The following is a 72,089-nucleotide window of genomic DNA, read 5'->3' as shown; positions in this document are numbered from 1 at the left end:
CCCATTCAATTGTAGCATAATTGGGATTTTTGACATAATTGCGTTTTTCCAGAAGATTTGTAGAAGTTTTAGTCGTTTTTTTATTTGTGAAAACAGAAAATAAAGCATCTACAATCAGAATACAAATAATCTACAAAATATCTACAATTTATCTACAATTTCTGCAATATGTCTTCTTCTTCTTCTTCGAATTTCAATCTGAAATTCAGTCAAAACCAAGTCTAATCTTCACCAAAACCCCTCAAAATTGAGATATAAACTCCAAACCATATTCCCAATTATTTCAACACTCAATCCAAATAAATAATGATTTTTGAAAACCCAAATTTGAATTCAAAGCTTTCAAGCTTTTTAATGGCTATCAATGGTGGATTTGTAGCGATTTTGATTTAATGACGAACTGAGATTTTGATTTGTAGCGATTATGAGAAAAAAACGGAACAGAATTTGATTATAAATTGAAGATAAATGATTTCCGTGATATGATTTGATCTCCTTTCCGTTTCAAAACTTGAATTTAATGTAGAATCAATCAATCCCAAGAGTCTTTCCTGATTTTTCGCGCGTTATTAAGGGAAGATTCTGCCCTATTAATTCCTAATAAACGAATGGTACAAAAATTGTAGGAAAAATGTGGACTAGGCGGGTAATTTAGATACTATGCACATATTTGATAATAAAGTTTCATATATGGTATAGGAAGGAAAAAATTCCTTGGTACAATATAGTAATACAAAAGATTAATAAATAAAACATATGAAACATTTATGTGATTATTTTCTTCTATTCAATTGTATAGGAGTACCAGATTATTTTCTTTCTTTCTAGAGATCTATTAATGGCTTAATACAAATGTTCTTTTAGTCAGCAAGGTTGGAACAAAATAACACCAAATCGATAAATAAAACACATGATAGTTTTATAGTTATTTTTTTCTATTCAAATTATAACTCTGTGTACGTCGTTTTACGTCAATGGTATAAATAGTTATCCAATAGATCATAATTTTTTGAGACAATTAAGAAAACCTAATATTTTGATTTTCTTTGTGAAAGCGAAGTGCTACATTCGCTTCTTTTATTCCTATAATGGTTGCTCTCTTCAAAATATCAAATTTAATGATCATTGATAAATGATAAAAAGAGCATATTTTTTAGTATATTTGCATATTAATTCTTGTGTGAGTCACGTGAGATTAAATGATTTTCGAAGTAAAATATACTCGTTATGTGTTTCTCATGTGCGTGGCACAAAAACAGACGCGAAAAAGGATAAAATTGAAGGCCCAAAATAGCAAAGTGAAGCGAAGGCACGGATCGCTTCGCGAACTGAAAAATTGCAAAAGCTCAGTCCGCGTTCATAAGCGCGTGATGCGCGAAGGCAGGCGCAGATTCTAGATATCCTATTCGAGATTAGATTGTATTGGACGGCCCTCTACCCTACCTACGTCATATAAATACACACAAAACATGAATTTTACATAACTTTGGAGGAGGAGACACTACTTTAGAGTTACACAACTGTAACGACCCGACCGGTCATTTCAAGCTCCAGCGCGTCATTTGGCGTGTTGAGACCGTGGGTAGATTCAATTCATATATTATGACTTGTACGCATAGCCGGAATTAAATTTTGGGAAGTTCAGAATTGATTCAGATGGAAAATTCTCATTTCGGAAGCTTTAAGTTGGAAGAGTTGACTAAGGTTTGACTTTTGAGTAAACGATCTCAGAATCGAGATTTGAAGGTTCCATAAGTTTGTATGATTATTACAGACTTGAGCGTATGTTCGTATTGAGTATCGGGTCGCTCGGGACCATTTTGGCGCTTATTGTGGAAGGTTGGCAGTTTGAAGGTTTTAGAATTTCTTAAGTTTGGTTTGAGGTGGAATTTAGTGTTATCGATGTCTGTATGGGGTTCTGAGCCTTGGAATATGTTCGTATCGTGATTTTTGACTTGTGCGTAAAGTATGGCGTCATTCCAGACTATTTAAGTATGAATCGGACGCGTTCATTGAAGAGTGAATGTTTGAAAGTTGAAAGAAGGTTTTGATCGCCAATTCATAGTTTTGATGTTGTTTTGCATGATTTGAGGCCTCGAGGATGTTCGTGTTATGTTTTGGGACTTGTTGGTGTGACCGAGCGGGTTCCAGGGGGCCTCGGGTATGTTTTGGGATGGTTTCAGGTCATTTTTACCTGTTTTTGCTGTTGTTATTGTTGGTTATGGTTTTGTTCTTCGCGAACGCGAAGGGACTTACGCATTCGCGATGAAGAATTGTTGGCTGCTGAGATTTTTTGCTTCCCATTCGCGATTGGTAGCTCGCATTCGCGTACGTTTGGACGACAAATCTATGTAATCGCAATGTCAGCTACGCGTTCATGTTGGGGAAGCTGGCCTGGGGGAGATTGGTCTTCGCGTTCGCGTTCGCGATAGCGTAGTCTGGTAAAGCATTGCATTCACAAGACCAACCTCGCGTTCGTGAAGAGCAGTTTTGGATCTTGAGTTTGTTGAGCTTAACAAATATGAAGGTTGTGCCGCATTCGCGATTAAGGTCGCATGGGTAGTGCATAAGTTTGCAAAAATGGGTTTTGGCTCATTGTCTCAAAACTTCCATGGGAGCCGAGCTTAGGGCGATTTTGAAGGAGCTTATTCGTCATCCATCACTAGGTAAGTTATTTCTTCAAATTATGAGTTAAATACAAAAATTATACATGGATTTGAACATGAAAATTAATGGAAATTATGAGATTTTGAAGAAAACCTAGAATTTGGTATTTTTGTATTTTTTCCACCAAATTGGGCTTGGAATTAGGAATGAATTATATACTTGGGTTTGTGGTGTTATGGGTAATGATTATCTTCAAAAAAATTCGGAATTCGGGCACGTGGGCCCGATGGTCGACTTTATTGACTTTTCGAGCGGAGTTGAGAATTGTTATAAATTGATTAATTATAAGCATTGGAGTATATTTTGATTGAATTGTACATTGTTTGACTAGTTTCAAATCATTTCGCTTTGAGTCGAGAAGTTAGAGAGGCATTGGAGCCGGTTATGGAACTTCAGAGCAAAGTAAATCTCCTGTCTAACCTTGTGAGGGGGATATTACCTCGTAGTTGTTATATTGATTACATGCTACATGTTGTGGGAGCTGCGCACGTACGAGGTAACAAGTGTCCATGCGTATGCTAGAATTTCTTATTACGTTTGTGTAGTCTGAGAGTCACGATGTCTTAAATGTGCTATTTGAGATATCCTTGCATGTTTAATTAGTTTATTTTGCATTACGACCTGAGATTAGACTTGCGTAGAGTAATGGAATCACTATTTTAGAAATTGAACGAGCTACTTGATTAGTTGTGGAAATTGGCGCTTCCCTTACGAATTTCTCTCGCGTTGTGCGTATTCATTGCACGTTTTCCTTAAATTTTATAACTCACACGTATATTCATGAGTGGGGTCAAGGACTAGTTAAAGCTTCTGACTCTAATGGGATTAGGCCGTTCGCCTCGGCATGATTATGTACCACACTCTTATGGGAGCGGGTCGTTCGCCTCGGCAATATAATAGATGCATCTATGGTTCGTGTCGTTCGACCCTCGACAGTGTACATATTATTATGGGATCGAGCCATTCACCTCGGCAGTATCATATTCCTATGGGAAAGGGTCGTTCCCTTCGGCATTTTTATAAATACTCTTATCGGATCGGGCCGTTCACCTCGGCAGCATCGTACGTAATATTTGACAAGGAGCCATCGCATCCGTGAGTTTTCTTGATTTGAGTTTTGATGGCCTATAGATAGGTACCATTTTACTTATATACTCCAGTTAAGGAGTTAACCGATAAGATATCCGGGTGAGGGTGGGCATGGCTCCCATGTAAGACAAGATGTGGGAAGTTAGACTTAGATGGTTTGGGCATTTGAGGAGGAGAAGCTTGGATCCACCAGTAAGGAGGTGTGAACAGGTGGCCTTGACGAGTATGAGAAGAGGTAGATGACGGCCTAAAAAATATTGGGGAGATGTGATCAGGAAGAACATGGTGCGGATGCAGATTTTCAAAGACATGACCTTTGATAGGAAGTTGTGGAGGTCGAGCATTAAGGTTGTAGGTGTCACGCCCCAACCTCGGGTGGCACGATCGACGCTCAATCGAGTGAACCCAACTGAGCAAGCCTTATCAACACTTCCTACCCAACTCAATATGACTAAAGGAAACCATGCTTTTATTTATTTAGATGAGGAAAGATAGGACATTCAATATTGTTAGTCCATTTTACTTTAGAGAAGCGAGAGTTAGAATTACAACATAGTTCGTAGACCCATCCAACACCCGTACATAACCCACACATATGTCTACGGAGCTTCTAAGGATACAAACGACAAGTATGATAATGTCGGCAACAAGGCTTCGACAATACCTCAAAAGTGGAAGTCCACAACAAAAGATGTACAATATAACCCCTTGAAGGAGAAAGGGGCTCACCAAGACTTTGAGAAGAAGGTACTCCGCTACGGCGATCGGCACTATCCACAATGGAGCCACCTACATTCATTTAAAAAAATGTAGCTCCCCCGGCAAAAGGGACGTTAGTACCATGGAATAGTACTAGTATGTATAACTAAACACCATCTAGTTAGAAAGAACTTTCATACCAAACATAAGGAAATCACAAGTATAACTCAAAAGCTTCAAACGATTACAACATTATCAAGGTAAAAGAATCATACAATTCTCACATTTGTTTCCATGCATTTCATATTGTTCATCATTGTTCACAATACCACCGCTAGCTTGAGCGGAGTCCGATCTCGATTCGATCAGCTAGGTTGCCTTACTTGAGACATACTCTTCAATCACAATCTCATTTTTCCTTTTTATCCGGGATTCAATATCAACACAATACCACCATATGTGCGGCATGTCGTCCAATCTCGGCCCGATCGGCTAGGCCGCCTTACCAAGGCGTTTTCCTTTTCCATAAATCATCTCAATTCAATCTTTGTTTCACATATGTCATTTCATAGGCACTTGGGGCCACATTTATCACATCATATATTTGGCACTAGGCCTCATTTCACGCCATTCCCAATATCAATGTTAGATTTGTAATTTAGGATAATATGTGCACACAAGAGCAAATAAAATTGTAAGCATAGATGAGACTTCACATAGAGGACACAACATATGCAGTTTCAATCTCAATTTAAGGTCTAAGCATTTCAGTACATGATTCATATTCCTTGCACCCTTTCAAATTATCAGGAATAGCACATTTATCATATTGAGACACATCTTGAATGCATATAACGTTGCAACCCCAAATTTATGTGAAACAACAATCAACACAACAATTCAACTTTGATCTTACCGTATTTACACAAACACCGGTGGAGCTCAATTTCTAAAAGACGGGGTTTTAGCCATACATACCTTGTTTAAGCTTTTCTTAAGTTACTACGACGTTCCGGAAATTCTAGCAATCCCAATCTACTTGAGACATAACAAAATTGAACACAAATTAGGAAGGTATTCATGGTTTCAGCTCATTTGAGCATTTTATCAAATACTAGTTGAGCATCTTGATTTCAAATCTCTTTTACAAGATTTCCTTCATTCCTCAACCCAATCTTTACTTATTTATGTTCAACAATCTTCCCACAAACCCAATTTATACATGCATGTATACATAATACTATTACACCCAAGAATCATACCTCAATAACCCATCTTACAATCTCTACAATACCAACACAACCTAGGTTAGGCACCTATGGCTTCCAATCACCATCCCATGAGTTCTAACGTATATATCATACATAAATAATCACCATAGAGTAGTTAGAGATGATAGACATACCTCTTGTAGTAAGAATCTTGAGAATCCCCACTTGTAGTGTTCTTGATCAATTTAGGGATTTGAATGGGAATCTATGGATTTTCAAGATCAATCCTTATTAATATAAGTGTTTAGGAGTACTAATCACCTCAAAATACTCCAAAAACATTACTTTGGATCATAGGAGGGAAGTATGGGACGGATTCCTCTTGATAGAGCAAGCCCTAGCTCAAAAAAATGACTTAGAGACTCTCCATACCCGGTCTTGGGGTATTTATAGGGTTGCTAGGCGCGCGACCGCGGCCAAACCACGCTTGGAACGCGGTGGCCGTGCTCTTACCGCGGTCTGGCCGTGTTCGGAGGCAGAAACTATCAGTTTTCCCGCGGTCGCGCCGCGGACGCGCGTCTGACACAGGTCCGGTAAAATGGTGATAACGTTCTATATACACCTCCAAATGACACACGGTTTGATGCGTTGGAAACTAAACTCAAAGAGATTTAATTTGATAGGTTTTGCATCACACAAAACCTTATATAACTGGAGATATGATTATCCAAAGTGAGGTCTTGTGCGTACTCATACATAACTTTAGTCCATTATGAAATTTTCCAACTTGGCTTAGACTTAGGCCTCTCCTTAGACCCAAAATCACTTATAATATGACTTATACGCTTATTAACGTATCAAATTGATATCCATTATATCATAAATCCTCATTTGCACACAAAAATAAAATAATTAGCCTACCTTGGCACCACGAAATCTTAAATTTCTTAGCAAAATTTTCTGGGGCTTTATAGTAGGTCAGGAGATAGGAGGATAGTATGATAGTGTTTTGTTTTAGGCTACTAATGGCTCTAGTTGTGTTCTTAATACTTCATTAGGGTCGTAGGTTAGCCTGTAGTATGTTTTGTGGCCCTTTGTGTCCATATTATTCCTCTTGCGTCTATAGTACTGTGCCTTTTTTACTGCTTAGTGTTATTACTTTGCTCTCTATTTTCTGGTTATTGCATTGCTGGTGTTATCTTTCTGGATTCCTTCGCTGTTACTAATACACTAACTCTTTCCTTCTTGTGCCGAGAGTCTATCAGAAACAACTTCTTTACTCTCCGAAGTAGGGGTAAGGTCTGCGTACACACTACCCTCCCCAGACCTCACCTGTGAGATCTCACTGGGTTATTGTTGTTGTTGTTGTTGTTGAGGAGGTAACCGATAATTGAGAGCTTGAGTTTACTGTTCAGAGGAGGATCGTTCCACGTACCTATATTTGTTTATATCGTTTATTTAACTCGCCTCATATTTGTTTACTTTTTACAATATTTGACTTATTGGACCACTAGTAAGTGCTAATGTCGATCCCTCGTCACTACTTCTTTGGGGTTAGACTAGATACCTACTGGGTACACGTTGATTTACGTACTCATGCTATACTTAGTGCACTTATTGTGCAAGTATATATGCATATATATATATATATATATATATATATATATATATATATATATATATATATATATATATGTCTGGTGGTCTTTGGGGCGCAAAGGCGCGGCTATTGCGGGGACTTCACAGCGAGCTGCATTTTATGTTATGACTCGCATCATACAGAGTCTCCATCTTAATTAGTTACATTATCCTGTCTATTTTGTATTCCAGACAGGTGTTGTATTTTATTATATTTTCTAGTAGATGATCATGCACTTGTAACCAGCGGATTTTGGGGGTTCCTACTAGATGTTCATTATTGTAGTTCACGTAATCATTATCATTTCACCTTGTAAATTATATTTTATACGAAAATTGGGAAATAAAATCATGGGTGTTCTACGAGTACTAGATTTCACTCTATTTATTTAATGGGATTTATGATTTTAAAAATAATGAAATGAGTAACTAAGTTGATTAATCACCATTGGCTTGCCTGATAGTGGCGTTAGGCGCCATCACGGCCTATAGTGGATTTTGGGTCGTGACAGCTTGGTATCAGAGGATTAGGTTTACTTGGGTATCAAGAGTCATGAGCGAGTTTAGTAGAGTCTCGCGGATCGGTACGGAGATGTCTGTACTTATCTTTGAGAGGCTACAAGGCTATTAGGAGCACTTTCCTTCTTGATTCCTCATAGCGCGATTTGATTCCATTGAAGCTTATGCCTTATTTCCTTACTACTCAATCTTTTGCGATGTGGAGCGTTTGTTAACAATTGGGGAGCGAGGAGATGTAGTGGTACTGCAGGAGTGGTGCAAGATGTTTTTGCCTGCGTATTCGAGCGAGTTATTATCGTTGTCTTGTGGAAGACGGGTTCTGTCATTTCAGCCATGTATCAGTATTGCCTATGGGTTTGAGGTTGTGCACAGATTGTTATGATGTCTGTGCATTGTTATCATGAGGTGTTGTTATGAATGGTAGGTTGCTCATTTAGGGGTTGCGTCAGTGAATGACTCGAAAGGAGGACTTCTCGGTTCATGGTCTAGAGGTTCGACATTTAATTCCAATGGAGGAAAGGCAATTGGACAATGGATGTTCAGGTTTTGGTTGATGGAGTAACGAGACCTAATATTTTCGAGACATGATGGAATTCTCATTCGTGATATGGTGTCGCCATCCTTGTTTGAACGCATTAAGGTTCCTCGGTGTTATGGTCTCCTTGAATTGGCTTCAGAGCAGGGTGTTGTGGAATGGTGCCTAAGCAGCGATTATCCGAGATAGTGGTGTAAGGCGGCTTCAGAGTCGAATCAGTTTTTCTAATATTGATGGCTCGAGAGATGACCTTTATGGAGTCTCAGAGTTGGTGGCAATTTACCCGTTTGGGTGCTACAAAGATGGATTATGATTTGAGGCAGTATTTTGGGCAGCGAAGGATGAGGAAGGACATGGTGGGAGGTGTCTTGTGGTGACTGAATTGCTAGCAGGTCAATTATGAACAGTAGAGGTCAAGAAATTGCTTAAGGAGATGGTTTAACCGAAGTGGAAATGGTAGAGTAGCATATGGATTCTGTGGTAGGAGAGGCACATGCCTTGAGAAAAGTTTAGAGCAATTTGGGAATCATGGTGGACAGTGACTAGGTCTACGAAGTTTATTTTAAATGGTGGCTATTGTGCCGAGGGAGGTTACATATGACAGAAAGAAGGTTGCATGGAGTGTTTAGGGGTATAAGAGCTTTATTATCATTATGGGATACGACGTGACTTCGAGTTTGGAATGTATTGTCGGACTTTCAGTTGATGCCAATTGGGAATGAACATACTTGCATAGTCGGTGGATGAGCATGGGCTCAGGAAGGTTTACTTATTTAGTAGTAGTTGTACCTAGTGCAACGTCATTGGAAGATGTCAGCATGGAGTTCCATAGGTGGGTTACCTCCTGTGAGCAGGTTAGTGGTTGTGTGATTTTGATGAAGTTTCTACGAAGAGTTCTACTTACTACTCTGCAGAAGGTCGAATATACGATTGTGGCTGATAATTCAGAATGTCATGAAAAGTTTCTCAAGGGACTACGAGAAATTTGGTGAGTTGACGGCGAAATCATGGTAATTGAGAAGGAGGAATCTTTGTGGGTTCTATATTATGTGATGGTAGCTTAAAGTTAAGTGGGGGAAACCACCATCTACGATTGGATCATGTGGTTGTCTGCTTGTGCAGTTTCTAGTTATCGGTGCATTGGTGGATTATTTATGACTAAGAAAAGAAAAAACCATCAGGGGTGATTTGAGCAAAGAACTTGATGAATGTGTGCTATATCTCACCTTATCGATTCATGTGCAAGTTTTGGGAAGACTTAGAGTTTATGCTTCTTGTAGATATGATGTGCAAGGAAAAGAATTCATCTGGTTGCTTCCTTGGGAGTGTTCATATGCTAACAGAGCATTGGAGTTTGATTATGTACTAGTTGGAGAGGCTATTGTGCACTTAAGGAGGGTATGAGATGGTTCATGGTATTGAGATGATGTGGTCTCATGATTCGGTCACTCGGGATGAGTGTTAATTGAGTTCGTTATGTTTTGAATGGAGCTATTATTATTTCTAAGGCAAGTCAAGAGTAAATTGGAGGACGTTGGGTTGGTTAGTAACAATTTGAATTAGCATGATTATGACAATGATCAGTTCCTTTGGTGTGTGTGTGGTTGTACGTGTGGGCTTGACAGCCACCATAATTCGATTGATTTGGGAGGCATTTGATTCAAATGATCTTGTTATGTGTAAATGGATCCCAGAAGAGGTTTGTATTTTCCGCGGTTATGGGAATTCAGTTGCGTGTTGCAATGGTTCTTCTGAAATGAGTTAAATGAAAGGTTTCTAGCCAATGAAGTGTTTATTCTACTAGTGGTTCAGGGGTTATGATAAATTCTTCTACTCTCGTATAGAGGCATGATAGGTGCAGTGAGCATAATGGGAATTGGAAGTTGAGGATCAAGGTTGCGACTTGGTGTTGATAAAAATGTCACAAGCTCATATGGGTAGGGGAGAATTCAGATGTTCAGAGTAAGCTGACATTATCTCAGTGTCGCCTGAGAATGGTGTTCTGTGGAGGAGGCATTGCTTGTTGATTGGAGGGTTCTTGATTTGCATGAGTGAATTTGTACAGTTGGAGGTGTGGATGTGCAGACTTTGCTACCTGGTACGGAAGGTCATGGGAGTATAACCCACAGAAAGATCGTATAAGTGTAACATGTTAGTCACTTGATTGTTAAAGATTGAAACCAAGTATGGAGATTATGGTACTATGCACTTAATGTGTCCTTCGTAGGTATAAGCATTATGGCTTGATGGGTATTTCCTTATTAATTGTTATGTGTGGATCGGTTGGCACGTCATCACAGGTATGTTGTTTGGGTCGGGTTGCACACTGCAACGGTATCATGTGTGAATCAGCTTATACACCGCAACAGTGAGATGTTGAGTACAGTTCCCTATACTTATTTCTGTGCATTTTGTTTCTCATTCTCTAAGAAAGGTTCATAGCATCTTTTCGGCTATTTTATTCGTTATGCAGGTTGGGTAGTTCTTTTCCATAGTTCGTTCTTTCTTATGTGTTATATTCAAGTTGTAGCTTATTGGCGCATTGATAGCGTCATATGATATCTTGGTCAGTGTTTGAGGTAGCTTATTGCCTGAGCAGCTTATAATGGGTGAGACGTAGTTATTGGACCTGAAATCGGTGCGATCAGAATTATGTAAGGTATATAAAGGGAAAATGTCACTATTCAGTTCAGAATGAGGTAATGGTTCTTATCGAGCAGAGGAACTCTGTGAGTTATTGATTTAACGGGTTGTTATGAGTCCTACACATCTCTTTCGTCGTGGCAGTATTGTGAGAATTGGAACAGGGCCTATATGCATTATAAGGTGTATTGCAGGCATCAGATTCGTGAAATTACAGCTATTATGGTCGGAGGATGTTATTATGGGAAAAAGACTTATGTGGGGCATAGTGTGATTTTAGCATAGGTACATGATCATTTTTTGATACAGTGTATAGTGATTGATGCGGTGTTCGTATGTCAAAATCGAGACTTGTGGAGAATTTCGGATGTTGGAATTTGGTTCTAAGACTTGTTAGCTAAGGTTATAGGGAGGATCATCAGTTTGGCTCGAGCTAATGTGCTCACATGGGTTGTGGTGGCACAGGTAGGTGCACGAGGTGTTAAACAGTGATTTTGGACAACTCTGGAACGGTTCTTGGCACGTTCGAGGACGAACGTATATGCAAGTGGGGGTGAATGTAATGACCCGACTAGTCGTTTCGAGCTTTAGCGCCTTGTTTGGCGTGTTGAGGCCTTGGGTAGCTTCACTTCATGTATTACGACTTGTACGCATAGTCGGAATTGAATTTTGAAAAGTCCGGAGTTGATTCGGATGGAAAATTCTCATTTCAGAAGCTTTAAGTTGGAAGAGTTGACTAAGGTTTGACTTTTGAGTAAATGATCGCAGAATCAAAATTTGAAGGTTCCAATAGGTTCGTATGATGATTCTAGAATTGGACGTATGTTCGGATTGAGTATCGGGTATCCCGGGAGCTTTTCAGCACTTATTATGGAAAGTTGGCATTTTGAAGGTTTTAGAATTCCTAAGTTTGGTTTGAGATGGACTTTGGTGTTATCGATGTCTGTTTGGGATTCTGAGCCTTAGAATAGGTTCGTATCATGATTTGTGACCTGTGCGTAAAGTTTGGCGTCATTCCAGACTGTTTAGTATGAATCGGATGCATTCATTGAAGTTTGAATGTTTGAAAGTTGAAAGAAGGTTTCGATCACCGGTTCGTAGTTTTGTTGTTGTTTGGCGTGATTTGAGGCCTCAAGTAAGTTTGTGTTATGTTTTGGGACTTGTTGGTGTGACCGGGAGGGGTCATGTGATGACCCAAAAGGTCATCACTTGTTTTAGCAATAAATTCTATGTTCCGAGGCCTTAAAACCTCCTTTTTATCTCACCTTGATTTGCGTGTGCAGTCCGAGCGTGTATCCAGAAAGCCATTATGTGAAAATCTGTGAAAAATGATGAATTTTGCTTTTAAAAATGAATTTAGGTTGACTTCGATCAACATTTTAGGTAAATGAACCCGGACATGTGATTTGACGGTCTCGGAGGGTCCGTAGGAAAATATGGGACTTGAGCGTATGCCCAAAATTGAATTTCGAGGTTCCAAGCCCGAGAAATGAATTTTTGAAGAAAATGGTTTAACTGAAAATTTTAGTGTTTTTGGAAATCTGAATGTAGTTGAATTTGATGGTATCGGGCCCGTATTTTGGTTCCAGAGCCCGGTACAGGTCTTATATGGGATTTAAGTTGCGCCTGTAAAATATGGTAAGAAACGACTTGAAATGACGTGAATCGGACTCTCGGTTGTTAAAATTTGAACTTAAGAGTTCATGAGATTTTTCTTTGATTTTGATGCTAAATTCATAGTTATTGATTCCGGTATGTTGCAGGCCTGCAGGCTTCGCAATTGCGAAGCCTGGCTCGCAAATGCGAGACCGCAAATGTGAATCTTCATTGCAAATGCGAAGATGGCCTGGGCTGCCTTGGTCGCAAATGCGACGTAATTATCGCAAAAGCGATATCGTAATTGCGAAGGGTCCCTCGCAAATGCGAAGTGGACCGGATTCCTTCAGTGTCGCAATTGCAACAAGATCTTCGCAATTGCTAAGTCAAAAGGTTCTGAAGGGTTCGCAATTGCGAACCCTGGTCGCAATTGCGACATCTGCAACCTGCTAAATCATAACTTAAACGCATTTTCAGCCATTTTTCAAACCTTTTCAAAACCTAAACACCTTTGGGCGATTTTTCAAAGACAAGTACTCTTCCAAATCGATTATAAGTCATTTCTAACTCGTTTTCATTAATCTCTAACATCTTTTCACATGATTTCAACTCAAAATCAAGGGTTTTCAGGGGGAAATTGGGTGTTTTGGGTAGAACTTAGGTTTTTCAAATTTTGGGGATTTTGACCTCAATTTGAGGTCTGATTTCAAAATAAATTATATATTTGGGTTCGTGGGTGAATGGGTAATCGGGTTTTGGTTTGAACCTTGGGTTTTGACCATGTGGGCCCGGGGTCAATTTTTGACTTTTTGGGAAAAACTTTAAAAAACCTATTTTTATGCATTAGAATTGATTCATTTAGCATTTATTGATGTAGTTAAGTAACTTGTGGCTAGATACGAGTGAATTGGTGGTGGAATCAAGAGGTAAAGCGGTAGTTGAGTCTTGAATTGTGTTCGTGGCATCGAGGTAAGTGTTTGGTCTAACCTTAGCTTGAGGGATTAGGAGTTATGTCTTATTTGTTATATGTTAATTGTTGAGTACGACGTATAGGCATGGTGACGAGTATCTATACGTTGGTGTCAAGTATTCCCGTGAGTCTTATACTATGATTAATGTGATTCCGTTTTGTATTGTTCATGCCTTATGTGATGATTTCTATTGTTGAACAAGACTTGTGAAAGTAATATTGGTAATTGAACATTGAAGAGCGTTGGCTCAAGTTGTAAGATGATTTGTGGAAGTATTATTGGCAATTGAATATTATAGAGCATTGGCTCAAGTTGTGAATTGAGTTGTGAAGTAAACGTGAAAAGAGAAGAGGATTATGATATTATCTCCCTTGCTGGGATGCTGTTGTTTTTAATGTTATCTCCCTTGCCGGGATGTTATTGCTTTTGATATTGTTTCCCTTGCCGGGATATGATTGTTGTGCTATTGTTCCCTTGTCGGGATTTTATCGTGATTTTGTTGATTCCCTTGCCCTTATTGCTTTGTGATTGTTGCTTGGGTAAGGAAGAGTGTTAAAGCATGAATGGTAATGCCATGCATGATATGTGTGAGAGAGTGTTAATGCACGAAGGGTGATTCTGTGCCGCACGATGTACCATTTTGTGCCTTTGTATGAGTGATAATGCATGAAGGATCATTCCGTGCCATGATTATGTTAGGTAAAAACACGAAGGGTGATGCCGTGTCGATTATATTGATTCTTATGGTGAGGACGAGAGAAAAAGCATGAAGGGTGATGCCGTGCACTTGTCCTTGATTTTTCTGACTCTTGCTGATAATTGAGTTATGGTGTTCTTTACGTTTATTTACTGATTTTCTATTGTAACTTGATCTTATTGTGACGTTATTGATCCCCTTGCCCAAATTTCCTTGTGATTGTTGTTTAGGTGAGGAAGAGTTTAAAGCACGAAGGGTGATGCCGTGTATTGTTTTTTGTAAGGGAGTGTTAAAGCACGAAGGGTGATGTCGTGCATGTTATTTGTGAGAGAGTATTAAAGCACGGAGGGTGATGCCATGCACTTGCTTTGATTTTTCCTGATTTCTATTGATAATTGAGTTATGGTATTCTTTACATTTAACTATTGGTTTTTGTTGCTACTTGATGTTCCCCGCAGCATGATTCCCCTTTCCTATCTTTAATTGTAAGGTTTTGCTTTTATTTTCTGATGTATATGATTTAACTGCACAAGTTTATTTGGTAGTCTGGTCCTAGCCTCGTCACTACTTCACCGAGGTTAGGCTAGGCACTTACCAGCACATGGAGTCGGTTGTGCTGATACTACACTCTGCACTGTATGTAGACCCCGGTGCTACAACTTTCGGACCTTAGCTTTGGGTTGCCGGACTCTTATTTGTAGTATTTCTAGACCGTCAGTGAAATTGTGACACCAGTTCTGGGTAGTTTGTGCATAAGGAATTGTATTGGTAACATTTAAATGGTTATATTCTGTTCTTCCGCTTATTAAATTCTGATGTTTACATAATGTTAGTTCTTAATTGTTAAATGATTAAAATGGGAAAAAGGTAAATAATATAAATGGTTGGCTTGCCTAGCTTTCACTAGTAGGAGCCATCACAACTCCCGAGGGTGGAAAATTCGGGTCGTGACAGGTCCCGGGAGCCTCGGGTGTGTTTCGGGATGGTTTCAGATCATTTCTCCCTATTTTTGTTGTTGTTGTTGCTGGTTCTGGTTTTGTTCTTCGCGAACACGAAGAGATTCATACATTTGTGAAGAAGGATTATTGGCTGCTGAGATTTTATGCTTTGAGTTCGCGACTGGTTGCTCACATTCGCGTACATTTGGACGGCAATTCTATGTGTTCGCGATGTCAACTTTGAGTTCACGCTGGTGAAGCTGGCCTGAGGGAGATTGGTCTTCGCGTCCGCAATGGAGTGGACGTGTTCGCAATAGGGCAGCCTGGTGAAGCATTATGTTCACGAGACCAACCTCGCGTTTGCGAAGAAGAGTGGGTCCTGAGTTTTTGATCTTCGCGAACGCGAGGGCGTTGCTGTGTTCCCGATTAAGTTCGCCTGTGCAGTGTATACGTTTGCAAAAACGGGTTTTGGCTCATTTGATCTCAAATCTTCCATGGGAGCCGAGCATGGGGCGATTTTGAAGGAGCTTCTTCGTCATCCATCACTAGGTAAGTGATTTCTTACATTGTGAGTTAAATACATCAATTTTACATGGATTTGAACATGAAAATTGGTGAAAATTGTGAGATTTTGAAGAAAGCCTAGAATTTGGTATTTTGGATTTTAACCACGAAATTGGGCATGAAATTAGGAATAAATTATATATTTGAGTTCATGGTGTTACGAGTAATGATTATCTTCAAGCGTTTTCGGAATTCAGACACATGGGCCCGATTGACTTTATTGACTTTTCAATTGGAGTTGAGAATTGGGAGTATATTTTGATTGAATTGCACATTGTTTGACTAGTTTCGGATCGTTTGGCTTTGAGTCGAGAAGTTAGAGAGGCATTGGAGCCGGTTATGGAACTTCAGAGCGAGGTAAGTCTCGTGTCTAACCGTGTGAGGGGAAATCTACCTCGTAATTGTTATATTGATTACATGCTACATCTTGTGGGAGCTGCGCACGTACGAGGTAACGAGTGTTCGTGCGTATGCTAAAATTCCTAACTATGTCCGGGTAGACTAAAATTCATGCCATGTTTTAAATGTGCTATTTCATATATCCTCGCCTGTTAATTACTTTATTTTGCACGACGACCTGATATTAGACTTGCGTAGAGTAATGGACTAATTATTTTAGAAATTGCACAAGCTACTTGATTAGCTGTCGAAATTTGTGATTCCCTGAATTTCTCCTGCATTATGCGTAGTCATTGCAAGTTTTCCTTAAATTTCATAACTCACACGTATAATCGTGAGTGGGGTCGAGGACCCATTAAAGCTTCTTACTCTAATGGTATCGGGTCGTTCGCCTCGGCAGGATTATGTGCCACACTCTTACGGGAGCGGGTCGTTCGCCTCGACAGTATAATAGATGCATCTATGGTTTTTGTGTCGTTCGACCCTCGGCGTTGTACACATTATTATGGGTCAGTCCGTTCGCCTCGGCAGTATCATATTCTTATGGGATCAGGTTGTTCGTCTCGATATTTCTAAAAATACTCTTATGGGATTGGGAGTTCGCTTGCGTCGTGCGTAATATTTGACAAGGAGAATGAGGTTAGATATTATGTTAGTGTGGTATTTTCTTTTAAGTGAAGTATTTTAGTAAAAGTTTTATAAGTATAATTTTGGATAGTTACCATTATTACTATTTTCAGATATGATAAATTATATGCCTAATATAAGAAAGTTTATGAGATTTTCTTTATTATAAAGATAGAAATTATTTTCTCACAAGAAAAGAAGGTTATCTTTTTACCATTTTAAGAATTAAGCGTACGAGAATTTTTACTCTTTATGTGAGATTAGGAAAATTATAAGTTGAGAAAATATATGTATTTTTACATGGATGTTTTAATAAAAATAATAGTGTATATATTTATTTTATATGATACCATATGACCATAATAGCAAGATGTATAAAGTGTGTTAAAAGTAAGTAGTATGACAAGTGATTTTAGATAATCTTTTAATTATGTGGATAATTGGGTAATTATTAATTTTAGTGGGAGATTAATTAATTAATATATTTGGATAAGAATTCAACGTGGCAGTGATATGTGATATATTAAAGTGACTATTGAATCATTTTGAAAAGTGGCAAGTGCTATCCTGTTTTCGAAGCATTAACTTATTTCTTTCTTATTATTTACGTTGTTTATAGTCAAGGTACTAATTGGATTTGAAACCATCTAGCTCTCGGCATCTCAGTTCCCCGGCTCAACATATTAGTGTTCTATAGTCACGTTTGCTTGATTCCTGCAGTTTTTATGTGTTGTATATTGATAGAACTTTCATGCATAGGACAGTAGGAACGAGTTAGTATTTTTTTGACAGGATGCTAGGTATTCTGTTAACAAGCTTTAAGGAATTTCTTCTTCTTCTGAAGGTGAGTTAATGTCTGAAGAAAATTCTTTATCAACGAAAATATACTTTTGACATATTTTTGAGCTGATTCTACCCTACTTGTTTCTTTCAATGTCTCTGAGGAAAATTCTTTATCAATAAAATATGTTTTTGACATAATATTGAGCTGATTCTGCTCTACTTGTTTCTTTCAAGTGGAATATTGTTTTTCTTGATTCTTCTGAAAACAAAATAAGTCATGGCTTATCAAGATGGGTACGACATATTCCTCAACAAATTTTTCCTTACTTCAGGTATGTTAAGGCTATCCCTTCTTTCCTTTTTGGCATGATCCATATGACACAACAAAATGAGCAAGCACGACAAGTTTTAGAAATGATTTTATTCTTAGAAGTACTAAGGTTGCCTATGTTCTTGATTCCCAATATGTCCTACTACCGTATTGTCTATACATGGTTCTCATAACATTCCAAGAGATCATATTGACTTACTTCATTATGCATTGTATTCATTTGTACATGTGCATTTACTCATGACTCAGACGGCGTTATATACACGTATATATGTATATATATGTATATGGGATATGGGAAAAGGTTACGGCGTTATATACGCATCACTACCTGATCAACTGATATACAATGATGATTTTGCCAACTGTGACTGAGATGATATGATGGGATTCCCTTAGAGGTTTTATGATGTTACGTATGTACAGACCTATGCATTACATGACATTTATACACATATGCATGATACTATAAATATTTCATGATTTACAGAGCTATCCAGACTTTCAGGTTGAGTCTTTTACCCCATGTTTCTTCCATGTCCTTAATTAATGTTGACTTACTGTTATATTTCAGTTCCGCCTTACATACTCGGTACATTATTCGTACTGACATCCTTTTGTTGGGGACGCTGCATTCGTGCCTGCAAGTATAGACAATCAGTTTGACGATCCCTCATAGTAGACGAGGTTAGCACTCAGCAAAGGATCGGTAAGACTCCACCTCATTCGAAGTGCAACCGAGTCTCTAAGTCATCGTGTCAGAGTTTTGCTACAGACTTATGGATAGGCCAGTACCCGGTCCCAATTTACGTCAAATAATCTTAGAGGCTTTGTAGATACATGTTTATTATGTACAGTATGTCAGAGGCCTTGACAGCCCATATGTATTCATGTTTTAAGAACGATAGTTTATTGATACACATTTTCCCACTTATAGTTATACATTATGAGTTGTGGCTATGTGGGCCCATGATAGTTACAAAAGGAATGAGTCCAGCTAACTCGACCTTTGTATGTTCTAGTTTTGGTCGAATGATCATAGTTACAGAGTGGTTCGCTCGGGCCAGTACGACACTGGGTGCCAGCCACGCCTCCCAAGGTTGGGGCGTGACAATATATATATAGGCAAAATACATAAGTTGCTACCTAACCTTTGGCCTAAATCCACTTACACACTTTCTATGGATGATAATAACATTACACACGCAACCTTTCTAAAGTGTATCTACTACATACCTCTTTTGACCAAGTAAGTTTCACGCAAAAGGAGCGCGTGAAGAGGTGAAAAATAAGAATCTGCATGATTATTTGAACGTTGTAGATTTAAATTAATTGATCCAATGGTCTAAATAACTTTTTTCCTTTTTATCCTTTTCTACCTTTTATTATTTCACACAAAATACAAAAAGAAAAGACAAAAAAACATAAACACTAATACCTTCGTCCGATCGTCCCCAACCCCTATTCCGGCAAATTGACAAATTGGACGACTTGAGCAAGATTTTGATTTCTATTCGCCGTGGTATTTTACATCTTCACCTATGCTTTTCTCTAATGCCATGGATTTTACAGTAAAACCCTCTTCTTTTACGTCTTTTGCTTGTCGGAAATGGAGTTTTGCTTACTCCGGCCGGTGAAAAGTTTGGATATTTAGCCAGAATATTTTTGATGAGTATTTTCTTGTGGGTTTTATCTTCCATGCCTGCTGAGGTTTAGAGGAGAAACAATTGCACATTTCTACCAAATCAGAAGCAAGATTAACAGAATCAATAACCAAAAAATTCCAACTAGTAGCTTCTTTTAGGCCAAAATACCATTGACATTAGGAGACCAATCCCTAATAGTAGCATGACATTTAGGGGTTGTAGTTGAAGAAGAAACAACGGTAAAGATGATGAAGGGTTTTGGGAGGCGGGGGGAAGATAAGAGATGGATGGGTCAGGTGGGGCAGTAAATAAGGGTTAAGGTAAAAACAAAAGGGTCGGGTTTAATAATTTCAAATGAGCTAAAGTCAAACGCGTGCATTATAAGGATATAATTTTTACTTGTCCTGGTCAAAAGAGGTGTGTACTAAATACACTTTAGAAAGGTTGCATGTGTAATGTTATTATCGTCCACAGAAAGTGCGTAAGAGGGAATTTTGGACCAAAGGTTAGGGGGCAACTTATGTATTTTGCCTATATATATATACATATGTATGTATGTGTATATATATATATATGTGTGTGTGTGTGTGTGTGTGTATCTAGTGGTCTTTGGAGCGAAAAGGCATGGCTATTGCGGGGACTTTACCGACAGTATGTTAGAGGCCTTGACAGCCCATATGTATTCATGTTTTAAGAACGATAGTTTATTGATACACATTTGCCCACTTATAGTTATACATTATGAGTTGTGGCTATGTGGGATCATGATAGTTACAAAAGGAATGAGTCCAGCTAACTCGACCTTTGTATGTTCTAGTTTTGGTCGAATGATCATAGTTACAGAGTGGTTCGCTCGGGCCAGTACGACACTGGGTGCCAGCCACGCCTCCCAAGGTTGGGGCGTGACAATATATATATAGGCAAAATACATAAGTTGCTACCTAACCTTTGGCCTAAATCCACTTACACACTTTCTATGGATGATAAAAGCGTGGCTATTGCGGGGACTTTACGGTGATCTTCATTCCATGTTACGATTCGCAGCATACAGAGTCTTCATCGGAGTTATTTACATTCTCCTGTCTAATTTGTATTCCAGACAGGTGTTATATTTTATTATATTTCCTAGTAGATACCCATGCACTTGTGACACTAGATTTTAGGGGTTCCTACTGGATATTCATTATTGTAGTTCACGTAATCATTATCATTTTACCTTGTAATTTATATTTAATACGGAAATTACAAATAAAATCGTGGGTGTTTTATGAGTACTAGATTTCACTCTATTTATGTAATGAGATTTATGATTTTAAAAATAATGAAATGAGTAACTAAGTTGATTAATCACCGTTGACTTGCCTGACGGTGGCGTTAGGCGCCATCACGACCTATAGTGGATTTTGGGTCGTGACAACAACACCTTTGGAGGCAAAAATAAACTAGGAGCAATGAGGAAGATTCAACCACGAGTTTTTCCTTTTTTTTTTCCTATTTTCTATTATTGGTTATGAATTTTAGTGTAGTTTTTTCACAAATTACTATGAGTAGCTAAAATATTATTTAAGGTTTTGATGAACCTTTTACAAGATGAATTCTTGTTAAGTTTGAATATGATTTAGCCTTTGAATTTCATTGCTTGTTCAGCTACGTGCTTATTTTGTTGATTGAATGGCCATCAATTGATTGTGCCTATTTATTATGTATTGCTTGGAAAAGTGTACATATTTAGGTAGTTGTTGAACAACGTCACTCCTAGCGTATATGAGGAATCAATACGGCAGGTTTAAAGGTGAGTTTAGGAATAACAACGCCTTGACTGGTCATAGTAAGCGGTAAGATAGTGCCAACTAGCGTAGTTCGGGAGAATATGTCTAGTAAATTATTGTAGTTGCTCGGGAGAGAATTACGACACAGTGCTCACGATCAATAGAGAATAACTAGGCGAAATTATAGAAGACGTAGCGGGAAGGATTCCGACAATTGAGAAAACCATAACTCTAGACCTCCTTAATCTTGTCTCCAACCCTTAGTATCTTTAGTTGTTAATTCACTCCTTTAATTTGTTAGTTAATTAGTTAGACATAAGAATCTTTATATTTATAACTTAGAAATTGTTTGAACTTGTCTTTTTGGTGATAGTGAACAGTTGTAGCTAAATCTCAGTTCTCTGTGGGATTCGACTCTGGCCTTTTAGATCGAATTATATTTGCAGCGATCGCTTATCCTTTTTAGGACTAGAGTTGGCCGTGACCAACCATGCTCTTTCTTTATTCGCCATTTCAAACTTTATCGGAATCAATTCAAAACCCCACGTCTTAATTAACAGTAGCATATAAATTCTTGAAAAGCTTTCAACTTCGGATTATGGGGTGATGGAACTCAGTCATCCTATTCGCATGCAAATAAGGGTAGTATTTTTGTTCTATCCTAGATGAGCTTGTTTTATTGTTAGGTACGCCATAACTTTGAGTTAGTTACTAGAGTATTAAGTTTCTATTAGTATATGTTTTTCTCTATTTTATTATCACTAAAGTGTCCCGCTTTAAATAGATTATTTATGGTCAATAACGTATATCAAGGACCAAAATACATCTAACCTTATAAATAAGGGCCTATTTGGTTATTTTTTTCTCGCGAAACAACTTCCAACTATATTATTCCTTCAAAAACAACATAGATTTTCTACTATACTATGAACAAAACCAAAAAGAAAAATTCTTCAAAAAATAAAAGAGAAAAAAAAAGACACACAATCGGTTCTAACAAGAAAATTGAAAATGTTATATTCCCTTGCTAAAATTGAAATGGTGGAAATCCTTGTTTGATTTTTTTGAATATTCTCCTTGATATTCAGGTGCTCGTTTGGAAGGCAAAAAAATTGCTACAAAATAGGAGTGGAGTAACATCTACTACCTTAGAGTTGGAGGCGGAGGAGAGGAAAGGAGAACAGGAGGGATGGAAATGTATGTGGAGAAGAAAAGGCGAAAGCGAAGAATGGTAGTGATATTACACATTGATGTTATATTAATATGATGGAGAAGAAATTCCAACGACTCCACCAACATGTTCAACCTCCGAAGTGATGGTACATAGATCATAAGCGGCGATGCTAAGTATGCCGCTGTAATTAATTGCAGCATTTTTTCTCGAGAAAGTAGAAACGATATGACTTATGATAATGGATCCGGACAAAATGGGAATATACACTTCTAGATAACTGTACTAACATTACATGGAGGTGTGAAAGATTGTGAAAGTTTGGCTCTCTGCTTGGTTTTTATACAGAAAATGAACTGTGAAAGGTCATGGGGAAAAGGCTATTGCCTAAGGGGCGAAGATGGGGTCATCAGATTAGTTCATGTATATTTTAGAAAATGTTGGACGGCTTTTTCAGAATATTCACCTAAACAGTTTAGGTATTAAAGATAAACCTAAAGAAAATCATACAAGGACAGCCTATCGAACTAGAAAATTTAAAGGGGCAAAAAATGAAATAATAAAACCATAAGATTTTCGTAATCATAAACAAATTAGTGAAATAAACAAAATGATAAAATTCGTACTCATAAACAAAATAGTACTACATAAAATTCTAAATGATCGGGAAAAAAAATCGATCTTCTTTATTGATTTTAAAATATAATCCAGAATAATATTCACCAATCACATACATATATTTAGCGGTTTATATAGGTCATTTGGTTCGAATTTTTCAATTACCAAACCAAACCACTTGTGTCGGGTTGTTAGATCTATCAACCAAACCGACAAACATTGGATTTTTCAGTTTCGGTTCGGTTTTTCTCGAATTTTTTGCCCGGTAAAATCTTCATAGCACGAGATATATAACTTGTACTTCAAATATTTCTTTGGTCCTAATAGGATACAATTATACAAGGTGTTACTCAAGAAAAAAACACACAAAAAAAATGTGAGATGAGATGAGCCATGACATTGTACTAAAATATTTAACAATAAAGATAATAAAATTGCATAAAATAAATTTTGTCAATTAATAAGCCATAATGAAAATAAAGATAATCTAAAAGCATTAAGTTATGCTAAAATAAGTACGACTAATAAGTACTATATATTAATTATATGATTAAAAAAAAAGTAAGTTATGCATTTTCACTGTCTAATTAAACCAATGCAAAACTAAAAAAATAGATGTCCAATACTATTATTATTCCTTGTATTGAATGAAATTTCTTTTGTTATTATTAGTATTGATTCCATTTTGCTTGAAGATCTATTTGAGTTACTATTGTTTGGATGGTTATTATCCATTGTATCGTATTGTTACTTTAAATACAATGTTTGTTTTGATTGTTACTTAAATTTTATTGTATCGTATCGTTAAATCCGTCGTTACATAACGACGAAATGTGCCACTTTATGTAACGACCGATTTGGTGTGGTCGCGTCATTACCTTGTCTTTTTCTCTCAATCTCACCTTTTATTATTATTAAATTATTTTATTTTATCATTTACCCTACTTTTTTATATAGTAATTTTACCTTATATCATATTTTTTCTTTATAATATTGCAAGTTTATTTTTCATATTGCTGGTGCGTGATATCATGAAACGATGACAAACAACACAATCTATCCAAACATTGTATTTATCAAACGATACAGTACAATACAATACAGTACGATACGATACATTATGAAACGATGCATAACAACCATCCAAACAAGCTGTAATGGGTTATAAGACAAATTAGACCATTCAAAAATTCGAATTCCAAACTTGAAATAATACGTTAAAAGAGAGAACTATATAAAAGTTTAAAAAATATTTATAAATTACATTAAAATAGATATTTTTATGTATAAAATATTTTAAAATTTATATACATATAATGTCGGGTTGGTTTAGTTTTGGTTTGACTTTTTTTTAGTTAAAACCAAACCAAGCCAATTATGGTCGGATTTTATTTTTCAATACCAAACCAAATCAAACCAAATCATAATCGGGGTTTTTTTTCCCGTTTGACTCGGACTATCGATTTGGTACGATTTATCGGTTTCTTCTGTACACCCCTGCGTATATTTGTACATTTGAGCTCGTAAAATGTTCGTAACTCCAATCTTCTAATTCCAATAAGCACGAAACTAATTGTAATTTGTTGTCATTATATTAAGTAAAACACAAAATAAAAACTTGATCATATTTCATGTTTTCTGTCCATAATGGAACAAAAGAAGAAAAGAAAAAATATTTTTTTTTTCTGTGAGTTTGGAATTGAGACGAAGCAATTATATCTTCTTCATTTTATCATCATAAGGTCATAATTCCTCTAATTAAAATTTCAAAATTCGCGTATCTATTGATAACTTTTAGCTCTTATTATATCATCCGTCATGTAAACAATCCGAGAAAAACCTCATATTGTCTTTGTACAATTCCAGAAAGATCATGTCGAGTGAAATACTAGTACAATGGAACTTTAAGTAAAATTTTCAAGGTATATATGCTATTAGATGGATGCATATCCGATATAAGAAAGTATATCCATTATTAGAAAGTAGAATAATTGGCACATAATCGAGTGACTTTCTCTCACGTTTAGCTTTCCATTTTCTAATATCACAGAGGAAATGTCGAGGAAATTATACAAACTAGAGAAATAGCCAAGTCAAATAAGTCATTACTTCGAATATAGGGATACTTCTTGGAAAATGCTTCTATACCTGAAAATAATTTTTGCAGTGGTCTTTTTTTTGGGTATATAGCTTGAGATGGTCATAGATGACTTTAAGATTTAGCAAAAGCTGTAGTACTCAATTCCATGAAATTTCTGACAAATATTTAACTATAAGAAACTCAAAAGAGAGCTATATTTTGAGTTGAAAGAGTTTATAATAATATCCAAACAACAGCCTAACATTTCCTTATGAAATTAAACAAATGCCAACAGAGAAGGCATAAAACAAGCATTCGGGCATCCAAAAGGAGGATCTATAGACCATATATTCTGAAGCAAGTATAAAATGCCACTACAACAATTACCTTTTCGTGACAGTATATAGGTGTAAAGTTAGTTTAAACATATATTTTTTAAAAAGAATCAACTCTATATATAATTCAGATCAAGAAAATTGATATTAGCAGCATATTCCCCATGAGGATTTCATCACAGGATTTCATCACTCATTTGATAAGAAAATAAACTTTGAGCCTTACTTAATGAGGTGAAAATTGCTCATCCAGATCATATATGAACAACCATAATTGGTTTGGTTTGGTTTTAACTAAAGAAATTCAAACCGAAACCAAACCAACCTGACATTACATATATAGAAATTTTAGATATATTTAATATATAAATATACTAATTGTGATGTAATTTATAGATATTTCTTAAACTTTTTCATAATTTTATCTTTTAAGGTATTATTTCAAGGTTGGACTTAGAACTTTTGAATATTCCAATAAGTTTTATAGCCATTAATATTAGTAACTTAAATAATGCTAACAAAAGCTCAAACCAAAATCAAATTAATACTAATACTAACAAAAGACATTCAATTCAATACTACGAACGACATGTAATGAATATCTATTTTTTGTTTTGCAATAATTTATATAGAAATGTATAACCTATTTTTATTTTTTCTTTAGCGTTTAGTCATGTAATTAATACTCTATTATTAGTCTATTTATTTTAGCATGACTTAGTACTTTTAGATTGTGTTTATTTTTATTCTGACTTTTTAATTAGCTATATTTATATTACATAATTTTATTGTCTTTATTGTTGAATATTTTATGATAATGACATCACACATCTCATATTTTGTATTATTTTCTTGAAAAATACCTTATATAGTTGTATCTTACTAGGATTAAAGAAATATTTTGAGCACAAGTTTTATGTTTTGTGCTACGAAGATTTTAACAGGAAAACACCCCGGAAAAAACCCGAATAACCCGAGAAAAATCGAGATTGAAAAATCGAGTTTTATTGGTTTGGTTTGGTCTTTAGATTTAATAACCCGACATAATTGGTTTGGTTTGGTAATTGCAAAATTCGAACCAACCCGACCTATGTACACCCCTACTAGCAGCATATTCCTTATGAGGATTTCATCACTCGTTTGACAAGAAAATAAACTTTGTGCTTAATAGCCTGTTTGGCCAAGTTTCTAAAATCAACTTATTTTGATAAGTACTTTTTTCTCAAAAGTGCTTTTGGTGAGAAGCAGTTTGTATTTGTTAATTAATTTGAAAAATACTTTTGAACAATAATTTTTGACCAAGCTTTTAGAAACTGCTTCGTGTATTTTTCTCAAAAGTGTTTTTGGGGAGAAGCCACTTTTCCTGCTTCTCCAAAATTGCTTCTACACTTCTACTCAAAAGTGGGCTTTTAACCTAGGAGAAATTTGGCCAGATGATCATGCCCAACTATGTCTCCTAAGAGGTCTAGCGGTCATTGCAAATATAATTAATTTACAAGTCCGGAGTTGAATCCCACAGAGAACTAAGGTTTAACTACAACTGTTTATTATCACTAAGAAGACAAGCTCGAACAATTTCTATGTTATAAATATTAACATTCTTATGTCTAACTAATTAACTAAGAAATTAAAGTAGTAGATTAATAACTAGAGATATTAAGGATTGGAGAAAAGATTAAGGAGGTCTAGAGTTTGATTTCCCTAATTGTCGGAATCCTTCCCGCTATGTATTTTATTATTTTGTGATGACCCAAAAGGTCATCTCGTATTTTAGAACCCAATTCAGGGTTTTGAGGCCTTCAAAACCTCATCTTACTTCTCCTCAATTTGCGTGCATAGTCCGGGCGCATTTTCAGAAAGCCTTTATGTGAAAATTTGAGAAAAATAATATTTTTTGACTTTAAAATTAATTTTAGTTGACTTCGGTCAATATTTTTTAGTGAACGGACCCGGACCCGTAGTTTCACGGTCTCAAAAGGTCCGTAGTAAAATATGGGACTTGGGCATATGCTCGGAATCGAATTCCGAGGTCCCTAGCTCGAGAAATAAATTTTTGATAAAAATTGTTAAACTGAAATTATAATGGTTTTGTGAAAATGGTTAATAGTTGATCTTGTTGGTATCGGACCCGTATTTTAGTTCCAGAGCCCGGTACAGGTTTAATATGGTATTTATGCCTTATCTGTGAAATTTGGTGAGAAACGGGACTGGTTTGACGTAATTCGGACCTTTGGTTGAGAAAATAGAACTTTTGAACTTTCTTAAAAATTTCATGTAATTTGATGCTAAATTCGTAGTTCTAGGTGTTATTTTGATAATTTGATCACACAAGCAAATCCGTATGATATTTTAATACATGTGTGCATGTTTGGTTTGGAGCCCCGAGGGCTCGGGTGAGTTTCGGATTGGATACAGGATGTTTTGGACATACAAAATCTGTTGTGTTTGCTGCTTCTGGTATGCTGATACTTTGTGCTTCGCATTCGCGTAGCAGCTCTCGCAAAGGCGAAGTGCAACCTGGGCTTGGGAGGGGAATGTTCATCGCGAACACGAAGTTGTGGTCACGAACGCAGAGCACTGGGGGCTACTCTTCGCGAACACGACCGGCATCACGCGAACGCGTAGAGTAAAATAGAGGTGGGCTGGGAATCTTCGAGTTGTTCTTCGCAAACGTGGTCCAAGGTCCGCGAACGCGATGGTAGGGGGAAGACCATCGCGAATGCGAACAACTCTTTGCGAACGTGAAGCCATTCTGGTCGCAGTGCATCGCGAACGAGACACGTCTCTCGCTAACGCAAAGAAGACCTGTCTAGTCTTTTAAAAAGAGAACCAGAATCGGGATTTTATAAAAAACTCACAACTCTTCCATAAAATCTCGACCTATGAATGATTTTGAAGAGGGATTTCAACACCAATTCATAGGTTTGTGTTCTTCAACTCTTTTCCTTCAATTTTCATCAACACTCATTAGATTTTTAGCCTTAAATCTTGTTCTTTCACGGTAGAATTAGGGATTTTAGGAAGAATTGGAGATTTTGCAAATTTGGGAATTTAGACCTCGATTTGGGGTCGAATTTCGAAACTAATTACATATTTGGGCTCATGGGTGAACGTGTTTTGGTCCGAACCTCGAGTTTTGACCATGCGGGCACGGGGTCAATTTTTGATTTTTTGGAAAAAATGTTAGGAAACCTATAATTGTGTATTGGAATTGATTTATTTAGCAAAAATTGATATTATTAAGTTAAGTATGATTAGATACGGGTGGCTCGGAGGTGGAAACTAAGGAAAAAACGGTGTTTGAGACTTGAGTTCGTATGTGGAATCGAGGTAAGTGTTGTGACTAACCTTAGCTTGAAGGAATAGGTGTTGTTGCCTTATTTTCTGTGTTTGGTTGTTGAGTACGACGTATAGGTGAGGTAACGAGTACCTATACTTTGTCGTCGAGTCATAACATGCGAGTGATTCTTATACTTGTGACTGTTATATTCTTTATTCGTACTGTTCATGCTTAAACTGGTTATTCTTTATGTTAAACAAATCTTATCATGTTTTCCTGGAATTAGATAATGGTTGAGTATTGACTCAAAGTTGAGATTATATTGTGAAATTTAATATTGAAACAAGGTTGGTTATTGATGATTTCCCTTGCTGGGGTGTTATTGTTCAGTTGTTTGGGTGAGGAAGAGTGTAAAGCACAAAGGGTGATGCCGTGTAATGTTTTGCAAGTGAATGATAATGCACGAAGGGTGATGTCGTGCCATATTCTGTGAGTGTTAATGCACGAAGGGTGATGCCATGCCATATTCTGTGAAAGTTAATGCACGAAGCATGATGTCATGCCGTTTCTATTATTTCTTATGGTAAGGACGAGAGTAAAAGCATGAAGGGTGATGGCGTGCACATGTTTTACTATGTTATTACTTCTGTTGGTTCAAAGCATGATATTTACTGCATTTCTTTATTATACTATTTTCAGGATTTGATATTTCCCCCTCAGCATGCTTTCCCCCTTCCAGTTACTATATGCTAAATTTCCATTGTTGTTATTTTCTCGTATATGATTTAACTGCACAGGTTCATGTTATTATCGTGTCCTAGCTTCGTCACTACTTCATCGAGGTTAGGCTCGACACTTACCAGTACATGGGGTCGGTTGTACTAATACTGCACTGTGCACTTTCTGTGCAAATTTTGGTATCGGACCTCATTGATCAGAGTTGGGTTGCTGCCTTCAGTCCATCAGGAGACGCGAGGTAGATATGTCAGCGTTCGCATACCCTAGAGTCTCCTTCCCTTCATCTTAGTTTACTTGTTTTCTTCATTTCGGGAACATATGTATTTTCTTTAAACCGGTATTTGTAGAAACTCTTAGACGTTTGTGGATATTGATATGAGATTTTGGGTAGTCGTGTAATAGTGCTTAGTCTATTATAAATTTCCGCACTTCTTATTTCGTTTGGTTTAAAGTATGTCTATTTACTAAGTTGAATAGTGATTAGCATGTTAGATCTTTTATCCGTTGGCTTTCCTAGCATTTTAAGAGTTAGGCGCCATCACGATCTCGATGGTGGGAAATCTGGGTAGTGACAAGTTGGTATCAAAGCACTAGGTTGCCTAGGTCTCATAATTCATGAACATGTTAGGTAGAGTTCGAGGGATCGGTATGGAGACGTCTGTGCTTATCCCCCAGAGGTTACAGAGTTTAGGAATAAAATTCACTTTTATTCTTCTTTGTCGTGCGATTTGACCTCTCAATACTAATTGAACACTCTACTCTTGTTCTTTCGCAGATGGCGAAAACACGTACCGCTTCATTAGTTGATCAGCAGCTTGAGCCCCTAGTGGCAGCTCTTACGAAGGGTAGAGGCCAAGGCAGGGGCAGGGCTCAGCCTAGAGCTCGAGCAGCAACACTAGTGGTGGAGCCTCAGGTAGAGTTTGATGAGGAGGCTCCAGCCCAGACAGTTCCAGTAGGACCAGCTCAGGTCCCGGAGGGGTTCATAGCCCCCCAGTGCTTCAGGATTCTTTGGTCCGTGTAGTGGACCTGATGGAGAGTGTAGCTCAGAACGTCACATTCCCTATAGCACCAATCATCTCTCAAGCTGGGGGAGGAGCACAGACTCCCGCTACTCACACGTCGGAGCAGATGGCTCCTCAGTTTCAGACTCCAGCAGCTCAGCCAGTGGGAGTAGTTTAGCCAGCTATTGCGGCACAGGCCGCTGGTGGATCAGTCATGTCTTCTAAGGCGTTGTTAAGGTTGGACAAGTTCACCAAGCTTTTCCTGATTCATTACAGTGGGGCAGCTTCTGAGGACCCACAAGATTATCCTGACCACTGCCATGAGGTGTTGCGAAACATGGGGATAGTAGAGACTAATGAGGTCGACTTTGTTGTATTCCAAATGATAGGGTCCACCAAGAGATGGTGGAATGATTTTGTGTTGACAAGACCAGCTGGGTCGCCTGCCTTGACTTGGGACCAGTTCTCTAAGCTATTTCTTGAGAAGTTCCTTCCTATTACTCAGAAAGAGGACTACTGTAGGCGGTTCGAGCATCTTCAGCAGGGTTCTATGACTGGTACTCAGTACAAGACTAGGTTTGTTGATTTAGCCCATCATGTTTTTCTTATACTCCCTACCTAGAGAGAGAGAGAGAGAGGCTGAGGAGGAGGTTTATTGGGGAACTCGCTCAGCCTATCAGATTGCAGATGGCTAAGGAGATAGGGAACGAGATTTCTTTTCAAGATGCGGTCAATGTGGCCAGGCGCGTTGAGATGGTTTTGGTTCAGGGGAGTGGTTAGGGGTCTGACAAGAAGCCTCGTCATTTTGGTAGGTTCAGTGGTGCCTCATCTGGAGGTAGGGATTCTTTTGGTAGAGGTCATCCTCCTAGGCCATTTCATTTAGCACTTCAGGCTTCTCACGGTGCTTCAGGTTGTTGTGTCTCTCATATGCAGTATTCTGATCAGCTACCCTACAGTGCACCACCAGCTCCTATCAGTGCACCTCCACTCTAGAGTTTTCAGAGTGGTTAACCAGGCTGTCAGTGTCAGTTTCAAGGTCAGCAGTCTCAACAGCTGAGGTCTTATTATACTTGTGGTGATCCGAGGCACATTACCAGGTATTGCCCTCGAGCATCAAGAAGTTCTCAACATCAAGGTTCTCGTGCCATGGTTCCGGCACCGGGTGTTCCACCTCCCACTCAGCCAGGTAGAGGTTCATAAAGCTAGAGGTGGAGGTCAGGCCGCTAGAGGTGGAGGCCAGCCAGCAGGAGGCCGTCCTAAGGATGTAGTTCAGAGTGGTGGGGCGCAGCCCTGATGTTATGCTTTTCCAGCCAGGCCTGAGGTTGAGGCATCCGATGCCGTTATCACAGGTACAGTTTCAGTTTGTGGTAGGGATGCCTCAGTATTGTTTTACCCGGGATCTACTTATTCGTATGTATCATCTTACTTTGCTTCATATTTAGTTGTTCCTCGTGATTCTTTGAATGCTCCCATGTATGTTTCCATACCGGTAGGTGATTCTATTATTTTAGATCATGTCTATTGCTCATGTGTGATTATTATTGGGGGTCTTGAGACTATCCCGGATCTCCTACCTCTCGATATGGTTTATTTTGATATCATTTTGGGGATGGATTGGTTGTCACCTTATCATGCTATATTGAACTATCACGCTAAGACCGTGACCTTAGCCTTGCCGGGGTTGCTTCGACTGGAGTAGAGAATGACTCCTGGTCATTCTACCGGTAGTGTTATTTCTTATATGAAGGCTTGGCGTATGGTCGAGAAGGGGTGTTTGGATTATTTGGCCTATGTTCGTGATTCCAGTGCGGAGGTTCCTTCCATGGATTCTGTACTAGTTGTTCATGAGTTTCAGAGGTATTTCCTCTAGACCACCCAATAGGGATATTGACTTTTGCATTAATTTGGCCCCAGGCACTCAGCCCATTTCTGTTCCGTCATACCGAATGGCCCCGCCAGAGTTGAAAGAATTGAAGGAGCAGTTGCAAGACTTGCTTGATAAGGGCTTCATTAGGCCCAGTGTCTCACCTTGGGGTGTGCCAGTGTTGTTTGTAAAGAAAAATGATGGATCGATGAGGATGTGCATAGATTATCGGTATTTGAACAAAGTCACCATTAAGAACAAGTATCCATTGTCGAGGATTGATGACATTTGATCATCTTCAGGGTGCCAAGGTGTTTTTGAAGTTTGATTTGAGGTCTGGCTACCATCAGTTGAGGATTAGGGCATCCGGTGTCCCTAAGACGGCCTTTCGCACTCGGTATGGGCATTATGAGTTTCTAGTGATGTTATTTGGGTTAACAAATGCCCCAACAGCATTTATGGATTTGATGAACCGAGTGTTCAAGCCCTATTTGAATTCCTTCGTGATTGTTCTTATTGATGATATCTTGATCTACTCCCGCAACCGAGAGGGGCATGAGCAACATCTTCGGATCGTTCTTCAGACTTTGAGAGACAGCCAATATGCTAAGTTTTTTAAATGTGAGTTTTGGTTGAGTTCAGTTGCATTTTTGGGTCACCTTGTATCAACAGAGGGTATTCAGGTGGATCCTAAGAAGATTGAGGCAGTCAAGGACTGGCCTAGACCCACACCAGCTACAGAGATCTGGAGTTTCTTAGGTTTGGCAGGTTATTATCGTCGGTTTATGGAGGGGTTTTCATCTATAGCAGCCCCAATGACCATGTTGACCTAGAAGGGTGCCCAATTCAGGTGGTCAGACGAGTATGAGGAGAGCTTTCAGAAGCTCAAGACAGCTTTAACTACGGTACCGGTGTTGGTGTTGCCCACAGGTTCAGGACCATATACTGTATATTGTGATGCATCTTGTATTGGACTTGGTACGGTATTGATGCAAGGTGGCAAGGTTATTGCATATGCCTCGCGACAGTTGAATATTCACGAGAAGAATTATTCAGTTCATGACTTGGAGCTAGCAGCCATTGTTCACGCGCTGAAGATTTGGAGGCATTATCTATATGGCGTGTCATGTAGGTGTTCACGGATAATAAGAGTTTTCAGTACTTGTTCAAGCAAAAGGAGCTCAATTTGAGGTAGAGAAGGTGGTTGGAGCTATTGAAAGACTATGATATCATCATCTTGTATCATCCCGGAAAGGCCAATGTGGTGGCCGATGCTTTGAGTAGGACGTCAGCTAGTATGGGCAGTCTTGCATATATTCCAGTCGGTGAGAGGCCGCTTTCTTGGGATGTTCAGGCTTTGGCAAATCAGTTTGTGAGGTTGAATGTTTCTGATCCCAGCCGTGTTCTAGCATGTATAGTCGCTCGGTCTTCCTTATTTGAGCATATCAGGGAGCAGTAGTATGATGATCCTTATTTACTAGTCCTCGCGGACATAGTGCGGCATGGTGATGCCAAGCAAGTTACAGTTGGAGATGATGGAGTTTTGAGTATGCAGGGTTGTATTTGTGTGCATAATGTGGATGTGCTTCGTGAGTTGATTCTGGAGAAGGCTCACATTTCCCAGTATTCTATTCATCCGGGTACCGCAAAGATGTACCAGGACTTACGGCAGCATTATTAGTGGAGAATGATAAAGAGGATATTGTTGCATATGTAGCTCGGTGTTTGAATTGTCAGCAGGTAAAGTATGAGCATCAGAGACCTGGTGGTTTACTTCAGAAGATAGAGATTCCTGAGTGGAAGTGGGAGCGTATCACTATAGACTTTGTTGTTGGACTTCCATGGCTCAAAGGAAGTTCAATACGGTATGGGTTATTGTGGATAGGCTAACCAAGTCAGCGCATTTCATTCCTATGGCAGTTTCTTATTCTTTAGAGCGGTGGGCAAAGATTTACATCCGTGAGATCATTCGTCTCCATGGTGTGATCGTGTCTATAATTTATGATCGAGGTACACAGTTTACCTTGCATTTCTGGAGGGCAGTACAACATGAGTTAGGTATGCGGGTCGAGTTGAGCACAACATTTTATCCTCAGATGGGCGGATAGTCCGAGCGTACTATTCAGATTTTGGAGGATATGCTTCGCACCTGTGTTATTGACTTTGGATGTTCTTGGGATCAGTTCTTGTCATTAGCGAAGTTTGCCTACAACAATAGTTATCGGTCGAGCATCTAGATGGCTCCCTATGAGGCATTGTATGGTAGACAGTGTCGATCGTCGGTTGGATGGTTTGAGCCGGGGGAGGCTCGGTTATTGGGTAAAAATTTAGTGCATGATGCCTTGGATAAGGATAAGATCATTCAGGATAGACTTCGTACAGCTCAGTCCAGGCAAAAGAGTTATGCTGACCGTAAGGTTCGTGATGTGGCATTCATGGTCGGAGAGAGGGTGTTGCTTCGGGTGTCACCCATGAAGGGTGTGATGCGGTTTGGAAAGAAGGGCAAGTTAATCCCTAGGTTTATTGGGCCTTTTGAGATTCCTCGGAAAGTGGGTGAGGTGGCTTACGAGCTTACGTTGCCAGCCGGTTTATCAACAGTGCATCCGGTATCTCATGTGTTCATGCTTTGGAAGTATCATGGCGATCCATCCCACGTGTTAGACTTCAGCACTGTCCAGTTGGACAAGGATTTGACCTACGAGGAGGAACTGATAGACATTTAAGACAGGCAGGTTCGTCACTTGAGATCGAAGAGTTATCCTTCGGTTTGTGTGTAGTGGAGAGGTCATCCTATTGAGGCAGCTATCTGGGAGTCCGAGTCCGATATGCAGAGCAGATATCCCCATCTTTTCTCTAGCTCAAGTACTTTTCTATGTCCGTTCGAGGACGAATGATTATTTTAAAGGTTGAGAATATGATAACCCAAAAGATCATATCATGTTTTAGATCACAATTCAAGGTTCCGAGGCCTTCAAAACCTCATCTTACTTCTCCTTGACTTGCATGCGCAGTTCGGGCGCGTTTCCGGAAAGCCTTTATGTGAAAATTTGAGAAAAATAATAAGTTTTACCTTTAAAAGTGATTTTAGTTGACTTCGGTCAATATGTTTTAGTGAACGGACCCAGATCCATATTTTGACGGTCCCTGAGGGTCCGTAGTAAAATATGGGACTTGGGTGTATGCCCGAAATCGAATTCCGAGGTCCCTAGCCCGAGAAATAAATTTTTGATGAAAATTGGTAAACTGAAATTATAATGGTTTTGTGAAAATAGTTAATAGTTGATCTTATTGGTATCGGTCTCGTATTTTGGTTCTGGAGCCCGGTACAGGTTTAATATGGTACTTATGCCTTATCTGTGAAATTTGGTGAGAAACGGGACTGGTTTGACGTAATTCGGACCTTTGGTTGAGAAAATAGAACTTTTGAACTTTCTTAAAAATTTCATGCAATTTGATGCTAAATTCGTAGTTCTAGGTGTTATTTTGGCAATTTGATCACGTGATCAAGTCCGTATGATGTTTTAAGACTTGTCTGCATGTTTGGTTTGGAGCCCCGAGGTCTCGGGTGAGTTTCGGATAGGCTACGGGATGTTTTGGACTTGGAAAATCTATTGTGTTTGTTGCTTCTGTGTGCTGATACTTTGTGCTTCGCGCTCGCAAAAGGGAAGTGCAACCTGGGCTGGGGAGGGTATTGTTCATCGCGAACGTGAAACCATGGTAGCGAACGCATAGCACTGGGGGGATGCTCTTCGTGAACGCGACCGGCATCACGTGAATGCGTCGAGTAAAATGGAGGTGGGGTGGGGAATCTTCGAGTTGTTCTTCGCGAACGCGGTCCAAGGCCCGCGAACATGATGGTTAGCGGGGAAAGACCATTGCAAACGCGAACAACTCTTCGCGAACGCGTAGGCCATTCTAGCCGCAGTGCTTCACAAATGCGACAGGTCTCTCCCGAACGCGAAAAAGACCTGTCTAGTCTTTTAAAAACAGAACCAGAATCGGGATTTTATCAAAAACTCACAACTCTTATATAAAAACTCGACCTAGGAGCGATTTGAAGAGGAATTTCAACACCAATTCATAGGTTTGTTTTCTTCAACTCTTTTCCTTCAATTTCCATCAACACCCATTAGATTTTTAGCCCTAAATCTTGTTCTCTTCATAGTAGAATTAGGGATTTTAGGAAGAATTGGGGATTTTGCAAATTTGGGAATTTAGACCTCGATTTGGGGTCGGATTCCGAAACTAATTATATATTTGGGCTCGTAGGTGAATTTGTGAATAGGTTTTGGTCCGAACCTCGAGTTTTGATCACGCGGGCCCGGGGTCGATTTTTGACTTTTTGGGGAAAATGTTAGGAAACCTATAATTGTGTATTGGAATTGATTTATAGAGCAAAAATTGATATTATTAAGTTAATTATGTTTAGATACGGGTGGTTCGGAGGTGGAAACTAAGGGGAAAAAAGTGTTTGAGGCTTGAGTTCGACCGTGGAATCGAGGTAAGTGTTGTGGCTAACCTTAGCTTGAGGGATTAAGTGTTGTTGCCTTATTTGCTATGTGTTTGGTTGTTGAGTACGACGTATAGGTAAGGTGACGAGTACCTATACGTTGTCGTCGAGTCATAGCACGCGAGTAAGTCTTATACTTGTGATTGTTGTATTCTTTATTCGTACTGTTCATGCTTAAACTGGTTATTGTTCATGTTAAGCAAATCTTATCATGTTTTACTGGAATTAGATATTGGTTGAGTATTGACTCAAAGTTGAGATTATATTGTGAAATTTAACACTGAAACAAGGTTGGTTATTGATGATTTCCCTTGTCGGGTTATTATTGTTCTGTTGTTTGGGTGAGGAAGAATGTAAAGCACGAAGGGTGATGCCGTGCAATATTTTGTGAGTGAGTGATAATACACGAAGGGTGATGTCGTGCAATATTCTATGAGTGTTAATGCACGAAGGGTGATGTCGTTCCATATTCTGTGAGAGTTAGTGCACGAAGGGTGATGCCGTGTCGTTTCTATTGTTTCATATAGTAAGGACATGAGTAAAAGCACGAAAGGTGATGCCGTGCACATGTTTTATTATGTTATTACTTCTATTAGTGGAAAGCATGATATTTATTGCATTTCTTTACTGTACTATTTTCAGGATTTGATATTCCTCCCTAAGCATGTTTTCCCCCCCTTCCAGTTATTATCTGCTAAATTTCCGTTGTTGTTATTTTCTCATATGTGATTTAACTACACAGGTTCATGTTATTGTCATGTCCTAGCCTCATCACTACTTTGCCGAGGTTAGGCTCAGCACTTACCAGTACATGGGATCGATTGTACTGATACTGCACTCTGCATTTTTTGTGCAGATTTTGGTACCGGACCTTGCTGATCAGAGTTGGGTTGCTGCCTTCAGTCCATCAGGAGACCCGGGGTAGATCTGCCAGCATTCACAGACCCTAGAGTCCCCTTCCCTTCATCTTAGTTTCCTTGTTTTCTTTCATTTCGAGAAGAGATGTATTTTCTTTAAACTAGTATTTGTAGAAACTCTTAGACGTTTGTGGATTGTGATATCAGATTTTAGGTAGTCGTGTAATAGTGCTTAGTTTATTATAAATTTCCGCACTTCTTATTTCGTTTGGTTTAAAGTATGGTTATTTACTGTGTTGAATAGTGATTAGCATGTTAGATCTTTTATCCGTTGGCTTGCCTAGCATTTTAAGAGTTAGGCACCATCACGATCCCGATGGTGAAAAATCCGAGTCGTGACAAATTTTGCCTAATTACTCTCTACCGATCGTGAGTACTTCGACTGTCGTAGTTCTCTCTTGAGCAACTACCACAATTTACTAGAAATATTCTCTCAAATTGTGGTAGCTGGCACTAATTCACCGCTTACTACGATCGCACCAAGATTTCGTTATCTCTAATCCCGCCTTTAAACTCTCCTTATTGATCTCTCACATACGTTAGGAGTGATGTTGCTCAACAACTACCTAGATGTGTATCCTCTCTCAAGTAATACACACTAAATAGGCACAGTCAATTGATGGCCGTTCAATCAACAGCAACAAACACGTAGTTGAACAAGTCGAGAAATCTAACAGCTCAAATATATAAAAACATAATAAGAATTTATCCTAACAAAAGGTCCCATCAAAACTCTAGTTAACAAATTATCTATCCATAGTCATGCTAACAATCATGTTAATAATCGAAAGCAATAAAATACATATTAAGGAAGAACGGAGAGAAAACTCTTGCGATTCCTTGCTTCAAGTGTTCTCGTAGTCTTTTTGCCTCTCCAATAATCTGCCCCCCTTAAGAAATAAGTTTAAAACCCCTTGTATAAATGTTGGGGGCGTGTAGGGCCGAAACTACCAAGTCCTAGCCGAATTGGGATGAAATCCGTCCTTGGGCGTCTCACTTGGCGCTTGGTACCTGGCGCCAACTTGGACACCAAACTTTTTCCACTTTTGTGCTCTGCTACCCTTGGCGTTTTGGTTGGTGCCTGGCGCGAACATGGGCACCAAAGTCATACTCCCTCCAAATTCTTCCTTTTTTATTTCAATTTACATCCAAGCTTGCCAATATCACTTCCAATTAAATCTTACACATATAAATACTATTATTAAGCTCGAGTCACAAATATTCACACCAAAGTTAACTATATCGAGACATAATGCAAGGCAATTACTTGCAAAAATATAGATTGTTAGCCTAACATCACCAAACATGCTATAATTCAATTACAAGAGCTAGCTTATGGGACTTCAAACATGATATTCTTAAAGATTTCATGATGGACATTAAAAGCTTGAAGTGCTTCAACAGGACGTGAAAACCAAGTTTCAAGCCTTTTTTTTACCTAATTATATTTTAAATTTCCTATTAGGGGTATTTTAGGTAATATTAGGCACCCTTTAGCCTAGTATAAGTATTCTTCTTTCTTATTTGGTAGATTAGCTAAACTTTGGATGATAGAAGAACTATACTCCCTGTGTGAGTGTTTTAGGGAATGTTCCCTTGTATCTTTCTTTGATCCTCTCTTTGATTAATTCATGTGTGGATATCCAATGTATGAGTTTATGTCTCTTTGATACGTATTTTAATTCGTATCAAAACCGGTAGCATACTTTCTTCTTTCATAAAGGAGAAGTGTGGTATGTAGCATAGAGCATTCAAAGTGAAACATGTGCCAATTAAAAGACGTCCATATTTATTATTTTAATTATGAAGGGCCAATAATGGGGATTTATAAATGCTTTTACGAAGAGTTACAGATAAAATAACCTTTTTCCCCAATAAGGTCATAGAAAGATAAGACTAAACAACTAAAATCTTATCCTAAATAATTATACTAAATCGTGAATGTGTGACTTGGATAAAGAGGGAAGATACTTATCGAGTCAATTTTGTCTATCTTCACGGGTTTGGGCTGGTTTCAGTGGCCCAAATTCACCTTCTTTCGAGGACGGATTAATTCGGGTTATGCTCAAAGTAGCTCATCACACTTTCAAATCGTTAAACAGCGACAATAACAATATATTCGGCAAAATCTCACAAGTGAGGTCTAGGGAAGGTACTGTATACACAGATCTTATCCCTAACTTGTGAATGTAAAAAGGTTGTTTCCGATAAATTATTAGCTCAAGAAATACATAATCCCAGTAGACATGGAAAAGAAATATGGTTGTGGAACTTTCAAGTCGTTAAAGTTTGGACGAATTGAACGGATTATATTTTTATTAATTAAAATTAACACCCCCTAAAATTTTAGACCATTGAAGACCATAATAATATGTTTCCTATTTTGCTTCCTTATACTGAATGTGGCAGAAAGCAAAAATCAGTGTCTCATAATTATCCCAAAGTATTTTTGGAGATTTAATGATTTAGGTACATAATAAAACTATTAATCTTGATGTTATACTTGCTTTTGTATTTACAAATATGTAATATTTATGATGTTTAAACAATTCCATTAAAGTTAGTGTAGAAAATATTAGCAGCTATTACATTTGTACTTGATGGATATAGAGTAGTACTTAATTAGTAGCATAATTAGTTAACAAAGGACTATGTTAGAAGACAGTTAAGTTAGCTAGTTAGGAAGTTGTATAAATAGGCATGTACATACACATTATAATTAAGATTGAAGAAATGCAACTGAGACTCTCTCTCTGTAACCGACACAAGCTCTTACTCTCTAACCCAACTCCATTTTTCCTTTTAACATGGTATCAAATCCATCGATCGGTGGAATTTTGAGCTGAAGAATGAGCAATTGAGAACAATCGATGAGCGGAGAATGATATTCGAAGCATAGCAAGCCCTAATTTCTGCCATTGTTGTGTTGTCCGAAACTTCTTCTTTCTTCACAAGTTTTTTGTGTTTTCCTTTTTTGATCCAAGAGTTAGTTCAATTTCTAGAACCATAAGCTCCTTGTAGCTGCAATTGCAAATCACTCCAAGTCATTTCTGGTAATTTTGTGCAAATGTCGATTGACACTGAAAATTCGGCACCTACAACTGGAGATCCGGTCGAACGATTCACCGACATTCACCCAAGGAGTCCTCTGTATCTACATCCATCTAATATTCCAGTTTGTATCCTAATTCCTCAACAGTTAACTGGCATAGAAAATTATACTGCATGGAGTAATTCTATGAAGGTTGCATTGTTAGCAAAAAATTAATTAGGGTTTATTGATGGTAGTTGTCTAAAGGAACATTACAGAGGAGACCTGGTACATGAATGAGATAGGTACAATGCCTTTGTTCTGTCATGGATCACCAATTCAGTATCAAGGGAACTAGGAAATGGATTGGTGTATTCATCTAATGCTCATAAGGTTTGGATGGACTTGAAAGAGCGTTTTGATAAAAGAAATCTTACACAAGTTTATCAGTTACATACGGAAATCTACACAATGACACAGGGGACTTCTACTATATTTGACTACTTCTCTAAGTTGCGTAATGTTTGGGATGAATACCTTTCATTAGTTCCACTGCCTGGGAGTGACAAGGCTTATGCAAATTATATGGAACAACAGAAGTTGATGCAATTTTTAATGGGCTTAAATGAGACATATGCACAGTCATGCAATCAGATTTTGATGACAGTTCCAAGTCCATCACTGAACCAAGCCTACAATATGCTCATGCAAGATGAAATCCAACGAATGTAGACCAATATGATAACACAGTGTGTTCAGACATTATAAAATTTGGACTTGAATGACCCTCTTGCTGCTATGCAGAACAACAGGTTTAAGAAACCAAATAGATTATACTGTGATTATTGTAATATGAAAGGACACAAAAGGGAGAATTGCTAAAAGTTGGTTGGGTATCCACCCAATTTTAAGGCTAACAGGAAGAAAGATTTCGAGAGGCCACAACAGTTTGGAACCAATAACAAAGGACCTTCAGTCAACGGTGTCAATTACATGAGGCACTCAGATGCATCAAGCTCCAATATCTCTGCTCAGCCACCTACTTAAGATATGCCAATGCCTACTTTCACTCCTGAACAGTATCAACAGATTCTACAGCTGATTAACAAGCCAGTACCCTCACATGAAGCAGTTGCAAATATGGCAAGTATATTTAATTACTCTAATGTTAGTTTATTTGGAGGCACTGAATCCATTCCATGGGTGGTTGACACATGGGCAACAAATCATATGATTTCTAGCTTGAATATGTTGCTAAATCCTGAACTAATTACACCTAATGCCAGCAAAGTTCACTTATCAAATGGTCATGTGACCTCTATTACACATGTCAGTTCAGTTTCACTATTTAATGATGAACTAACAAATATCCACTATGTTCCCCTTTTCAAATATAATCTTTTGTCTATCTCAAAACTAACCAAACACTGCAGTGTTGTATGGGTTTTTATCCTGATTTTTGCATCTTCTAGGACCTTTACACTGGCAAGGTAAAGGGGATTAGTAAGGAGAAGGATGGTCTATACTTACTTCAACCTACCAAGAAGCTATCACCTGTCAAAGCATTTGTTTCCAATACTTCAGTTTCCCTGTGGCTTCTCAACATTGTTTCTCTTCTGCCCAATCTAATCAATTTTCAGTGTGGCACCAGAGATTTGGTCATGCACCAGCTGCTGTTCTTCAGAAACTTTTTTTTTTACAAAGTCACTTGTCCAAAAAAGAGTCTTTGTCTTGTACAATTTTTCCTTTGGCAAGACAAACTAGGTTTTCATTTCTTACTAGTAAGTCTAAAATTATCTCTCTTTTTGAGCTTGTATATATGGATGTGTGGGGTCCATATAGACAATGTACTTACAATGGTTATAGATATTTCCTTACTATTGTTGATGACTATTCTAGAATGACTTGGGTTCAGTTGATGAGAATGAAAAGTGATGTCATTGTTTTACTCAGAAATATCTTTACCTTGATTAAAACTCAATTTTTTGCTTCTATCAAGACCATAAGATCAGACAATGGACTTGAATTTTTTAATTCTCAATATACCGCACTTTTTACATCTTTTGGAGTGGTACATCAAAGTTCATGTGTTCATACCCCTCAACAGAATGGGGTAGATGAGAGAAAACACAAGCACTTGCTTGAGATGGCAAGGGCACTCATGTTTCAAGCTTATGCACCTTTAAAATTTTGGGGTGAATGTATTCTCATTGTTGTATTCCTAATAAACAAACTGCTTTCTTAGTTCTTTCTGGCAAGTCTCCTTATGAGGCTTTTCATGGTACACCTCCTTCAGTTCAACATCTCAAAGTGTTTGGTTGTTTATGTTATGCAACCAAATCCAACTTTACTGACAAATTCTCTTCTAAAGTGATCCCAGATGTGTTTATGGGATATTCAGACACTCAAAAAGGATACAAATTGTACAATATTGTCATTGGCTCCTTCTTTATTAGTAGAGATGTATCTTTTAGAGAGTCAGTCTTCCCTTTAGATTTCCCAGGTCCACCTTCCTTGAACCATCTACCTCCATTTTCACTTCTCCACCATTCACAGATGATTCTTTTTCAAACTTCCCAGTTCCTCAACCTCCTGAGGAAAGCATCACTGATTTCTTACCATCTCTTGACTCACCTGTTCTTCATTCACCTATCTCTCAACCTGCATCTCCTGACCTATCATCTACCTCTAGTTCTCACTCATCTCCTGTACCACTACCACCTTTGAGAAAGTCCACTAGGACAACCAAACCTCTCATATGACTCACAGATTATGTCCACTCTTCTGTTACCCCTTATCCAATCTTTGCCTCTTTATCTTATTCTTCCCTTTCTTCTTACTATCAAGCGTATCTGACAACTATTTTCTCTATTACTGAACCTACTTCGTTTGAGCAAGCTTCCAAGGATAGCAACTGGATTTAGGCTGTGAAGCTAGAAATTGAGGCCCTCACTAACAATCATACATGGGAAGTGGTGGATTTGAATGTAGGTAAAATACCCACTGGATGTAAGTGGGTGTACAAGATGAAGTATAAGGCAGATGGTAGTGCGGAGAGGTATAAGACCTGATTGGTGGCCAAAGGTATTACCCAACAGGAGGGTCTGGATTACCATGATACCTTCTCTCCTGTAGTGAAGATGGTAATTGTCAGATGTGTTGTGTCTTTAGTTGCTTAGCATAGTTGGCCACTCTACCGGATGGATGTCTACAATGCCTTCCTTCAGGGAGACTTGTTTGAGGAAGTTTACATGTCCTTGCCACATGCATTTGGTAGCCATGGGGAGAATAAGGTTTGCAGGCTCCTCTAATCACTATGGCCTCAAACAAGCAAGTAGGCATTGGAACTTGAAGCTTACCACTGCTCTTATCAACTCAAGTTTTACTCAAAGCAAGGTGGATTATTCCCTGTTTACTAAAAGGCAAGATACACACATTGTTATAATATTAGTGTATGTTGATGATTTGCTTATTACTGGTAGTGACATCAAGCTGATACAAGAGGCCAAGCACATCCTTAATAACAACTTCAAAGTGAAAGACTTGGATGAGTTAAAGTATTTCTTAGGGATAGAATTTTTCACATCATCCAAAGGCATACACATGAACTAGAGAAGATATATTCTAAAGTTGATCAGAATGTATCTTTGGGGGGGGGGGGGAAGCCAGCTATAACCCCTTTGGAGCAGAATCAGAAGCTCACTAGTTTAGAGTATGACAAGTTATTTGAACTTGACAATGATAAAGAGCTAGAAGACAGAAGACCCTATTAGAGATTGATGGGAAGAGTGCTTTACCTTGCAATCACACGACCAGATATAACCTTTGTAGTCCAAATATTGAGCCAGTTTATGCATGCTCCAAAAGAGTCACACTATGAAGCTGCATTAAGGGACGTTAAATATGTGAAAAGTCAGCCAGGCCTATGACTTCTGACGAGCAGCAACAAGTCTAGGAAGATCACTGCCTTTTGTGATGTTGATTGGGCATCTTGTATGGTGTCTAGAAAGTCTGTTACTGATTTTTGTATAAAGCTGGGAGACTAACTAATCTCCTGGAGGTCCAAGAAGCAGAGTACAGTATCAAGATGCTCAGCTGAGGCTGAGTATAGGAGTATGGAAACCACAGTAGCAAAGCTGGTTTGGTTGCATGAGTTGTTAGAGGAAATGGAATGGAGGTTGATCTACCAATGGAGTTATTTTGTGATAACAAAGTAGCTCTTCAAATAGCATTGGATCCCATGTACCATGAGCGTACCAAACACATAGAGATAAACTGTCATTTCATCCGGAAAAAAACTACAACAGGGGTTAATCAAGACTGAACATGTTGCCAGCAAAGAGCAAGTTGCAGACATTCTAACTAAGGCTCTAGGGAAACAACTGCATAGTGAAATGTTATGCAAGTTGGGGATGATTACTGTATTTTATCACCCAACTTGAGGGGGAGTGTAGAAAATATTAGCAGCTGTTACAGTTGTACTTGATGGATATAGAGTAGTACTTAGTTAGTTGCATAATTAGTTAGCTAAGGACTATGTTAGAATATAGTTAAGTTAGCTAGTTAGGAGTTGTATGAATAGGCATGTACATACACATTGTAATTAAGATTGAAGAAATGCAACTGAGAGTTCTCTCTGTGTAACCGACTCAAGCTCTCACTCTCTAACTCAGTTGCATTTCCCCTTTTAACAGTTAGTGGGGAACTTGGGTACACTGAAACTTATATAAAAAGAGGAAAGAGTTTGACTGGATATATATTTAACTTATATATTTCACTAATAATAATCGAGAGAGATTACTAACTAATATAATGGTTGAAGAGTTGCTTTGACAGAGTATCACAAGAATAAGTAGATTAGTTTAGAGAATTTAGCATCATATAAAATATTTTTGGATATCCTGATTCGAAAGCATAGCATATAAATTGAGATAGAATAAGTATTTGTTTTTCTTTTCGCCCATTGTTGAGGCACATAAAGTTGCAGATGTTGGGCAATGGAGATGGTGGGGTGGCTAAAGATAATTCCATTAATACAATTCTGACTCGGTGATATAAGATTGCACCCACAAAATGTTTCAACATAAGGTAAGACTATTTGCACTTTTGCTACACAAAGAATACCTAACTTATAATTTAAATACTTTGTCTTCACATTTGAAAGGGAAATTTGATCATATGATCATATCCTTTTTCTAAAATTGGGCACCATCTCAAGTTGATGCTAGCCAAAAAATTGCACTCTCCCCCTTTCTCTCTCTTTTATCCATTCTGGTTACTTATACTAATGTATTTGGTGCCTAAGCCTAATGCCTATTACTTTTGCTGTGGCTGAAAATGTGAAAGTGTTCAAAGAAAAAGTGCAGACAAAGGGTCCTGAAATAGGGTAAAAACTTATTACTAATATTTAGTATTTACGTCAAATCAACTTACACAAGACATGTATCATTCACTAACTATAATCAAGTAATATATATTCTCACTTTAATTTGTAGAACTTAAAAAGTAAATTATTTAGTTGATATAAGTATCGAGTACGAGCGAGTGGGTGTTTTTCGTGAAATAATAGGAATTACAAGGAATTCTTCTCTCCGACTCTTTTTTTTTTTTTTTGGAAAAGAGAAGTAACTCTAGCTCTTATGCATTATCGATGTTTTGCAATTTTGCCTATACATCTTTCATGAAAAAAGACGAAAACTTTGTGTACTTTTATATGGTTGTGGATAAGTTTTATCTATGTAAATCTGAAAGTGCGACTTCGATTGTTTTATTATTGTCCTTTAACAACTATTTAGTTTATATGGTAAAAGATGGCAATTATAATCCTTTGCTTTTGAGGAATAGTTTTATGGACAAATTATACCAAAAGGCAAGAAGGAAAACGGATAGGATAGAAGACTATAATTAAGTTCTCTCTTAAAATTAGAATGATGTGCCCTTATTTTAAAAAGAGCTTAAGTTATAGACATTGACATTTGACACACACACATATACATATAATTTAAACTCTTTTTAAAATGCAGAGAAAATAAAATTTTATCGCATGCCATATTTATTTACTTCAGGAATATAGTTGAATAAGATGGTTATACTCTCCATAAGAATCTAATTATTTAATTCATGATCGGTTATGGTAAAGCATTTTTAATTAAATATGTCTAAGTTATAAACACATGGAAAGGACTAACTAAAATTAGAAGAAAATAAAAGGGAAAAAACAAATAGAATACATTTAACATCTCTTCATTTGGCTGTATTATGCATTTTTAGCCGCGTCAAAAACTCACAATAAATTTTGCCCTGTCTGGTCTTGTTTTTTCTTTCTTTAATTTCTCCATTTACTAAGTTGTCTTTTGTGTTCGCTAAATACGAAAAAGTTAGAAATGGGGAAAGGAAAGGTCACTATTATTGAGATACCCAAAACAATGGTAAAAATAATGCGAATGCTTTCTCGACTTTCACAAAAGCTCTTTATCTATACATATTTTTTTTAATAATACAACGTGATCTAGCTAATTTATGTGTATCTTAATTAATTTTACGAAATACCAGTTATTTTTACCAATTTAAAATGCACATATTCTATGAATAAAAATTTAATTTTCATTTTTTCTGCTTAGTGAGTGATATGTTATTAGTATAATCTTAACGAATTATGACCCTACTTATCCCGAAAATATCTAATAAACATGTCTGCTTCTTTTTAGAAGGTGATAATTTAGAATAATGGGATTCAAGCTTAAGGTTGTCTATTGAAAAATAGTTTTCTTCTGAAATACTGAAAGATAAAAGTTTTTTTAATGAGCTTTATCTCACCATACTTTTATTTTATTTCTCAATAACCGATGTTGTATCCGCTTTGGGCCTAGGCTAATCTCGATTTGCGCTAGCTCATTAAAAGGAAACATGCTTCCTACCGGGATTTTTCGATTCCATATTCGAACTTAAGTCCTCTAATTATAGGTGGATAGATCTTATCTATCTCACCACAATCCTTGATGGTTTATCTCGCCATATTTTAAATTATCGATACGATGTCATTTGGGTTTTAATAAAATAAAGAAAGGATGGTTCCATGTGGTTATATTGTTTTTCAACCATCTCGTTAATGCAAGATCAATGGCATAGTTTTTTTCATAAAATTGAATTACAAGGAATAAAATGAGCTTTTCCCAGAGAATAAGCACCTTCAATCTTTCTCCTTCTACTTTTTCGAATTTCTTTTCATGGGCATATCTTTCTGTTGAACATGAGACAAAGACAGACTCCAATAGCGAAGTTAGGAAGTGCTGAATATTGCAATATCATCAATACTACTTTATGGTACTAACTACAAGCTTAATAAAATAATAACCATGCCTCAATCGTCGTTAAAACGCTCGTAGCTAGCAAAATTTCTTAATAATCCGTTGCTAATCCGACACTAAATGAGATTAGAGACAGATTTTTCTGTTTAGCTACAGAATTTGTCCGTCGCTAAAACTTTATTTTTAGTAGTTATAGAATTGGCATTGTCTAAGTTGTTCAATTTATATTTCTCTCAGTCTAATAGCTACTAAATTTTCCAAAAACCTTGAGATAGATATTCCTGTAAAAATAGCACGGTATAGCCAGTTTTCGGACTGCTCATTCAAAAATAGCCAGCGTTTACGAAGTCAATGAAAAATAGCCACTATTTTGCTGCAACAGAGACCGGTCCAGCATAATATACTGGAGTTTGGTGCACCTGTGTATGAATTCCAGCATATTATGCTGGACCGGTATACTTTGCTGACTCCAGTATATTATATTGGACAATTATGCTTGCTGGAACTCCAGTATATTATGCTGGAGTTCTAGTGTACTTATGTTGGAACTCCATCATATTATGCTGGAGTTCCGGCATACTTATCCTGGAATTCCAGTATAATATGCTGGAGTTCAATCATACTTATGCTGGAACTCCAGCATAATATACAGGCGTATTTTCCGGGTTTTGAACAGTGTTTTCGCTCAGATTTATCTTTACATAAAAAGTGACTAAATTTCGATTACTTTTGAAACTGGACTATTTTTGAACGACCAGTTGTAAATCTGGTTATTTTTTAATTTTTTCCGATATTCCTTCTAATAGATATCACCTATAAAGCGAAGACTAAGAAGACTTTGTCTTGCCCACACCCAAAAAAAGACATGATCAGATTAGCAACGACTTTTGAGTAGAGAATTTTTTTGCTTTTCAGTATTCCTTCGGATTTGAGTTACAGTTAACAGATGGAATCTAATTCATTAGAGGAACAGATGGAGATTAACTGATAGAACCACTTCTGGGACTTGACAACATAACCTAGGTGTTCCCACAGTAGACAAGAATCCACCACTATCCTCTATCCAAGATACATATATCAACTTCATGTTGTTGGAACTTGGAAACACAAAGAAAGATAAGGCTATTTAAGGATAGAATATGAAGGGGAATCATGGAGCAACGATTAAGTTGTTTCCGTATAATATATAGGTCACTGGTTCGAGCCGTGTAATTAGTCGTTGATGCTTGCATCAGGGTAGGCTGCATACATCACACACCCTTGGGATGCGGCCCTTTCCAGGACCCTGCGTGAACACGGATGCTTTGTGCACCAGGCTGCCCTTTTTAAAAATTTATTTAAGGATAGAATACATGAATATGGAATTCCAATTCCCATAACTTTGAATATCATGTTACATCAGAATACTCAGTCTCTCATACTTATATCTTTCCTTTTGACCACTGGTTACCACTAAAATTATTACAAGCCAGTGAGCCACAACATCAAAAGGGCCATCTTCTTGTCTTTCTACTTGCACCCAACATAAAGGTGGATCCAAAAAATCAAAAGATATATAATCTCAAATGAAATAACTTCATGTGAATGGTGAATTGTCACAAAGATCAACCATTGATATCAGTACAATGAAATAAGGCAAAACTTCTCTGAATAATTAGACTACATTAAACAATAATACAGGAGAAAAATCACCTATGCTAGGTATCATTTCTCAATGGTCCATTCTCCTATTACCTGCTTTAAATAATAAATTCAAATAAAAATGAAAAGTCAATGTTCTTAAGAAATTTGGACCTCCTTTCTCTGCTTGTTGTTTTTCTGTTCACAGTTGCCTTGCTTCCAAGAAAACACGACGAGAACATTAGAATCAAATGCAGTTACTATCTACCAGAACCTTACTTTTTGAAGATATCAAGACTAGGTAAAATAAAGAATTAGGATGTTATACAGAGCCATTCACTGATCAAGCTTCATTTGCTCCATCCATGCACTCAGTTGATCAGATTGATCGATCTGGGAGCTTGACGTAGGGCCTTCACCAAGATCTGCAACAGCACCTGTCGGTCCAGAGACATGAGGAACACATTTATCCTTCATCATCTCTGGTGGTGATTCCTTGACAAGAGATTGAACCCATGAAATATCCGGGTCTTCTCCATTGTTAGCAAGCTCAAATGATGATGATCGCCTTAGCCTACCGAACTCTCCAGTATTGACAGCCCAGTCTGGCTTTCCCATAGCTGTACCCCATGTATCTGCCGGCGACCCAACAATAGCAGAAACATTGGAGCCAAGATCACGAGAGCTGAAACTTCTAAATTGGTGCTGCTTGTCATGTTGAGCAAGTATTGAGACACGGGGACTTCTTGGTGAGATTGGCTCCATTGCTCGGGGAGACATTCTCCCCGATGAGGGAACTCCAAATGAGGCCTGCAATAGAGGATTATCAACATTTCTTGGTGAGAAATTCGTATTAATCGGAGATAACAGGCTCTGCTGCTGCTGCAATTGACTGCAAACTGCTGACTTGTGAGTAGGGGAAAAACCAGCTTGAGCTAATGCTTGATCAGAGTATCTAGGAGATGAGCTCTCTGCAGAAAATAAGTCCTCAAGATTTGCTCGGGCATGGCTCATCTGACGAGGTGAACAGTTAAAAGAATTAGAACTCATGTTGCGCTGGGATAGGCAAGAAAACTCATTTAGGAGCTGCCGTTGCACATCAAAATCTGGATAAGCATTCAGGTCTGCAGCAGGTATATCTCTAGCATTGAGCGATGACCGCAAGCGACTGGAATGGAGAAAGCTTCCAGGAAGGTGCAAGGCAGGGACATTTTGCTGGGGCCAACCCATGCTTGAAATGCCATTAGCAGAGGGAGACATTGGAGGTGAGAAAGGTGATGGTGACATGACAGAGACCGAGGAAGGAGAACCAGGTATGAGGCCCATGGCTGCAGCAAAATCCATAGCATTGGCAGCAGTACTCCCTCGAGGTGAGGGAACAGCAGAACCAGTAGAGACATAAAGCGGTCGTAGTTCCTCTTGCGTGTGAGCAAAGAAGCAAACTCTTCTGTTACAATCTGTACCGTCTTTGCAAAGGCGAGTTCGATATTGAGCAGGGTGCAGCCAACACTCAAAAACTCCATGAGCGTATTCACACATGTCCCCACGTTGGCAAGCTCCCTTGCGAAACTCAGGGCAAGGTACACAGCTGTAGTGGTACTTTCTAGGATCCCTTCTTCGAGCATTTTCGCCTGGATGGACAAATGGACATTCAGTCCAATCATGCGAGTAAGCACGAGAACAAGGTCTGATCTTAAATGAGAACATCCTGAATTCATCTGTAGAGTAGATGTTGTTTTTTATGTCAGGCAAGGAGGGGTCAATAGGGTATTCTTTCTTTTCTGGTATAGAATACACAGGGGTGTCATTGGACTTTGCACTCTTTGGGGAAGAATTTGAGTCTGAAGCAGAAGATGGTGATCTATTTCCACGAGAAGGCGAATGCGGAGGGGAATTTGAGTTTGAAGTGGCTATTGGCACCCTAAGCTCGCAGTCCCTGATACCATCAGTCTTCAGAAGGTTTTCTAGGCTTGATTTAACCGAAAGAAAGTTAGGAGATACAACTATTACATCAATAGGGCAACGGCCATTGACATCTTTAGACTTTGGGTCAGCACCGGCTCCCAAGAGAAGTTTGACGGCTTCTGCAGCATTCAGAGATCCACCAGACGCGGCACAGTGAAGGGCAGTGCTCTTATCATGTCCACAAGAACGATTAACATCAACATCAGGCACAGACAGAATCAGCTTTAGAACATCAATACTACCATACGTAGCAGCAATCATCAATGCAGTTCTATGCTCAAGAACCATTTGCTTCGAACCCTTTTGGCGCCCATACCACTGTCCAACCTCATGAATACTGGATAAGTCACGCTCAATCCATCTCGTGAAAGCCTCAATGTCATTATTGGCAGCAAGTTCAAGCAAGCTAGCAAATGTATCTACAGTTTCAACAGTCAGATTATTCATGGTCATCTTGGCGGTCCAACAAATACCAAAGCTGATGGTGTAGCTGGATACAATCTTTTATCAGCTCCAATAGAAAACACATACTTTCATCTCAGGACCCAACTGAAAGAAGAAAAAAAAAACCAAAGCATTAGAATCAGACAAAGAACAAAACATAATCCGGTACTGAGAGGAAGAGGGCCTTCTTTGGGAGAATCATTCAGGAAACACAATAACTCTACAGGCAGGTAAGCTTATTTACTATTTTTTGGACATATGAATTGGATCATATGTGTTGAGTGTACAGCCAAGTAGTATCATCAAAACATATACACAACTTATGAGAGCTCTAACAACAAAATGAAATGCTAGAGATTCATAAAAAGTAATATTATTCCGACGAATTCTAATAGGAGAAAAAAGAGCTATGCCCCTTGCTGTTAGTGAGAAGACAATAAAAGGATTGAGCTAATTGGACAACCATTTTCTGACTCTAAAGACAACACAAAAGCCACATATCACGAAAAAAAGAAAACAGAAGAATCTGTCCTAGGTAACCAAGTGAGAAATTCACAGAGTTCTGAATAGATAATATCATTATTTTTTTAAAAAAGAAAAGAAAAGTTACACTATTTCAGACTCAGACTTTTCAGCTTTCTTTAACCTTAATTTACTTGACGAACAATGAATTCTCAAATAAGAAGTAAAGAGAAACGGCCAAGAACAGAATCAGAGGGAGGAAACAAAAAGAAGAAAAACTTTCCCAATTACAGATATAAGAAAAAGGCCAAAAGGGTAGCATATCGACCAAAATCATTGCCAAAAGAACCATAATTGAATTCAATCTTCAAGAATTTACAAGCTTATAACCCATTAATTAATTCATCTATGTTTTCTAAGTTAAGAATTATCCACATAAGTATAGATACAAAATCAAAAAGTAACAAACAAGATTGAAGAGCAGCAGCAGCAGAACAAACAAACATAAAGTCCAAAGGGAAAACATTTACAATGAAATTTAAACACATGGGAATTAAGTTAAAAGTGGAATCACTTCTCACCAAATTATCAGCAAGAGCAAAGTGTGCAGCAGTTCCTCACATACATGAATATAGCTGTGTGTGTATATATAGAGAGAGAAAGTGGGCAAGAGTTGTTTAGAGAGAGAAAGAGAGAGGAACGAGAAAGTTGTGATAACCCAACAAGAGCTCCTCTTCTCCTTTTTTAGTACTTCGCCATTTCCTATGCGCTTTCTCTAGCATAACAAAGTAGGAGTTAAAATACTTTCCTCCCTCCCAATTATGTGCCATATTTGAAAAGGAGATTTAAAATAAATATATTTGTTTAGTTAGAGTATAAATTATTTTATTAAATAAAATAAAATATTTTTTAATATAAAAAATACTACATTATTCTTTAGATAAACTAAAAAAGAAGCATGGATATGACAGAATTAGTACAAACTAGTTCAAAGTAGTGGCTCTCTTTCCCTTTATCCTTTTAGTACTAGTAATTTTTTAGGTGGTTGAAATGTACGCCTGTCGAATAACCTCAACCACTATACTAGCATAAACTCAACAAATATAAATTAAGCTATATACACATTAATATAAATAATTTTACTATTTTTTTTGGTCTATTTTAGTTGATTTTTTGACCATTTTCACACATATTAAAGAATCTATCTTTTAGCATTAATTAACAATAAAATTGACCATATTAATCTTATTCTGTTCATTGAAAAATATAACAAATACTCATAAGCTCCTTACTCCAAAGGCAACTTTAAAAAAAAAGTTAATTCCTTTTTTATATCTGAAAATATCAAATATTATGGACCACAAAATAAAAAAATAAAAAAATTAATTAAAGTGGATCAGGGGAACATTATTAATGCAATTTATATGTAATAATCTTATATAAGTTAGTTATAATTTTTTTTCTTTTATAAGTTACTTATAATGATTATTAGACCGTGTTACGTGTAGTTAAAATTTGAATGATGTGATTGTGCGAATAATTTTTTCTATAGAACTTCAGCTCCTAATTTTATTATCAAGTTGTCTTTTTAAAATTTTCGAAAAAATCTTAAGATATTGATGTTTACCACAAAGGTTTCGATCTGGTGTGTTTTGTCCTTTGTTTAGCATTATCAACGTTATTGATTAGTATTTGTTAAATTTGTCCATTCTCCTCATTCTTAAACAATTAGTGCTTGTCGAGTTCATACTTTCACTTCCTCTAACCTTAAAATATTCTATTATTGCTAAACTGGCTATATCATGTCTCATATGCTTTTTCAACGACCCATATTATGGTTTCGAATTTCGATCTGTATTTCAAAAAGAAAAAAAAAAAAAAAAATTGCATGTTTTCGCCAAAAAGAATGCTAACTGCCTTTGCTGGTCATATAATTTCTTTCTTTTTTAGTTTGAAAAAGATATTTATAATAACAAAAAAGTTATGTATTTATTTAGTTAGTTCGAATAGAAACATTGACGCAACAATAAGAGTTATTATCGTGTAATAAAAATAAAAGTTTTAAGGGCCCATTTGGACATAAGAATTTTTGCTCTTTGTTCCGAAAAATATCCCCCTTTTTTCGAAATTGGTGTTTGGGCGATAAAATTTTCAATTTTCATTTGAAGATAAATTTTAAAATTTTTCGAAAATTTAAAAAACTCCAAAAAGACTATTTTTCAAAATTTTCACTCAGTTCACTCACAAAATTCAAAAACAATTATTTTCGCTTGAATTATTAATTTTCAAATATCATTTTCGCTTGAAATTTTTTTTATTTTTTTTTTTAAAAATTTACAATTCTTATGTCCAAACGCCCACTAAGTCGTCTAAACAATCTATTATGGCCCATTCCTTATTGGATATAGTGAGTTTTGTATACAGGGCAATGTTTTATTTGGATTTTGGTGACTAAATAAAAAATGTTTTGAATGCGAAGACGTATGGGAGCAAAGCGTTATGAACTTATAATCATGTGGTTGTAGAATATCATTTCTCCTAATAATATATTATAGAAATTATTAAAGCATATCTGCTAAATAGCATGTTATCAAACTGGTATTAAAGATTATCATGCTAAGGTGGTTTCGTCACCTCAATCATGTACAATTATGTCCTACACTCAGCAAACTAATTACGATTATGATTATTAATGAACGAACATAATTAGACCAGTAACTACTACATCTTGCTTTATAAATGAAGCTATCAAATATTGTGTTCTTTCAAAAGATGCACAATACTTCCAAAAATACTTAAATATACCCTATTCTACATTAATGATAGTTGAAAATTCAACAATTTGGACTTTGTGTCAAAATTGTAAATTACTACGACGTGCTAAATTGACTGAATTAAATTTTGGAAGAATTGAAAATGAAATTAATGCGGAGTACGAACTCCAATAAAACAATGAAGACATTATATTTTGTTGGTTGCTTTATTTAAGTATTTATTTGGGTGTCTGCCCAAAGACACTTGTAACGTCCCTATCATTAAATGGCATGTACTTCCACTGGGTAAAAGAGTGTTTTTTAGGGTAAAAAACGTTACAGTTAATCTTCTAACGTTTAGTTCTAGTCAAACAGCTTAGATTTTTTTTACTAAATAAATTTACTCCCACTTAGAAAAGAACACTTCAGAATTGAGAGTTCAGACGAGTACAGTTTGCCGCTTGGCAAAAATTGAATCAATTTTTAGACGTTGGTATTATTCCCCAGCAGCTTTGTAACCCTAGTTTGGAGTGAGAGGCAAGGGGAAGGACTTCTGACTAGGCCTGTTCATCGGTCGGATCGGATTTGGCAGCTTCGGATTATAATTTTGGATTTTTTAAATTGCAATTCGAATCTGAACCAAATTAAATTCGGATCGGATGAATTTTGATATTTGGTTTGGATAAATATTTTTAATTTCGGTTCAATTTATACACCTTGTTAAAATGCTAAAATAAATGCTATCTCCGTAAAACTCATTGATTTCTGTATCTTTCACATTTAATATTGAAAAGAAAGAAAGGGCAAAAACAGTGAGAGAGATAACAAAGAAATCTTAAAATTTCTGAGAGGGCACCCTTATCTGTTATATGTAAAATATGAATTTCAGGTTTCCGGTCGGTTCGGATGTAAATTAAGCCAAATCGTATTTGATCCGATATTCAAAATAATTAAATTAAATATCTGAAATCCGATCAAAAAAGCTAAAATTCTATCCAAATAACACGGATTAGTCCGTATATTTAGGTTAACCCAAATAATGCACAGCACCACTTCTGACCAAGTTCAGTGTAATTGCTAATTGGGCCATATTGGCCAATAAATGAGTAATGTTGTAATCTTAACAAGAAACATATGCGTGTTTGAAAATTATTGTATAATTACTAGGCTAGTATATGGAGTACAATATAATAATTAAAAAATAAAATAATTATAATTACCTGTTTGTTTCCTAATTTATTTATAATATAATTTTTAGTGTCATATTTGATTGCGCAAGTATAATTACATATTTTAAAATTTTTTATTTATTAAAATATATAGATTGATCTTATTATGTAAGTAGTTTATCACCTCTGCCGCCACTTCCATTACCACACTTTATAATTGATCTGACTGTGCAAGTAATTTTTACACTATCAAACATAGAAGCTAAATTCATTATCAATGTAAAACTAAGACTAATAATTGAGATTAAGATGATCTGCATTCTGCATGAGTTAGAAAAAAATAAGAAATAATGAACATTTGAGAGGAGTAATTACAAGATAACGAGCCAAAGAAGTGGGACCAAACAATCAACAAATGCTTTGTTGATGGACTTTGAATTGAGAGCACGTGGATCTTTCTCTATTGAACATACGAACCTTATTTTTTTACAAATAGTCGACTGGATTTATGCCTTACTTTTCTAGCCAATTTATATAGATTATATACTAATTATATAAAATTAAACATATATTATATATAAATTATACATATATTATAATGGTTGGATGAAGACAATTTGTGTTAATTTTTCTTACACACTAAGGGTGTGTCTGGTATGAATGAAATATTTTCCGGAAAATATTTTTCAATTTTTCCATGTTTGGCTGGTTTAAATGTTTTGGAAAATATTTTCCTCGTGAACTCATTTTCCTACAATTGGAGGGAAATATTCCCTATTAAGAGAAGGGAAAATATTTTCCAAAAAAAGTTTTCAACCTTCCTCACCCTATTCCTTATCCCTACCAACCCTCACTCCCACTACCGACCTCACCCCACCCCCGCTTCCAGCCTAAATAAGAATATTATTAATAGTACTTTCTTTTTTATATTATAGATAGATTTTTTTTCATTTTAACAAATGAGTATTTTCTTTTCATTTGGGAAGGGTGGGGGTTGGGGGGGAGGGGAGGGGAACAAGGAAACATGTGGACTTGGGGGAAGAGGAGGGGGTAAGGAGAGTACCATAAAAAAAAAATTAACTCTCTAACCAAATACTAGAAAGTATTTTTCGAAAAAAGTTTTTCACTCACCAACCAAACAATGAAAAATAAGTGATAAAACTATTCATTCTCAATGAAAACATTTTCTAGGAAAATATTTTCCTTCATAGCAAGCACACCCTAAATCCAAAATATTTTACTATTAGTACAATAGAAGCTGTCTTTCTGATAATGTCATAAAAACTTTCTAAACAACCAAGTCTTTGCGTACGATAGTAGTAGAAACATGGACGAGTTTGTCACGCCCCAAACTTGAAGAGGCGTGGCCGACACCTGGTGCCATATTCGGCTCGAGCATACCACTCTGTAACTATAAACTCTGGAGAGGTAACCCTCAACTTAGGTCGATGAGGCCATATTTTGATTCATCTTAAAATAATGTCTACAACCAACAATACCAAACTAAACATATACATAGGGTTGGTAAAGTTACAATACTGATATAAAAAATATACAGGACTCGCCTGCAAGCCTCTAGAGATAACTGAATTGTATTATGGTCGGGACAGGGCCTCGACCTACCCATCAAACATGTATATATAAAATGGACTCCATGGTATAGACTTGGTAACTCCGAGGAAATGGAGCTTACCAACCAAACTGATGTTTGACTTTGTCTATTGGGAAGGTCTATCCAGCTATTTATCAGGACCTGCGGGCATGAAATGCAATGTCCCCAGCAAAAGGGACGTCAGTACGAAATAATGTACCGAGTATGTAAGGCAACAAAATAACTGAAAGCTAAAACTGAATTGATAATATAATAACTGAAAGTACCTGGGAGTCAAATATAATTTGAAGATATGCTTACCTGCTGATACTGACTTATTTCTCTCAATATAGTAAGTAAAAATAGTTGTACGGCCCTATAAGGCTCGGTATGTGCAACTGCTCTGCCGTAGTAGGCCCGCTCATAGGCGCTCGGCCATACTAGGCTCTGTATCTCGGCTATTTTGGGCTCGCTCATAGGCGTTCGGCCACAGTAGGCTCGGTATATAACTTACCATCTGATTAGAGGTGCCCAATAGGGGCCTGCGAATCGATTATAGCTCGATGGTAGTGAAAATACTGTAATACTGTATATATGTAGACTCTCTGCTCTCTTGGCTAAAACAAGACAATACTAAACTGAATATGAAGTCCCGATAAGGGAGAATACTGTAACTTATGAGACTAGGACAATGTACATAAATTCAGGAATATGAACTTCTCTTTATGTCTCATTATCAAACACATGTAGTTACGAGATCATGCCAAAATGAAGAAAATATCTAGCATTAACATACCTTTTCACAATCTATCCAATAACCACGTTAAACTCGTCTCGTTGCACCTTAATCTACAAGAATTATAACAATACTATGATCAAGTTATGGAAGGTACAACTATCGCACAACGAACGACAAGCTTATTTTATAATAAAACGAGCAGCATTTCCCCTATAATCTTTACTTCCTCCCAATTCGACATAACACCAACAACAACAAGAACATAAGAATAATAACATGTATACATCATTTCTCAACCTTATATCCATCATAAAATACCATCAAATAGCCCACACACCCCAATTAGTTCATACACAAAACGACAACCCTAGTAGTGTCAAACAACCTGAAAATGCAATGACAAACAACCAGCCAACTACCGTAATATTATGTGGTGTTTTTCCACACCCTTTATCCTCCCAAATTCCATAAAAATAGTAGCAAAATAGACAACCTAACAGCAACATGAAACAGCCCACAAAATAGTCTCACAAGTTTAGCAACTCAAAATTGATTTTTCAGTTTACTAAAACATGCTTCGACTTGTCTTTTCTTTCAAATTGAGTAACACAACCAACAATACATAATTAAGCCTCTTATCCTATAAACCAGCCATGAATTCAACTCGAAAATAAGTTTACAACCAACCAACAGCGACGCAACAACAAACAACATACCACTATTTCGAAATTCGCTAGATCTAGTCTTTACGATCGAGTTACAACTCATACAAGCCTAGATAATTAAAAGAGAAGCATAAATTTACCTTGGACTGAGTAGAACTCTCAAAACATAGCCCTTCTTTATCCAAAATCAGTCCCCCAACGCATCTACAAGAAGGAGAAAGAGAAACTAGCAAGCTGTCCGGACTTTTCGGCACTAGAATCACATTGTAACACCCGAAATACCCTAGGGTTTGTGTGGGATTTTTGGGAAGGATTTGCAGGGATTAAATTTGGTTTTCTTGGTATGAAAGATGGGTGAAAGAAATGAGTTGATAAGCCCTTAAAAGTCCCCTCTTGGCCAACTTTAGAGCTTTTAATTGAGGTCTCTCCTTTTGGCAAGTCGGTGATGTACCTACTTGTCACCTACCAATCTGTGTAGTCTTACAAAAATGCGAATATCTCTCTACTCCAATGTTGTATCTGTGAGCGGTTTAATCCGTTAGAACTAGACTCGTAGATCTTCAATTTGGAAGGTAGATCATCCCGTAATTCCAAGTACATTGGGAGAAAATCTCAACTACATTTGACCTAAATTTCAACACATTTATGAATATAACTTGTGATGATCTTTTCCAACTTTTGTTCTACAACTCGATTGACTTCAAAACATAACACACGAATATCATACGACTAAAATAACTCATAACATAATTTCCTTATAATGTTAAGCACCCTAGTCTCACCCTAAAATACATGTTATAACATCCCAGTTTATCGACTTTCGACGAAACTTATTTTTTTCGATTTGTTTAGCTTCTAAGTCTTCCAACACTCTTGGTACTTGGTATTAGTAATCTTAAATATTTGTACCCTCCATGGTAACATGATTAACTTACTTTATGTACTTTAAAAGATGATCTCATTTCTGAGCTTACATTAGTTGACTTAGGGGTGGGTATCGGTCGGTTCGGTTCGGTTATGAATATTATCGGTTTAGCATATCGGTTATCGGTTTACAAATATGATAAACCAATAACCAAACCGATAAGATATTAGTTATTGTTTATCGGTTAATCGGTTCTCGATCATTATCGGTTCGGTTATCGGTTTACCCGATAAGATAACTCAATCTAGAGTTAAGCAATAAAGAGAAGACAATTCACTCGAGTTAAGCAAAAAAGAGAAGAATTCACATATAGTATACTACTCAATCCTGCGTTCTAGCCACAACTAATATTTGAAGAATGTTTCATTTTGACAAATTCATGACCTGTGCAATCTCAAAAATTGATACTACAACTCCACAAGCATTTCGTCTCCATTTCACTAGAAATATTAGTTAACAGGAACATAAATTACAATTTTGTGGGTTCCTACCAAACTATAATCAAGAGATCAATCATTTTTCAGAGTCCAATGGTAGCAAAAGCAATAAGAGTACTAGTAATTCAAAAGTTGTCCAAACACAACTGAAATAGTGTTAATTCTTCAACAATCCAAATACATTAATAATAGTACAAAGTAGTAGCAATTTCACCTTAAAATTAAAAGTACAAACATAGTACTAAAACATGAGCACAAAATAAAGAATCAAAAACAATCAAAAACCTATATTTTTATTATCGAACTCTACTGTAAAACTCAAAAGAAAGGAACAAAATTTGTTCTTAACAAAGAAGTAATTTTGGAATACAAATTTACGCTAAGATTCTAAGAATGTAGTTGTACATTGAAATTTGAAGAAGAACTGTTCAAAAATTGAATCAGAGTCTGAAGAGTGAACATTGAAACTTCAATCTTGAATGCGGCTGAGAAAATTAGGAGAAAAAGAGAGAATGAAGCCCTAGAAATTGGGTAAAATCCTAATTTTATTAAATCTTATTGGGTTATTGGTTAACCCGTTAAAAATTGGGCAACCCGTGGCCCGGACCGATAACCCAATAGTGAAAAATACAAAACCGTTACCAAACCATTATCCCGATTACCCGATATCGATATCCCAATAAGTTTTTATCGGTTATACATGATATATGTCCTGTCCTAAGTTGACTTACGACATACTCTCACGTACGAAAACATGAGGTGTAACAGATTTAAGGGTCCAGTTCTTACTATGAAATGAAACTATTGGTCATATTCATTATTTCGTGTCAGAAACTATTTATATTCGATATTCGAAAAAGTTTATAAAATTTGTATAATTTTTGTATATAACATATTGAATATGCATATATATATATATATATATATATATATATATATATATATATATATATATATATAAAATTTTCGGCTATTATTTTGAGAGTGGCTATATAGTGTCATATCTCTTCATTATTCATATAAAATTTCCTTCCCAACAGAAGAGTTTTGGTTTGCTTGAACACTTCTTCTATTTTTGTTTACCAAATGGGTAGAGTTTAAAACCTTAATTCGGGAAAGAATGAGAGTTTCATAATATAAATCTGCCCAGACTATTATTATCCTTACACAAGGTACCAAATTAAATACTTAAAGTTCATATATTGTTCGAAGTTGTAATAAATGTCTGGTTCTAGGCATTTAAATGGAGGATTACACGTTTTGTTAATTTTATATAGCTTCACATGATTGAAAAAAATTGACACAAACATTGAGGATGTTTCATCTAATGACAGTGGAAATGTCCCAAATAAACATATATTTATAATTCATCGGTTTACACGATTATTCTGTAGTTTTATCTATAAACTACACACATGTTGTAACGGCCTCAATTTCCCTCCGTAAAATGTGTGATACCATTTAGTCTCTATGACTAGGTAAGCCTAATATTTGATAACAATTGAACAGATGTAATTAACAAAATACTAAACCAGTCTTATAAACTCATATAACTTCTGAAAAACAGATTCTCAGCAATACAATCCCCAAGAATTATGGAACAGAGTCATAAGCTCTATAGAATAAAACTAAGAAATCTAATACATCATTGTTTGAAAGAAATACATCAGGAAGTAAAATAGGGAAGGTGACTCCGAGGCCTGCAAACGTGAAATAGGTATACCTTGAAGTCTCCAAAGCAGCAACTCAATCAACTCTAGTGTCCAACACGGACGGACATACCTGGATCTGCACAAAAAGTATGCAAAAGCATAGTATGAGTACACCACAACGGTACCCAGTAAGTATCAAGCCTAACTTCAGTAGAATAGTGACGAGGCCAGGTCAAGACATCTACTAGGATACAAATAAGCAGTTTGGAAATGTAATAAAAATAAATAATGGAAAGCCAAGAAATAACCGATACAAAACAAGATAACAACATGAATTAATATCAAAAATTAGATATGAAAGTAACATAAAAGAAGCCACTAAAGAGAGCCAAAATGATCATATACGGGCAATAATTGCAAAATAAGGAAGAACAAAACAACAAAAACATTCCCTGTCCGGCAAAGGTATCCTTTACAAATAGAGAATATGGAAATAGAGGTTCATTCCATTTTAGTAACATTTGGGTATACTATCCTCAGTTTAATACAACAGTCAAAAAATGTATGGGATATGAATATTGAAGGATATACAATGTCCAGAGTGGTGCAGAAACTAAAGTTTTTGAAGAAGAAGTTGAAGAGACTTGAAGCTCCTCCAATTCACAGTATTATGGCAGAAGCAGAAGATGACAGGAGTACACTGAAGCAAGTTCAGGAGCAGTTGCAACAAAGTCCTATGAATGTAGCTTTGCAAAGTAGAGAATCTGAGGTCTATCAAAAATTCAGGAGATCCTCCTTCTTAGCAGAAGTATATCTGCAACAGAAGAGTAAAGCCAACTGGGTTAGATTAGGTGATGATAACACCAGTTACTTCTATTCAGTAATAAAACACAGGAAGCTGAAGCAAGCTATTACGCAAGTGAAGGATGAAGAAGGCAATTGGCAAACAGACCCTGATATAATTGCAAACATGTTTGTAGATTTCTGTGAGGATCTGTTGGGGAAGTGTTCAAGTACAAGAACTAAAGCAGTGGAAGGGATCCTGATGGTAAAAATATTGTGATCAGAATAACAAATGGACCTAATGAAACCTTTTAGGGACAAGGATGTGAAGGAAGCAATGTTTCACATTAGTAGTAATCAAAGCCCAGGGCCAGATGGTTATGGCAGTGGGTTTTATAAAGCAGCCTGGCAAGTGGTGGGGCAGGAATTAACTGAGGCAGTGCTTGAATATTTTCAGAATGGGAAGTTACTTAAGAAGATTAATACAACTAGTATTACTCTTATACCTAAGGTAGATGTGCCAGAATATACTAGCCAATTCAAACCAATTTCCTATTGTAATGTCCTCTACAAATGTATATCTAAACTGATCTGTGATAGGCTGAAAGTTGCTGTGAACTACCTGATAGCTGATAACCAATCAATTTTTGTGCAAGGGAGATCAATGATGCACAATGTGTTGATTTTTCATGAGCTATTAAGACACTATAACAGGAGGACAAGTCCTAGATGTTTGATGAAAATTGATTTGAGAAAAGCTTATGATATGGTGAGTTAGGATTTTCTTGAGGAAGCCTTAATAGGCTTTGGATTTCCAGACATATTTGTTCAGTGGATCATGGTATGTGTTTCAACAACTAAGTTCTCTATTAAGGTGAATGGCGTGGGATATAGTTTCTTAGCAGGAAAGAGGGGCCTGAGGAAAAGTGATCCTATGTCACCTTTACTATTTGTTATTGTCAAGAAATACCTATCAAGAGCATTGAAGACAATCAGTGTGCTTCCTGACTTTAGATTCCACCCAATGTGCAAAGGCTTGAGGCTTACTCACCTTATATTTTCTGATGATCTCATGCTATTCTGAAAAGGTAATGTAAGTTCAGTTAAGAGAATTATTAAAGCTCTAAACCACTTTGGTAAGGTCTCAGGCTTGACTGCTAATCTAGACAAATCCAGCATCTTTATAGCTGGGGTAGAGGAGAGAATAAAAGAAGAGCTATTAGCCATTACAGGCTTTAAAAGAAGAGCTATTGACCATTTATTGGGGACATTTCCTATCAGATATCTGGGGCTGCCATTATCCCCTAAGAAATGGAGTAAAATAGACTACCAAATGTTAGTAGGCGAGATCACTCAAAGGATCACTGTTACATATGCTAAGCATCTCTCTTATGCTGGCAGACTGCAGATTATTAATGTAGTATTGTTCTCTATACATAGTTCCTGGAGGTCTATTTTTATTTTGCCTCAAAGTGTCCTAAAGGAGGTAGACAAATTGTGTAGAGGATATATGTGGGGAAAGAATGAAGATAAGAAGAAAGTGGCACTAGTTGCTTAGGAAAAAATGTGCTGCCCAAAGAAACTAGAAGGCCTAAACATTAAAGGAAGCAGGGATTGGAACATAGCTTCAGTTGGAAAATTGATGTGGCAACTGTTAATGTGCAAGGAGTCTCTGTGGGTGAAATGGGTTCATGAGGTATATATGAAGTCTGAACCAAATATTTGGAGTCACAAACCTCCCCTGGACCGTAGTTGATATTGGAAGAAACTGAATTCTCTTAAGGAGGTAATGTAGGATTGGTATATTCAAAGTAGGTATAAGCTCACAAGCAAAGGAGAGTACTCCATCACTTGGAGTTACATTGCCCTCATGGGCCAATACAACAAGCTTGAAGTATTTACACCGGTGTGGATAACATTGGCCCAGCCAAAGCACAGATTCATTATGTGGCTAGCAGTCCAAGGAAGATTACTTACCAAAGAAAGGATGCTTAAACTCCACATTCAAGTGGATGATTCCAGCTGTTGTTTATACAATGCTCAGGTGTTGGAAACCAATGCGCACCTATTCGAGGAGTGTGATATGAGCAAGTCAATATGGCAGGCTGTGCTGCAGTAGATAGGGATAACTATACAGGTTGCTGATGCAAAGATCATGCTGGAATCTATAAAAAAAAGAAACACTGGAAGATGTTTAAGAAGGAACTGGTAGCAGCCATATGTGCAGCAGTGATATATCATACTTGGAGAGCTAGGAATCGGAAGCTATTTCGTGAAGTAAATGTACATAGTAGTGAGGTGATAAGACTAATAAAAATCGAAGTCAACCAATTCGCACAATAAGGAATCAAAGAAGTGAAATTTTCCTAACAGTTCCGTAGCCTCTCGAAGATAAGTACAGACGTCTCCGTACCGATTTACAAGACTCTATTAAACTTGTGTATGACTCGTAATACATATGAATCTAGAGCTCTGATACAACCTTGTCACAACCCTAATTTTCCTCTGTAGGATGTCGTGATGGCACTTAGTCTCTATGACTAGGTAAGTCTAATATTTGACAACAATGTAACAGATACAATTAAAATAATACTAAAAACCAGTCTGATAAACTCATATAACTTCTAAAAAGTAGAATATCAACCATACAATCCCAAGAACTGCGGAACGGAGTCATAAGCTCTATAGAATAAAACCAAAATATCTAGTACATCACTGTTTAAAAGAAATACAACAGGAAGTAAAATAGGGAAGGTAACTCCTAGGCCTGCGAACGTGAAACAAGCATACCTTGAAGTCTCCAAAACAGCAACTCAATTAACTCTAGTATAACGACCCGACCAGTCGTTTTGAGCTCTAGCACGTTATTCGGCAGTTTGAGGCCATGAGAAGCTTCACTTCAGTTATTATGACTTGTACGTGTGGTTGGAGTTGAATTTTGGGAGGTTTGGACTTGAATTGGAAAGAAAAAATCACATTTCGAAAGCTTTAAGTTGGAAGAATCGACTAAGATTGAATTTTTTTGAGTAAACGGCCTCGAAATCAGGATTTGAAGGTTCCAGCAGGTTCGTATGATGATTTCAGACTTGGGCGTATGTTCGGATAGGGTTTTGGATGACATGGGAGCGTTTCGGTACCTATTGTGGAAGTTAGCATTTTAGAAGAATTTCATAAATTTGGGTTAAGTGCATTTCAAAGTTATCGATATCCGTTTGGAATTTAGAGTCTGAGAATAGCTCTGTATGGTAATTTTGGTATTGGAAGTGCGTCCGAAAGTAGATTTGGAGGTCTGTAGATCATTTTGGAGTCGTTTGGCGAAAGTTATAAATTTGAAGGTTTTTGAGAAGTTTGACCGGAAGTGGACTTTTTGATATCGGGGTCGGAATCCGATTCCGGAAATTGAAATAGGTCTGTAATGTCAAATGTGACTTGTGTGAAAAATTTGAGGTCAATCGGGCGTGATTCGATAGGTTTCGGCATCGAATGAGGAAGTTTGAAGTTCTAAAGTTCATAAAGCTTGAATTGGAGTGTGATTCATGGTTTTAACGTTGTTTGATGTGATTTGAGGCTCGAGCAGGTCCGCATTATGTTTTGGAACCGGTTGGTGTGATTGGAGGGGGTTCAAGGGCCTCAGGTGGATTCCAGGGGGTTAACGGATCGAAAATGGAATTTAGAACAATCATAAAGCTTGAATTGAAGTGCGATTCATGGTTTTAGCATTGTTTGAGGTGATTTGAGGCCTCGAGCAGGTCCGCATTATGTTTTGGAGCTGGTTGGTATGATTGGAGGGGGTCCCGGGGCCTCAGGTGGATTCCAGGTGGTTAATGGATCGAAAATGGAATTTGACGAAGGGCTGAGGCAGTTGAGCATCTGGTGTAATCGCACCTGCGTGAAGAGGGCCGCAGGTGCGGGAAAGGACTCATAGAAGCGGATTTTCCTAGGGGAGGCATGGACCACAGATGTAGATTGAGTTCCACATAAGCGGGACCGCACCTGCACGCGTGGAGCTGCAGGTGTGGGCTCGCAGGTGCAAGCCACGAACCCTAGAAACGAAGAAAGGAGGACAGCCCCGGGCACCGCATGTGCGGAGGTTTGGTGCACCTGCGGGACCGCAGGTACGAGGTAAGTGGTCGCAGGTGCGGGCTTGGGCGCAAATGCGGTCCCTTGAGCTCGCATGTGCGGAGCTTGGCCAGTAGGGGAAAATGCGCACCTGCGATGGCTTCTCCACATATGCGGAAAAGCTGGAGGCAGTGAGGTTCATTTAATACGGGACTTAGACCAATTTTTACTCACTCCTTAGGCGATTTTGGAGCTTCTTGAGAGGGATTTCACCTAGCTTGTGGAGGTAAGAAATTTCTACCTAATGTAAGTTAAATACATAGTTTGTGGGTAGATTACAACATGTAAGTTAGTGGAAATCGTGAGTTTAGATAAAAACCTAGAGTTTTGATAAAAATGAGATTCTACCATGAAAATGATTATGAAACTTAGTGAAAATCATATATTATGTTCCTAAGGTTATAGGTAACAACTTTCTTTGAAAATTTTCAGAATCTGGATATGTGGGCCCGGGGGTGAAATTCAGGAATCTTGCATTTAGAGTTGGAAAATTTCCTCAATAGTTAGAATATGAACTCTTGAGCATATATTGATTAGTTTTTACACTATTTGAATAGTTTTGGATTGTTCGGCTCTGATTTGAGGGTTTGAGCGCATTCTTGAGTTTGGAAGTAAGCCTTGGGATGAGTTAAGTCTCCTTTCTAACCTTGTAAGAGGGAATTAACCCCATAGGTGAACTAAGTTATTAGGTTCTTCTATTTGTGGGGCTACGTACGCACGAGGTGACGAGAGTCCGTACGTAGCTACTAGCTATGCCTATGTGTTACATCTCGCGTTTTCGTACGTTAAAGTTTCGTCTTCAATTAATTGAAAGAGACTCGGGGATGAGATTATCTTGAGGTTAACGTATTTACGCTATTTATAACAAGCGATAAATAAGTGTCATGAAGGATAAAGTGTACACGAATTAAAGAAAACGAGTCTTGTTGAAAGTGGCCAATTTGGGATAAAATACGGGTCGAGCGATACTACCCGATATCTATGGACTAGTACGATACAAGGTACCATATGACCGTGATAGTATGATATATAAAGTATATTAAAAATAAGTAAAATTTTAAGTAATTTGAGACAATTATACGGGTAATTGGTTAATTACCAGGTAACGGGACATTACCTAGTTAATTAATAAAATTAGTAAATAAGATTAATCTCCCCCCCATCCAAAACGTGGCACAAAGCCACAAGACTAAGATAATGACTCTTAGTCATTCTATGCCTAGGTTGCTAACTAAAAATAATGAGAATTTAATAAGTAAAGGCGTACTACAATCTTGTTCCGTTTCCTTTTAGACAAAAGAACCAAAGATGTTCTTAATTCAAAAGCAAGAAACATTTCCATTTTCCTAGTTCAAAACACTTCAAAGAACAGAAGCTTAATTTCGTTCAAATACTTCAAAGCACAGAAGCTTAATTCCATCCAAATTTTGCGGTTCCAAATTCAATTCCAACGAGAATTGTTAGAATTGTAGCAACGTAAAATTTTGCGGTTCTAAAAGAGTACGGTGCAATCTTCTCCAAGAGTATTATACGGAATTTTCCCTACTCCAGGTATGTTAAGGCCATCCCTTCTTTATTTTTGGCATGGTCCAAGTTATACAAAAGAAATGAGCAAACGCACAGTTTTCATAAACGACTCTATTCATAGAAATACTAGGGGTCTCTGTGTTCTTGATTCCCCATGTGACATATTATTATATCTTCCGTTCATGGGTCTTAAAACAATATACAATGATAAAGTTTATCCAAAAAGAATATTGAGATTTTTAACATATTTTCATGAATTTTATTCATTTATGAATGTACATTAACCCATGACCTGACGGCGTTATATACGCGTATTTATATGTATATTTATGTATATGGGATATGTGAAAAAAGTTACGGCATTATATACGCACCACTACCTGATCAGTTGATACATGTTGATGATGTTGCCCACAGTGGCCGACACAATATGATGGGATGCCCTCAGAGGCTTGATGATATTATGTACACCCATACATATGCATGACACGACATTTATATGCACGTGCATGACATTATAAATGCTTCAGAATTTACAAAGTTAATTAGATTTATAGATGGATTTCTTTATTCCATGTTTCATCTATGTCTTTTACGTACTGATTTTCATTCCTTACATACTCAGTACATTTTTCGTACTAACGCCCTATTTCACGGGGCCTGCGTTTCATGCCCGTAGGTGCGGGTAGGCAAGCTGACGGTCCCCCTTCTTAGGATCCTTGATCAGCGAGAGTTGGCGTGCTCCACTTGATCTAGAGTTGCTTTTGATTTTGGTACGATATGTTTGTATATATATATGGGTATGACGTGGCTCAGTCCCGTCTTTGTACAGTTATATTTCTATTAGAGGTCTGTAGACAGTATGTCTAGTTGGATAGTATGTGGCCTTGCCGGCTTCCAGTTTTGAGGTATATAGTTCTCTATAGCAACCTTGTCGGCTTGCCCTACGTATGTTGCACGTATATGTACATATGCCTTTTGGGAAGGTTTCATTCATGTATATTATTCTCGTAATTCACCGGATGTTATTCAGGTTTATATCTTAGATGCATGCTTAGGGGTGTTTGACAGGTAGGACTCAGGCACCCGTCGCGGCCCATCGGTTTGGGTCGTGACAAACGTGGTATCAGAGCAGTTCTGTCCTAGGGTTTTCTACAGACCGTGTCTAGTAGAGTCTTGTTTATGGGTGTTTTGTGCACCACACTTATAGACAACAGGCTACAGGACATATAAGATGTTATCCTCTCTTTTTATCTTAAATCGTGCAATATATGGATTCACGTTCCTAACGATAAGCTTTATTTTCAGCGATGCCTCCAAAGAGTACAGCCGCCCATAAGGGAAAGTCCGTGGCTGGTGAGACTACTAGTCGAGCGCCACGAGTTACCAGGGCTCAGGGAGAGTCTCATAGTGAGATTCCATCTCAGACTTCACATACCCCACCCTTTCCAGAAGAGTTCCGAGGGGCACCAGCTCCAGCGCCCGCCCATGTACGTCCAGCTCCTCATCCAGATGCACCGGGTCAGGAGATGAGAGATGTTATTTAGCTATTAACTCGATTAGTAGCCGCACATGCTCGGCGTTAGGAAGTAGGTATTGGTCATGCAGATAGGTCCGTCAGTGCGAGGGTTCGTGACTTTATTAATTTAGACCCTCCGGTATTCACTAGGGTAGATCCAAATGAGGATCATCAGGTATTTATTGATAGAATGCAGAGAATGTTAAGGGTATTGAAGGCCACTACGACTGAGTCAATTGAGCTTGCTTCCTATAGGCTCCGAAATGTTGCAGTTAATTGGTACGAGTCTTGGGAATTGTCCAGAGGTGAGGATACCCCTCCAGTAGTATGGCAGGAGTTTACAGAAGCTTTTCTTCGTCATTATCTGCCACCAGAGCTTAGACGGGCCAGAGTTGATAGGTTTTTGACCCTTCGGCAGGGTAACATGAGTGTTCGGGAGAACAGTCTTCAGTTTGATTCGTTGGCTAGGTATACTCCCACTATTGTATCTAAGATGGAGGATCGGGTGCACCGGTTCGTAATGGGATTAGAGCCTTACTTGCTTAATGATTGTATGTCGGTCTCACTTCAGCCAGACATGGATATTTCTCGTATTCAGGCATATACTCAGGGTGTAGAGGAGCGTAAGCAGAAACAGAGGGTCGATTGTGAGCATGATAGGGCCCAGAATAAGAAAGCGAGGTCTTCTGGTCCTTCTGGTGAGTTTCGAGGTGGTCAGAGGCAATAGTACCCAAGGTATCCAGCCCAGCCATCAGCTAGCGCGCCCCCTCAGTTTGGCGGTAAGAGATTTGATCGTTCCACATATTCAGGGTCTGGTCAGAACTTCAGGGCCTCAGGTTCTCAGTACAGGGGTGAGTCAAGTCAGATGAGGCCGCCCTTGCCACGATGTGCTCAATATGGTAAGCAGCATACCGGGAAGTGACATATGGGATTAGGTGTTTGTTATACTTGTGGTTATCCGGGCCATGTTATGAGGGATTATCCGATAGAGGTGATGCAAGCATAACTCAGCCAACAGGATCTGTAGCTAGTTCGTCATCATTAGTATGCCCCCTGGGCAAGGTCCACAAGCACCAATGAGTCGTGGTAGAGGCAGAGGCGGAGCATCTAGCTCGAGCAGTCCTCAGAACCACATTTATGCATTGGAAGGACGACATGACCAGGAGTCATCGCCTGATGTTGTTATAGATATATTATTAGTCTCATCATATGATGTATATGCACTGATTGACCCAGGTTCCACCTTATCATACGTTACTCCGTTAGTTGCTAGTAAGTTTGGAATAAAACCTAAATTGGTTAAACCTTTTGAGGTGTCTACACCTGTTGGGGACTCAGTGATAGCTAAGCGAGTATATAGGGGTTGCATAATAGTAGCTCATAGTCGATCTATCGTAGCGGACCTAATCGAGTTAGATATGGTAGAATTTGATGTTATAATAGGTATGGATTGGTTGGCTTCTTGTCATGCCAACGTTGATTGTAGATCAAAGATAGTCCTATTTCAATTTTCAGGGGGGCCTGTTTTGGAGTGGAAAGGTAATA

General features: G+C 37.6%; 3 protein-coding genes across 3 annotated transcripts; 2 read left to right on the top strand and 1 right to left on the bottom strand.

Moving 5' to 3' along the window:
- The first annotated feature begins 40,903 nt into the window (after positions 1-40,903).
- LOC142180887 (uncharacterized) lies at positions 40,904-41,599 on the top strand. The gene is made up of 2 exons (XM_075252992.1): positions 40,904-41,088; positions 41,173-41,599. The coding sequence occupies exons 1-2, from the start codon at positions 40,904-40,906 to the stop codon at positions 41,597-41,599; spliced, it is 612 nt and encodes a 203-aa protein (XP_075109093.1).
- A 318-nt stretch (positions 41,600-41,917) lies between these two features.
- LOC142180886 (uncharacterized) lies at positions 41,918-44,479 on the top strand. Its single transcript, XM_075252991.1, has 6 exons — positions 41,918-42,196; positions 42,340-42,525; positions 42,783-43,068; positions 43,113-43,370; positions 43,448-43,575; positions 44,039-44,479. The coding sequence occupies exons 1-6, from the start codon at positions 41,918-41,920 to the stop codon at positions 44,477-44,479; spliced, it is 1,578 nt and encodes a 525-aa protein (XP_075109092.1).
- A 5,226-nt stretch (positions 44,480-49,705) lies between these two features.
- Positions 49,706-53,466, bottom strand: LOC107794247 (zinc finger CCCH domain-containing protein 30-like). Its single transcript, XM_016616725.2, has 2 exons — positions 53,247-53,466; positions 49,706-52,308 (listed from the first exon to the last, which is right to left on the bottom strand). Exon 2 carries the CDS (start codon positions 52,210-52,212, stop codon positions 50,131-50,133), a length of 2,082 nt encoding a protein of 693 aa, XP_016472211.1. The 5' UTR covers positions 52,213-52,308; positions 53,247-53,466; the 3' UTR covers positions 49,706-50,130.
- Positions 53,467-72,089: the final 18,623 nt, after the last annotated feature.

This window comes from Nicotiana tabacum, chromosome 5, assembly GCF_000715075.1.
Source record: "Nicotiana tabacum cultivar K326 chromosome 5, ASM71507v2, whole genome shotgun sequence".
NCBI lineage: Eukaryota > Viridiplantae > Streptophyta > Magnoliopsida > Solanales > Solanaceae > Nicotiana > Nicotiana tabacum.
Note: the sequence above shows the minus strand (reverse complement) of the source record. Positions and strands in the feature narration are given on the sequence as shown.

Coding starts and splice junctions, on each gene's coding strand:
- LOC142180887 (XM_075252992.1), top strand. CDS start 40,904: ATGTCGATTGACACTGAAAATTCGGCACCTACAACTGGAGATCCGGTC. Junction 41,089..41,172: donor AATTCTATGAAGGTTGCATT/GTTAGCAAAAAA, acceptor TGAATGAGATAG/GTACAATGCCTTTGTTCTGT.
- LOC107794247 (XM_016616725.2), bottom strand. CDS start 52,212: ATGACCATGAATAATCTGACTGTTGAAACTGTAGATACATTTGCTAGC.
- LOC142180886 (XM_075252991.1), top strand. CDS start 41,918: ATGCCAATGCCTACTTTCACTCCTGAACAGTATCAACAGATTCTACAG. Junction 43,069..43,112: donor TTTAAAATTTTGGGGTGAAT/GTATTCTCATTG, acceptor CTGCTTTCTTAG/TTCTTTCTGGCAAGTCTCCT. Junction 43,576..44,038: donor CTAGTTCTCACTCATCTCCT/GTACCACTACCA, acceptor TTGTGTCTTTAG/TTGCTTAGCATAGTTGGCCA.